Source organism: Oncorhynchus tshawytscha, linkage group LG27 (assembly GCF_018296145.1).
Source record: "Oncorhynchus tshawytscha isolate Ot180627B linkage group LG27, Otsh_v2.0, whole genome shotgun sequence".
Taxonomy (NCBI): domain Eukaryota; kingdom Metazoa; phylum Chordata; class Actinopteri; order Salmoniformes; family Salmonidae; genus Oncorhynchus; species Oncorhynchus tshawytscha.
The window spans coordinates 8,971,007-9,043,095 of NC_056455.1; the positions used below are offsets into that span (position 1 = coordinate 8,971,007).

A 72,089-nucleotide genomic window follows, 5' to 3' on the forward strand; every position below is an offset into this window, starting at 1 on the left:
TCCAGCCCTTCTCCTTTATCCACTCACTCATTCACTCACTTACACATACAGGCACGCAATCACATGCACAGGAACACATGCCCTGCCGCCAGTTCCACCACCTTGCTTCTGGTGGTACATTTCCACTCCTGGCTGTGTCAGGACAATGCGCCAGTGTGCTCCCCTCCTTCTCCTGCCTCCCCTTTCGTGGGCCAAGTGAGTGAGCGAGCGGTGAGGGCCAGGGTTGTAAATTCCTCCGAAAGAGCAGTTAAGAAGGCTCCCATTAAAACGGGGATCGACGCTCGCCATAAAGGAGCCGAAGAAATGAGTCATCACCTGGAGCCTGAAGGGTTCCAGAGCCTGCAGAACCACAGAGGAGAGGAACTGTAGAAATAGAACGGATAGAACATACTGTATCTTTCATTTCAGATGTATACAACTTAGTCCAACTAAGTTGAGATGCCAAAGAAGCATTGTGATTAGATGACATGAGCGTTATAATTGTGACATAAAACAACAATGTCAAATTTCAATGTTTTCTCATTTAATTATTTGGATATATTCTAAAAAAACATGTCTTCTCTTTGCTCCATTTCATATGTTTTGGAACCCTAAGGCTAGTGCCGCTAGTTTCCTATATTGTAGAACCCTAAGCCTGAACCTACACGCTAACTAACCACTTAATCTTAACATCAGGCGTGGAGATATATTCTAGACCGTGAACCCCGCCCTCTCTCAGCTTCAGGTCTGTAGGTCAGTTGAGTTGCCATAGCAGCTCTCTGTGCTGTACCACACAGCTACTATACAGACCGGGGCGGATTCAGAAGGCCAGGCAGCGAGCTCTAACCAGTGAACACAGCTATGTCAGACAGGGGGCTTCCTGTGCACTGAGGTGGGACAGTAAGTGCTTTCACCCCAATCCTTCAACCTAACTGACCACCGGTGTTTGTGTTTGTCTTAGCAAGGGCTCTGTGCCACGGGAGTCAGGACAACAATAGCTGGAAACCAAGTCAAACTGAACTGGCTGGGTCGTATGTATACAGGTTGGATTAGAGTTGTATTCGTCTGTTTCATGTACTGCCTGGAGCACAAAAGTTGCTGGAGTTTCTTATTATAGGAGTCATTTGCACGAACACAATAGAAGATGATGACATTGACTAGAAGAATTCCCCCATTGCTCTGTTTGTATTCTCATCACCAGATTGTTAACCTATACTCGTGCCATGGCCCGAGGAGTGGTATGGTTGTGTACACAGTGTGGTGTCTGGCTATGTATCAACCCCCCTCTCTCCTCCAAATCAAGCCCATTATTATCCCAGGCGAACTCCAGGCTCCCAAAATATCCGTAACGCAGCTGTCAGAACCACTCTGGGCAACAGCTGGAGCAGCTCAGGGGCGCTCCCTCTCTCTCGACCCTCTCTACCACACACACCCAGACTCTCTCTCTCTCTACCACACACCCCCAGACTCCCTCTCTCTTGACCCTCTCTACCACACACACCCAGACTCTCTCTCTCTCTCTACCACACACCCCCAGACTCCCTCTCTCGCTTTACCACACACCCCCAGACTCCCTCTCTCTCTCTACCACACAACCCCAGACTCCCTCTCTCTCTCTACCCCACACTCCCAGACTCCCTCTCTCTCTCTACCACACACCCCCAGACTCCCTCTCTCTCTCTACCACACACCCCCAGACTCCCTCTCTCTCTCTACCACACACCCCCAGACTCCCTCTCTTTCTCTACCATACACCCCCAGACTCCCTCTCTTTCTCTACCCCACACCCCCAGACTCCCTCTCTCTACCACACACCCCCAGACTCCCTCTCTCTCTCTACCCCACACTCCCAGACTCCCTCTCTCTCTCTACCACACACCCCCAGACTCCCTCTCTCTCTCTACCACACAACCCCAGACTCCCTCTTTCTCTACCCCACACACCCCCAGACTCCCTCTCTCTCTCTTCCACACACCCCCAGACTCCCTCTCTCTCTCTACCCCACACTCCCAGACACCCTCTCTCTCTCTACCACACACCCCCAGACTCCCTCTCTTTCTCTACCATACACCCCCAGACTCCCTCTCTTTCTCTACCCCACACCCCCAGACTCCCTCTCTCTATTCCACACACCCCCAGACTCCCTCTCTCTCTCTACCCCACACTCCCAGACTCCCTCTCTCTCTCTACCACACTCACCCAGAATCTCTTTACCACACACCCTTAGGTTTTCTACGACAGGGCCTGGGACTTGAGTGGTTTACTCCAAGCACGCACAGAGAAATAGTTAGCCCCTTTAAAATACTCTGTATTCACAGAGTATGTGTGTGTGTGTGTGTGTGTGTGTGTGTGTGTGTGTGTGTGTGTGTGTGTGTGTGTGTGTGTGTGTGTGTGCCTGCCTAGCCTGGGCCCCACCCTTCTATCTCACTGAAGCCACCTCTGAATGGCCTGTGTGTACTCTGTGGGTCATAAAACCCCAGACAAATGGTGTGTGTGAGAGTGAGCCAAGGAGGGGGTGGAGGAAGTGAGGCCGGCTGTAACAGAGGCTCTGCCACCACAGTTATTGTCTGCTTCTGTTCCCTTCCCTACTGCTGTAGTTAACTTACAAATCCTCTGAGCCCCAGAACAGGACATGGAGTGAGTGGCCAGTTGGTAAGATCATCCAAAGTCGAGGAGTTGAGAGTAGGCTTTCCAGATATGTATCTGTATCTGTATGTGTATCTTTTCCCCTGATAGTGTCCAGCCAAGGTATCTGTGAACTTTTCAAATGCTGCCTAATAAATCTACAACTATGTCCACAAAGACTCTCACAGCCTACTGATAAAACCAGGACAGGACATTTAAAAACACGTATAATGTTGAAATGCATTTCATGGCCATTTGCAATGGATCTGCCCAAAGAGAAGCACTGTGACCGAGCAGGTTACCACTATATTGAAGAGGAGTGCCTCTGTAACATAGAAACTGAGAATGCACATTTTAACCTCCCTTTCTCCTGCCAACTCTCTGATTTCCCCCTCCCCCAGATCTATACGGTGGCCTCAGGAAGCAATCCATGCAGGGAATAGGAGGAGAGGGAACATATTGGACTTCCTGTTTTGATTTCAAGGGGGAAACGAGATCCAGAGATATGGAGGGAGCGCTGGAAAATCTAAACTGCCCTCATTTAGCAGGGCTAATGTCTGACTGTATCTAACTGAACATAAGCGCTCAGAGCATGATACTCCTCTCTGAGATCAGAGCAAGACTTGATGAGTAACAGACCTAAGTCTAGGTCTTTAAAAATATATATATTTTTAACCTTTTTCTCCATCTTTTTTTCATGCTAACTTTTCACAGAGAGCAACTTTTTTCACTCCCCTTTATTTGTCTCTTCTTTTTTTTTTTCAGACCAACAACATGATCCATCTTTGTTAACAGCCTCTTGAGGGCTTCTTTCAATCAGGGGGATGTGAGATCCCATTATTAACATTCTCTGGAAGAGCATTCTTTCTCTCTTTCTGCCCAATCCACTGCTTGTCCCTTCTTGCCCTCGAGGAGAGAATATGGCAGCATGGCAGATCTCAGACCAACAAAGAGAGAGAGCTAATCCACAGCATAGACAAGCTTAGCTGAGACCACCTAGAAGAGACTTGGTCAATAGCGCGCAGAAAGCAGACAATATCTGGTCTATATAGGTAATAACTTTCCCCCTCCTGTAATACATTTAGCTTGATAGATGTGTCTCTATGTAATACATTTGAGACCTGTGTACAGGGTGATAGTCATCATACCTCTACATATAGGACAAAAGGACAAATGTGCAATAGCTATCAGGTATAAACCATGTAAAGGTCTGCAGTCTCCCTTTCCTGACTGAGAATATCAAGTGAACAGTGCTTTGCTGGCAAAACTCAAACATTCTGAAAAGTGAATCTGGGCATCTGTTTCATTTTCAAGTTCCGAAAATATTTTATTTTTTTCTCCACAGATTTACAATATAGCATCTTTCTATGTCCTGATACTCCTTTTTATTCCCTTCTTTTTTTTACCTCGAGAGAAAGAAGAAAAACACCCCTATTCAAGTGAATTTTTCAAAATACCTTCCAATCCCCCTCCCCGCCCACCCCTTGTAACAATCTTAGACTCTACCTGCCACCACCCTACCTCCCACCTCCCCCCTTCTCTTTTCTCTCTCTCCTCATTCGTCTCTCTCTCTGCTTCAGCGAAAAGCCAAACAAGCCAGCCATTAAGTTGAGTTAAGCGCAGGAAGCGGTGCCTTCAGGCCAGGCAGCCCTGTTTACAAGGAGCTAGTCGGGTTTCAGCGGCCCTTTTGAAGTGAGGCAGCTCACAGGAGACTGTCACTGGGCCAAGGCCCGGCTCTGCTCCACTGACTCACTGCATTCCCCCCATTCATCTGAGTGAAGGGGGGGGGCAGGGAGGAGAAAGACAGGAGGAGCTAGGGCTGAGGCACAAAGAGGTGTGGAGGAGCAGAACATAAGTGGGACAGGTAGATTTATCTATTTTTCCCCCAACAAGGCATGGTCTCTTTTGCTGTCCTAAATCACACATACTGTACCTGTCAGTTGTGACAACCCTGGTACTCAGACTGTACCATGCCATACACTGCCCCTTCTTTCTCTTACAAGACAGACTTCAGCGAGTACAAACTGTTCAAGCCCTGCATATCGTCAAGTCTACCTCTGTAGATTTCTTGTTGTAGATTAGGTGAGAAATTGGTCATCCAATTCTATCCCTTTCTTACATGCAGGAGCTATTCAGAGAGTATTCACAACACGTGACCTTTTCCACATTTTGTTGTTACAAAGTGGGATTCAAATGGATTTAGTTGTCTTTTTTTGTTGTCAACTAATCTTAACAAAATACTCTACAATGTCAAAGTGGAATAAAAAAGATATGTAATTAATTAATGGAAAATAAAACACTATGTATTGATTTAGATAAGTATTCAACCCCCTGAGTCAATACATGTTAGAATCACCTTTGGCAGCGATTACAGCTGTGAGTCTTTCTGGGTAAGTCTCAAAGGGCTTTGCACACCTGGATTGTACAACATTTGCCCATTATTCTTTAAGAAATTCTTCAAGCTCTGTCAAGTTGGTTGTTGATCATTGCTAGACAGCCATTTTCACATATTGCCATAGATTTTCAAGATGATTTAAGTCAAAATTGTAACAAGGCCACTCCGGAACATTCAATGTCGTCTTGGTAAGCAACTCCAGTGTATATTTGGCCTTTTTAGGTAATAGGTAATTGTCCTGCTGAAAGGTGAAGTTACCCTCTAGGATTTTGCCTGTGCTTAGCTCTATTACATTTATTTTTATCATTAAAAAAACTCCACAGTCCTTTTCGATGACAAGCATACCCATAACATGATGCAGCCACCACCATGCTTGAAAATATGAAGAGTGGTACTCAGTGATGTGTTCGATTTTCCCCAAACATAAAGCTTTGTTTTCAGAACAAAAAGTGAATTTCTTTGCCACACCATCCAAAGTGTTATTAATTAGTAATTAATAACTTCACCATGCACAAAGGGATATTCTTTGTATGCTTCTTTTTTTTGCCATCTACCAATAGCTGCCCTTCTTTGTGAACCATTGGAAAACCTCCCTGGTCTTTGTGGTTGAATCCGTGCTTGAAATTCACTGCTCGACTGAGGGACCTTACAGATTATTGTTTGTGTGGGGTACAGAAATGGGGTAGTCATTTAAAAATCATGTTAAACACTATTATTGCACAAAGTGAGTCCATGCAACTTATTATGTGACTTGTTAAGTACATTTGTACTCCTGAACTTATTTAGTCTTGTTATAACAAAGGGTTGAATACTTATTGACTGAAGACATTACAGCTTTACATTTTTAATACATTTGTAAACATTTCTAAAAACATATTTTCACTTTGACATTATGGGGTATTGTGTGTAACCCAAAATTGTGTGACCCAAAATTTCAATTCGATATTTTAAAATTCAGGCTGTACCACCATACAATGTGGAAAAAGTCGAGGGGTGTGAATACTTCCTGAAGACACGGTATGCTTACAGTATGCTTTGGAAGTATTCCTCATAGCCTCCGTGCTGGAGGTGTTGGGGATCCGGGGAGTATCCCCTTTCTCCAGCCTGCACTACATTTATTTCATTACATCACCACAGATGAGGTTCAGTTTCAGCCATGCATCACTCGGGGGATTCCAGATCAATATTGTGTTTACTTTAAAAAGGTTCTTGAACGATAAAGTACTCTGTGAAGCCAAGCACCATTATTTCCCTTCGTTTCACTCGCATGCAGAGACGAATGCCATGTTCACAAAGAAATATACACACACAAAGTAGCATACTCAAGTTCTTATTGGCATAGTAGCTAATATTCCATCTAAGGGTATGTCATTCCAGGTATCCAGTGTTACCTCACCCCCTGTACCTTGGCGAGCCGCGTCAGGGTAATGCATCCTCGTGGCAGTCGCCACACAGTCTGAGAGCTAACAGATGTTGAGGTATGACTCAACTGTCAACACATTGGCGAGGGCAGCGTGATGGAGACTTCTCTTGAGTAGAGGCCTATTTTAGCCACACATCATGAGAGAGCAAGAGAGAGATAGCTGAGAGAGAGATGCGGACAGACGGGCAAGTCTACCGACAGACAAGGCTCACATACATACAGCCACGCGTTGTGCACACGAGGGCACGTTAAAGTAGGGCTTCTTACAGCACCTCATCATCGTAGCTGAACGACTTTGGAGTGAAGGAGGCCATTGTATTGGGTCCGGCCCGTAAAACTGCGTGGCCTCAGGACATACATTAGAGCCCAAATGTGATCCCCTCTTCAACAGAGGCACAGTGATGTTTATAATGGCCAGCATTTGGATTGTTTCCAAAGGGGGCATTGTTAGTTTGAACCTGGAACGTACACCGTGGTACAGCTAAGCCCCCTCCAACCAAAGCCAGGCCATAAGACATACAGGTTTCAACCCTATCACATTTGTGTTGAACCATAACTTTATAACATGATGTAGAAATTCCTTTTTTATGGTCCTTTAAATTGGGGAACTGTGAATTTATGATGAACCTGGTGAAGTTGGGCAGAGACCACCATTTTGTAACTTCACTTACATCTTTGTGCATTAACATGTTACCACTCAGTTATAAGAAATAACGGTAGCTTTCGAAATGACACTGCATAGTTTGTGCTGTAGTACAGAACAATATGGTAACAGGGACCCCCTTTTCCAACCCTCATCGACAAACCCTCACTTTCAGACAGTGACCATATTTGTATTGTTAACATTTCCATACTATAACTATGATATTAGCACATCCTGAGGCGTAATGTCGTGGTAACGAAATCCCTTTTCAATTCAAAAGACAAACTAAATAGACAAGATCAAGAAAATAATCCTGCTAGTCAAGACAACACAGGACACACACACACACAGCAATACCAAAAAAAAATCAAATCATGTGTCTTTTATTTTGTCATCACCTTCCCATCCCCTTCCCTCCCAGCAATTCATGTGAGATACATTTGTGGTTGACAGATTCACACCACTTTTCACGTCACAACATTAAAATACCACATTCTTCTTTGATTCTGTTTTGTCAAAATACTTTTTTGTTTTCCTAGATAATTATTTGAAAAGTTTGAGCAACACAGTCTCCAGAAGTGGATCTTTTTGGTGGGACTTTTTGGTAATGGAGTATAGTACTGACAATTAGGGCTAGCTTTCCCCCCCCCCTGGAGACATGACCAGTGTCCTTGCAGCCTTGTCTTCACCCCTACCACCCAGCTTCTCTTGCTGCTCAGCTCAGCTCCAAGGGATTTAATTGGCGGGGGGAGACGAGAGGAAGGAGAAGGGCTAAGCTAGGGAAAATGTGCACAGCCAAAGACTGCCTTTACTACAACCCAGCTTCCCTGATCTGATAGATCAGAAGGAAAATGATTACAGATCTGGGTTTGACAGGAGAAACTTCAAATGTGTATGTGTCATACTGCCAGTGAAAACAGCACTAAGAGACAGTGTGTCTATGGCTCCTTTTAGAAGGGGTGCTAGAGTTAACCAGGCACTACGGCTGTCGGAAGACAAAACAAAACACGTCCTTTCTTTAAATACAAATATATCATTTTATATTTTACAATTCCTATTTACAGTTGCATTTAATTACATCTCACACGTTCTTAAAATGGCCGCCTGTCCTTTCAGGCCTCCTTCCTTCCCCCGCTCACTGTATTCCCAGCTGGATTCTCACTCACACTGGAGAGTTTTTATGGCTGGTAACTTTTTAAAAAAGGAGTAGGAACAGAGTGGGGGAGGAGAGAGAGCACTTCAGCACATGGCATCCACTGAACACCTTTGTTGTTTGTTCATTCTGAGGTTTTGGCCATTCTTCAGGTGAGCAACAGTTTGTTCTTTGGTCAAGACACCCCCCCCTTAAAGCTTGATTTTGTCATGCAATATTTGACTTCTTACAAATTGTGTCAACGTTCCATAAAAATACTGACAGTATCTGATGATCGATGTATAAAAGTACCACTGAGTCTCTGACAGTGAGTAAACAAATAGGAGGGAGAAAAACACACTATAAAACATCCAAATGAATGTCCAAAAACAAGTCCCATGTTTTGGCCTCCCTCCCTAGACAGTGGTCTCTCCATGCCTACCATTTGAAAGTCTGGTATAGAACTTGCGCCAGGAGTGGAGTGTCTTGCCAGACCAGATCCAGAACCCGGAGGTGATGCCCACTATGAGCGTCATCAGGTACTTGATCATGTAGACGGTGAAGTCAGGGGTCATGCGGGGGGTGTACTGCATGGGGCAGGGGATGGCTAAGCCTTTACAGTTACGGCTGACCCAGCTTCTCTCCCAGTGGTGGCGGAAGGCCTGCTCGTAGAAGAAGCAGGCGATGACGATGGTGGCGGGGACGGTGTAGAGCACGCTGAACACCCCGATGCGCACCATCAGGCGCTCCAGCTTCTCCGTCTTGGTGCCGTCGTGCTTCATGATGGTGCGGATGCGGAACAGGGACACGAAGCCGGCCAGGAGGAAGGAGGTACCGATGAAGAGGTAGATGAAGAGGGGGGCCAGGACAAAGCCCCGTATGGGGTTCAGGCTGTTGAGGCCCACAAAGCACACCCCACTGAGCACGTCCCCCTCGATCTGCCCCATGGCCAGGATGCTGATGGTCTTCACGGCGGGCACAGCCCAGGCTGCCAGGTGGAAGTACTGGGAGTTGGCCTCAATAGCCTCGTGCCCCCACTTCATCCCAGCTGCCAGGAACCAGGTGAGGGACAGGATGACCCACCAGATGGAGCTGGCCATGCTGAAGAAATACAGCATCATGAAGAGGATGGTGCAGCCCTCCTTCTTGGTCCCCTGGACTATGGTCTTATATCCGTCTGGGGTGAAGCTGTCATTGCACACCACCTTGTCCCCCAGGAAGTAGCCAGCGATATAGGCTATGGAGACCATGGTGTAGCACCCAGAGAGGAAGATGATGGGCCTCTCCGGGTACTTGAAGCGCTGCATGTCCACTAGGTAGGTGGTGACGGTGAATAGGGTGGAGGCACAGCACAGAGACGACCAGATGAGGATCCATATGCGTGCAAAATAAATCTCTTTGTCATTGAAGAACATGTAGCCTCCACTGCTCCTGGAGTGTTCACATGGTGCTCCACAATCCAGCTCCCCCAGAAACGAATAATTCAGGTAAGTGGGGACTTTGAGTACAGATGGACAGCGGAAAGGCCTGTCTGATGTGGAGTAGACATGGACGCCAGGGGTTCCAGGGACTGGCATGTGTACGGGCGGGGCAGTGGCAGTAGATTCATTCTGACCCACGCAAATGTGCCCGTCTCCAAGCACGGGGAAATTCTCGCACCGGAGGCGTTCTGGCCACTGGAACCCGAATTTATTCATTAGCGCCTCGCAGCCGTGCTTTGCCCTCTCGCAAATTGAGCGACAGGGTGGAATGGCCTTTTCCAAAACTGTACAAACAGGCGCATACATTGAACATAGGAAGAATTTAAGTTCCGGCGAGCACTGTACCTTTACCAAGGGGTAAAACTGGTGCACCTCCAGTCCTGCGTCCTCTTGATTGTAATGTCCCACCAGATTGGGCATGATAGTTTGATTGTAGGCGATGTCCGTGCATAGTGGGATTGAAATAGGCTGGCAAAATCCGTGGTCCGGGAAAGCAATGCCATTATCCCCTTGCGCTGATACCATCATTGACGGCATGATCAGTGTGAAAAAAGTCACACAACTCGTTTGAAAATCCATTTTCATTGTGAGCTGATCAATAAAGAAATCTCCTCAATTTAACCTGATAAAGTCATGCCATTTACAGATACTTTTTATATTCTGTAAGCATCGGAATTTTGGTTATAAATAACGGAATAATTGATACAACTTCTGCAGTAGTCCCGGTGAGCGAATAACTGTTGCTGTTTGTTCGCCTACAAGAGGCTGCTTGACTTTTCCTTTGTGCAACTTGCATGGCCCAATCAGACAGTTTCAAGTCCCCCACTGCAACTTTCTGTGGTTGGTTTGAAAGTAAAGTCGGGAGGAGGAGGGATGGGGATAAGGGGGCTCTAGAAACAGATTCCCACCCCTTCCCAGTGTTTTGCTAGCCAATGGAATTGCAGAGCAGTATCAACTTGGGAGAGTCTGAGTAACTTCAGTACAGTATGCATCCCCTGAATGAACCATACTGTAGTGTAGCCTCGCTCACAACGCCAAGATGTGCAAATATCTATGTATGTATCTATCTATATATGAATTAGGTTTCAAATGTTATTTGTCACGAAAAATAAGAGATAAGAAAGGAAGAAAAAGGGAAACAGTGTCAGTACCAAATTTACAGTGAGCAGGGATACTCGAGGAGCTGAGGTAGTAGATACGTACACGTAGGCAGGCATAGATGAGGCAAAAGTGATTGGTAGCTGGATAAATAGTAATAATGTTAATAACAATAAACAATATAGCAGTGTAAACTGGGCTGAAAAGTGACTGGTAGCAGGAATATTTAAATACTATGGTAATATACGAATGGTAATATCAACGCGTAATCAGGATTAATAGTGACCAGTAGCAGGATCAATTGGATGATATTAATGGGGATGCAATCAATGAACAATGAACTGCAGCATAATGGTAGTAATACATCGAATTAGTAATAATTTAGCAGCAGTGCGGCTGTGAGGGTGTGTGTGTGTGTGTGTGTGTGTGTGTGTGTGTGTGTGTGTGTGTGAGAGTAAAAGTGACAGTGAAGGTGTGTGTGTCAGAGTGGGTAGAGACCTGTGGATGGGCTTAGAGTCAGTGTGGATAGTCTGTGGGAGAGGGAGAGAAGTAATAGTTAGCCATGTATGGCCAGGGGATAGAAGCTGCTTAGGCCCTTACCAAAAAAAGAGAGTGGTTTTGAAATTGCAGTAAAAGTGCAGTAACTGCAGTCGACTGTGGTATTCTGGACGCAGTGATTGCACTGTAACTGCAGTTACACTGCAAAATGCCTGCTGTAAAAACAATTGCGTTATATTGGACGCAGTATTTGCAGCATCCTGCAGTTATTCTGCATTCTAACTACAGTTATACAACCGTGTATAACTGCAATCTTTTTTCGTAAGGGGGAGTCCATGTCTCGGTTGGCTGGGTCTTTCTCAGACACGCCCTGGCATGTATGTCCTGGATGGCTGGGAGCTCACCCCCAGTGATGTGCTGGGCCATCCTCACCATTCTATGAAGGGCAGTGGCGGTTGGTGACGTTTAAGAGGAGGGAGGGCGTTTTTTTTAATGGACATGGCCTTATTTCTATTACAGCATATTGGATAACTGCCATTCATATTCCATTCACCCTGTTCAATGTAACATCGATAGATTTAGGTTGCTACATGATACTCTAATTTCCCTGTACCCATCATGAGGTTGCTACAACCTGTGTTCTCTGGAGTGATGAAGCACGGTTAACCATCTGGCAGTTCGACGGATGAATCTGGATTTGGCAGATGCCAGGAGAACACTACCTTCCACAATGCACAGTGTCAACAGTAAAGTTTGGTGGAGGAGGAATAATGGTCTGGGGTTGTTTTTCATGGTTCGGGCAGGGGAATCTTAACGCTACAGCATACATTGTCATTCTCAAGATTCTGTGCTTCCAACTTTGAGGCAACAGTTTGGGGAAGGCCCTTTCCTGTTTCAGCATGACAATGCCCCTGTGCACAAAGCGAGGTCCACACAGAAATTGTTCGTCAAGATCAGTGTGGAAGAACTTGACTGGCCTGCACAAATCCCTGACCTCAACCGCATCGAACAATTGGAATTGGAATGCCGATAGCGAGCCAGGCCTAATCGCCCAACATCAGTGCCTGACCTCACTAATGCTCTTGTGGCTGAATTGAAGCAATGTCTGTCTGTCTGTCTGTCTGTCTGTCTGTCGGTCGGTCGGTCTGTCGGTCTATCTCTCTCTCTCTCTCTCTCTCTCTCTCTCTCTCTCTCTCTCTCTCTCTCTCTCTCTCTCTCTATCTATCTACCTATCTATCTATCTACTCAATTCAAGGGGCTTTATTGGCATGGGAAACATGGGTTAACATTGCCAAAGCAAGTGAGGTAGATAATGTACAAAAGTGAAATAAACAATCAAAATTAACAGTAAACATTACACATACAGAAATTTCAAAACAATAAAGACATTACAAATGTCATATTATACAATATACATATATATACATATATGTAACAATGTACAAATGGTTAAAGAACACAAGGGAAAATAAATAAGCATAAATATGGGTTGTATTTACAATGGTGTTTGTTCTTCACTGGTTGCCCTTTTCTTGTGGCATATCTATCTATCTATCTATCTATCTATCTATCTATCTATCTATCTATCTATCTATCTATCTATCTATCTATCTATCTATCTATCTATCTATCTATCTATCTATCTATCTATCTATCTATCTATCTATCTATCTATCTATCTATCTATCTATCTATCTATCTATCTATCTATCTATCTATCTATCTATCTATCTATCTATCCTATCTATCTATCTATCTATCTATCTATCTATCTATCTATCTATCTATCTATCTATCTATCTATCTATCTATCTATCTATCTATCTATCTATCTATCTATCTATCTATCTATCTATCTATCTATCTATCTATCTATCTATCTATCTATCTATCTATCTATCTATCTATCTATCTATCTATCTATCTATCTATCTATCTATCTATCTATCTATCTATCTATCTATCTATCTATCTATCTATCTATCTATCTATCTATCTATCTGGCCAACGCAAAAAAAACTATAGACATAGCGACATCTTGTGGGTATTGTAGGACAATGCATTTGCAACACTTGTAACCAAAGATGTCCAGTCAATTCAATTCAAGAGGCTTTATTGGCATGGGAAACATATGTTAACATTGCCAAAGCAAGTGAGCTAGATAATATACAAAAGTGAAATAAACAATAAATATGAACAGTAAACATTCCACTCACAGAAGTTCCAAAAGAATAAAGACATTACAAATGTCATATTATTTTGTAACGATGTAGAAATTGTTAAAGTACAAAAGAGAACATAAATAAGCATAAATATGGGTTGTATTGACAATGGTGTTTGTTCCTGGCAACAGGTCACAAATCTTGCTGCTGTGATGGGACTCTGTGGTATTTCATCCAGTCTCCAACGACTTGTACAAGGGAAATTTATTCATATTTGGTTGAATAAATTGAGGCGCTGGACATGACTAAGCACTATTTTTGCTATGACTTAGTTATTAGTATTTAATGTAACACAGGATTGTATGCTTTACTATGATGTAGCCGACCACACGTTTACTTATTTAAAAAAAAGTTCCACGAAAATGATTCAAGAAGAGCAATACATGTTTAACAAAAATCCTTCAATATGCATGAAAAAGCCTCACGATATAGTCCCTCATTGATAGTCAAATAGGATTCCCCCATATTTTAATCTTATGAAAATGATTGGTTGCTATGCCCTTTATGTGTACAATCCCTATTGGAACCCATTGGGTGAAAAAGCTTCTTATGGACCAATCATCACCTTTGAGACAGTCAGTGATAAAAGAAGAGCATGTTATTCGCGGGGAGTTGTTGTGAAAACTCTTGAGTTAGATGTCCGCTGAAGGTCTTGAGTGAGATGTCCGCTGAAGGTCTTGAGTGAGATGTCCACTGAAGGTCTTGAGTGAGATGTCCGCTGAAGGTCTTGAGTGAGATGTCTGCTGAAGGTCTTGAGTGAGATGTCCACTGAAGGTCTTGAGTGAGATGTCCGCTGAAGGTCTTGAGTGAGATGTCCGCTGAAGGTCTTGAGTGAGATGTCCGCTGAAGGTCTTGAGTGAGATGTCCGCTGAAGGTCTTGAGTGAGATGTCCGCTGAAGGTCTTGAGTGAGATGTCTGCTGAAGGTCTTGAGTGAGATGTCCGCTGAAGGTCTTGAGTGAGATGTCCGCTGAAGGTCTTGAGTGAGATGTCTGCTGAAGGTCTTGAGTGAGATGTCCGCTGAAGGTCTTGAGTTAGATGTCCACTGAAGGTCTTGAGTGAGATGTCCGCTGAAGGTCTTGAGTGAGATGTCCGCTGAAGGTCTTGAGTGAGATGTCCGCTGAAGGTCTTGAGTGAGATGTCCGCTGAAGGTCTTGAGTGAGATGTCCGCTGAAGGTCTTGAGTGAGATGTCCGCTGAAGGTCTTGAGTGAGATGTCCGCTGAAGGTCTTGAGTGAGATGTCCGCTGAAGGTCTTGAGTGAGATGTCTGCTGAAGGTCTTGAGTGAGATGTCCGCTGAAGGTCTTGAGTGAGATGTCCGCTGAAGGTCTTGAGTGAGATGTCTGCTGAAGGTCTTGAGTGAGATGTCCGCTGAAGGTCTTGAGTTAGATGTCCACTGAAGGTCTTGAGTGAGATGTCCGCTGAAGGTCTTGAGTGAGATGTCCGCTGAAGGTCTTGAGTGAGATGTCCGCTGAAGGTCTTGAGTGAGATGTCCGCTGAAGGTCTTGAGTGAGATGTCCGCTGAAGGTCTTGAGTGAGATGTCTGCTGAAGGTCTTGAGTGAGATGTCCGCTGAAGGTCTTGAGTGAGATGTCTGCTGAAGGTCTTGAGTGAGATGTCTGCTGAAGGTCTTGAGTGAGATGTCCGCTGAAGGTCTTGAGTGAGATGTCTGCTGAAGGTCTTGAGTGAGATGTCCGCTGAAGGTCTTGCTCGTGACGCTACTTTATAAAAGCGAGAAGAGCAACTGGCAAGCTCGAGATCAATACTTCTGTAGCTAGCCGCAGTGTACTAGTGATTTCCCCTGTCATTGTTTAAAGTCCGTTTGATTTAATTCATTTTTTATTTTTTAGAAAAGTTAGATTTTTAAATCGTGAACATTTCACCTGGGGAAATTTCCTACAGAAACGTTGTTTACAAGTGAATTTATGGAGGTAAGCTAGCTAGCTAGCCCAGTTGACTAGCTACATTTAGTTAAGTTAGACATAAACCGTGTGACTGAGGGAGACAGGGAACACAAACGCTAACTTAGGACAAAAGTGAAACTGTCTGTTATTACTGTGTCATTCAGAATAGGTTGTCGATTGAACTCATAAAAGTTGTTTGTTTTGGGTGTTTCGGGTTTAGCTAGCTAGACACCTGCTGAGCATCCTTCTTTCTATCTTTGTAACTAACTTAGCTAGTTCGCGACTGTTGCTAGCTAACGTACATTTAATTACAATATGACTTGGGCCGAGTTAGCCATGTGCAAAACAATATGTTATTACCCTGCTAGCTGTATATCTAATAATCAAGATAGCTAGTCAATGAAACTGTATTGTTCTGTTGAATGTTTGTATGAATATCTTTGTAATGTTTAGTTTAATAATGCAGTGAAGAATAGAATAAGTGCAAGTTCAAGAGGAGTGAGAATGGCGTTTGATCGATTCCAGAGTGCATCATCAGGTTCAGACTCATTCTTTTCCTCAAATAAGCATCAGGTGAGACATTCAAAAGAAGTGTTTTACTTTTCTAGACTGCAGTTCATTACAATGTACGCTATAGATGATAAATCATTCAAGTGGTGTGTTTATTAATGGTTTATAATAAGTAGCTAGTGTTTTGTAAGTCTTAGGTATGAATTGTCTATTGTAGGCAAAACGGAATCAGAATGCTATCTCTCATCTCTCACCAGTGACTGGCAGTTGTTTTCACTAGAGTTCATGAATTTCCTTTTTTATTGTCTCACAGACCTGTGGAACTGCGGACACCGAAAGGCTATTGCATCCTTACATCCCATTACCCGATTTCTCACTGTCAGAAGAACCTCCCATGTCCTACACACCCTGGTTGGCACAGGATGATCCATACCAACTCATTAATTGCACCCAGAACAATGTTAAAAGCAGGTAACTAAACTAACTATTTGTAATGCAACTCTCAGAATTGTATACTGACCTGGTCCATACTGTGTTTTGTCATACCAGTATTTATCATTGACAGTCTGAAGAATGTATTGAGAAAAGGAAGACCAAGTCTTAATTTATACTGAACAAAAATATAAACGCAGCATGTAAAGTGTTGGTTCCATGTTTTATCAGCTGAAATAAAAGACCCCAGAAATTGTCCATATGCACAAAAAGCTTATGTCTCTCAAATTTCGGCCTCAAATGTGTTTATATCCCTTTTAGTGAGCATTTCTCCGTTGCCAGGAGAAACACAATGCCACAGGTGTCTCAAGTTTTGAGGGAGCGTGCAATTAGTGTGCTGACTGCAGGAATGTCCACCCGAGCTGTTGCCAGAGAATTTAATGTTAATTTCTGTACCATACTCTGTCGTTTTAGAGAATTTGGCAGTAACTCCAACTGGCCTCACAACCGCAGACCACGTGTATGGCGTCGTGTGGGCGAGTGGTTTGCTGATGTCAATGTTGTGAACAGAGTGCCCCATGGTGGCGGTGGGGTTATGGCAGTGGTGGAAAAAGTACTCAATTGTCATACTTTAGTAAAAGTAAAGATACCTTAATAGAAAATGACTCAAGTAAAAGTGAAAGTCACCTAGTAAAATACTACTTGAGTAAAAGTCTAAAAGTATTTGGAGGTAAGTATACTTAAGTATCAAAAGTAAATGTATTTAAGTATCAAAAGTAGAAGTATGAATCTTTTCTAATTACTTATATTAAGCAAACCAGTAGGCACAATTTTCATGTTTTGTATTTATTTACAGATAGCCAGGAGCGCACTCCAACACTCTGACATAATTTACAAACAAAGTATTTGTGTTTAGTGAGTCCGCCAGATCAGAGGTAGTAGAGATGACCAGGGATGTCCTCTTGATAAGTGTGTGAATTTGACCATGTTCTGTCCTGCTAAGCATTCAACATGTAAAAAGTACTTTTGGGTGTCAGGGAAAATGTATGGAGTTAAAAGTACAAAATTTTCTTTAGAAATGTATTAAAGTAAAAGTAGTCAAAAATATTAACATTAAAGTACAAAAAATGACTTAAGTAGTACTTTAAAGTATTTTTACTTACGGACTTTACAACACTGGGTTATGGTATGGGCAGGCATATGCTACAGACAACAAACACAATTTTATTTTATCAATGGCAATTTGAATGCAAAGAGATACCGTGACTAAATCCTTTTTTGTGCCATTCATCCACCGCCATCACCTCAGGTTTCAGCGTGATAATGCACGGCCCCATATTGCAAGGATCTGTACACAATTCCAGGAAGTTGAAAATGTCCCAGTTCTTCCATGGCCTGCATACTCACCAGACATGTCACCCATTGAGCATGTTTGGGATTCTCTGGATCGATGTGTATGACAGTGTCTTCCAGTTCCTGCCAATATGCAGAAACTTCGCACAGCCATTGAAGAGTAATGGGACAACATTCCACAGGTCACAATCAACAGCCTGATCAACTCTATGTGAAGGAGATGTGTCGCGCTGCATGAGGCAAATGGTGGTCACATCAAATACAGACTGGTTTTCTGATCCACTACCCTACTTTTTTTTATGTTACAGTATCTGTGACCAACAGATGCATATCTGTATTCCCAGTCATGTGAAATCCATAGATTAGGGTCTAAGGCAGCTCAGTAAAATCTTTGAAATTGTTGCATGTTGCATTTTTGTTTATTCTAATTAATTGTACTGAAATCATAGAGGTGATTTGAAGACACAAGGTGTTCATGAACACGCTGTCCATTTGAAATTCAGTTGAACTTCTAATAACCACTGGACTTTGTCATATACTGTATGTCCCACTCTATTTGAAATGTAAATGGTCTTCTTTTTCACGTCTTTTGAAATGCTTATGTTTTAAATCTCCGAGGAATCTCCCAGATGGAAATGACTGTGGAAGTGAAGCTGATCTCTATGGGCTGGTGTCAAATATCTTGGAGGAGGCTGATCAAATGGACAGTTACTATAATGAAGAGTAAGTTATTCATTAGGAGGGTATTTTTTGTCTTCAGTGATATGAGCTCATTTCATTGTGTTGGGAGGCAAATGAATGGGAATTGGAAATGGAAACCGCAACGTTTGCCAGTAATGACTTTGAGACTTTCAATTGTGTTTAAAAAACTGTATTTAACCTCTAACTTCTCAACTCTCCTTTTAGGACATTATCCCAACTGAAATCTGTCTGGTCTCCCAAGTCAATGAGCGACGATTGCCAGCAGTACTTCCAGTCTGAGTCCAAAGTGCAGTCCAACTTTCTGCCGAACCATGTTTACCCTGAGTCTTTCAGTAAAGCACAAGGGCAGCCAATGAACAGAGGTTCCGAAGAGTTCTACCAGCGTTTCAACGGCTTTGATACCAGTGACCAGCAGTCGCTTCGCTCTTCCTGCAATGGAGATATGGACACTAGATACTCTCTACAGACCCAAGACCTGCTGAAGCCGCCGGGGCTACCACTGCCCAATGTGGGGAACGCCTACCGTTCAAACACGAGGCCGAGTAAACACGAGTACAACACAGCTGAGAAGGTTGGAGGGTTCTGTGGGTCTGGGAACGCTCTTTCTGACCACATGGATGCCTTTGCACCCTCCTTCTGCCCCCAGAGCAAGATAAACAGCCAGTGCTTTGACCACTACTATGGAGAGTTCCCAGGCCAGATCAGCGCCAAGCCCAGAAGGACCAAGCAGTACACCATGCAAGAGGTCAACAAGCTGGCCAGCAACATCCAGGCCCTGATGGTGGGTGAGCAGGACAACGCATGTGTTAGGGAGCCCCAGAACCGGCAGAGTGTGCAGATGCAGTATGACAACATCATGGCCGAACAGAGGAACCTCTCCAACACCAGGATGCCTGGGCAAAGCACTCAAGCCATGCAGTTTAAGAAGGAACTAGGAGGGGAGTATGGAGCCATGCAGAGGGAGACTGATGGAGGAATGAAGAGCAAACAGCCGCTACAGAGAGACTTTGATTCCAAAGACTTATCTGGATTTAGTCCACAACACGTTGAGTATTTCCAACAACCAAAATCATTCTCAGCGTCTTTTAATCCTACAATTTCTCACCAAAACAAGATGGCTGTCCAGAAAGGAAGCAACCCCCTCTCTACGGGCCTGAGTCTGAACCAGTACTCTAACCATTATAGCCAGCAGAACCAGTTGCAGAACAAACTCAAGCAGCAGCATCAGCAGCCAAGGGGAAACTGTTTTTCCTCTGGGCCGTCCAAGATGCTGTCCCACTCTGTGTCTGAGTTTGTACCTCAGCACTCCCACCAGATGCAGAGGGGACCACCACCGTGCATCCAGGACTACAGTCAGGGGGACGGGCCCAACCTCCACAGCAGCAGGGAAGGACAGAACCAGGTCGGGATGGGCATGGGCGGACTGAGGAGGGGAGCCAGCGACAGTGACTTTGAGATGCAGCTGGACAAAAGCAGGATGCACATGGCTGGACTGGTGGCTGATGGCTGTTCCTCCACTCAGCGCTTGGATGGGAAGACAAGGCCCCAGACCAGCACTCACATGACAGGAGACGGGGACAAAAAGCAGGGGCTCCTGCAGAACCCTTACCGCGACCTACTCTGCAACATGTATGGCTCTCAGAGATTCGGCGGAGGAAACGGCACCGTCAACGCAGGAAAGAACCCAGCCTTTCTGCCTTGCATGTATCAGGCTGTGAATGACCCCAGACAGAACTCCTGCCACATGTCTCTGAACTCTGCCAGCTTCAACTCCAGATCCTCCTTCCCCTACGGCGGTTCCATCTCCCCCATGGACCTGTGTGACCTGCTGCCAGACGGGGAGTTTGCAGCTTTCAACCCTTACCTCAATGACATGATGGGTTCCAGCGGAGAGAACCCCTACCCAGGGATGATGGGAGGCCTCCGCTCCCCGAGGATAATAAGGAACCGGGGAGGACCCATGAGCCAGCTCCACTTCCACCTGGAGGAGTGCTATGAGCAGTGGAGAGTCCTGGAGAAGGAGAGGAAGAAGGTGAGCAATAAAAATGAGTGGTTCATTTAGTGGGAATGTTTTTTGTTTCTTGTGATCATCTTGAAATCCTTATTATTTATCTGATTATGCCGCATTACAATACTTGGTAAGAATGTCTCCCGAACTAGGATTGACTGGTTGGAGTTAAGTGTTTTTTTATATGATGTGTTTTAGACAGAGGACGTCCTTACCATGAGTTATCCTGGAAAGCGGATTTCTGTGGTGACCAGCAGTGCCCCCCCCAAAATCCCACCTAACCCTTCCAGAGTGGACCGTCTCATCGTGGACCAGATCCGAGAACAAGCCACGGTGAGAAATATGAATTCTGATAAATCTAAGCTGGGGGGGATTCTAAGCTGACATATGGAATTGTTTTAAGAAGGATCATTTAGCTATTTGATTTAGAATTTTAGTACCCCTTTATGTATCAAAATATATAGTTTGAAAGATTTGATAAAGTATTTAATTTGGCCTTTACTACTATAGAAACGCATTGAATAACACATTCATACAGGTCATTCGGAAAGTATTCAGATCCATTGACTTTTTCCACATTTTGTTACGTTACAGCCTTATTAAAATTGATTGGGGAAAAATGTCCCTTATCAATCTATACACAATACCCCATAATGACAAAGAGGAAACAGGTTTTTGGAAATGTTTGAAAATGTATTAAAAAAAATTAAAAGTTGAATACCTTATTTACATAAGTATTCAGACCCTTGTGTCGAGGCACAGATCTGGGGAAGGGTACCAAAATAGAGAGATCCTTGATGAAAACTTGCTCCAGAGCGCTCAGGACCTCAGACTGGGGCGAAGGTTCACCTTCCAACAGGACAACGACCCTAAGCACACAGCCAAGACAACACAGGAGTGGCTTCGGGAGAAGTCTCTGAATGTCCTTGAGTGGCACAGCCAGAGCCCAGACTTGAACCCGATCGAACATCTCTAGAGAGACCTGAAAATAGCTGTGCAGCAACACTCCCCATCCAACCTGACAGAGCTTGAGTGGATCTGCAGAGAAGAACTCCCCAAATACAGGTGTGCCAAGCTTGTAGCATCATACCCAAGAAGACACAAGGCTGTAATCGCTGCCAAAGGTGCTTCAACAAGGACTGAGTAAAGAATAAGGCGTAACAAAATGTGGGAAAAGTTAAGGGGTCTGAATACTTCCCGAATGCACTGTAATTGGCAAAAAAGACCATCAAAAATAAATCCTAAGAAACAAGGTTTTGAAGTGTTTGTCCTATATCTAGGAGATATAAGAAAGCCCAGGAAATATATACATTTTTTTTTACACATATTCAACCCTTTTTTTGGGTAGGCACAAAACTGCCTTCATATTTCCATCAATTTTTTAAAACACTACCAGTTACCTACAGACGAGTCCCATGACACTTGGTGCAGCATTAGTTTCTAGCCCAAACGCAGATGTGGATGTGCTACATCGGCAGATGTGGTGGAAAGAGACTCATCCAATGCAGATATCTCTAGGTTAAACTGACAGATTTTAATGGGGATTTTTCTTTTATTTATGTTACTTAGATTGACGCACGGTGCGTGAATCGACTCTAGGAGGTTAAATGTCCACTTTGGAATTTTAGGATTAGATGATGGCTAATTCCATGAAAGTTGGCATGAGTGTTGATAGAAGAGTTGATTAAGACCAATACATGAATACCAGTTGCTGTAGGCTAGATGAACACCCATCAAGTTCTGCAAGTGTTTCAAAATACATTGGAAGAAATATTGATGGAATTGATTTTCCTCTTATATCATAGGTGGTGAGCCTTCTGGGTAAAATGGAGCATCTGCGTAGCTTCCCCCTCCATGCCAATATTTGTTCAGCGCTGGACAGACACCTCGAGGCTATATACATTACCCAGGCCAGACGCAATGAGGAATTTGTCAACACTTCAAACCATCAGAGACAGGCCAGCGCACATTTCAGAGAGGACAGAGGTAGAGGTAACTCAACACTAAGTCATTAATGAGCCACAGCTAGTTCTGAACAACTGAATCCCCAAGCATTTGTCTGTGCTTGTCTTCCAATGTTGTTTTAGATTTGTCCTGGAAATATGGCTGCCATTTTTTATTCTGTAGAGACTTTTATATTTTATTTCCTTGAAAGAGCAAATAACAGAGCTTATCTTCTACATTTGCCTTTCCGTGTTATGGATGAGCAGCTCTGATGATGAGGCCTAAAAACCAGGGGTTGAAAAAATACCCAATTGCCATACATGAGTAAAAGTAAAGATACCTTAATAGGAAATGACTCAAGTAAAAGTGAAAGTCACCCAGTAAAATACTACTTGAGTAAAAGTATACAAGTATTTGGTTTTAAATATACTTAAGTATCAAGACATCATTTAGGAACAAAGCATGTGTTCGGTGAGTCCTCCAGATCAGAGGCAGTAGGGATGACCAGGGATGTTCTCTTGATAAGTGTGAATTAGACAATTTTCCTGTCCTGCTAAGCATTCAAAATGTAACAAGTACTTTTGGGTGTCAGGGAAAATGTATGGAGTAAAAAGTATACTTTTTTTTGGGAATGTGGTGAAGTAAAAGTAGAAGTTGTCAAAAATATAAATAGTAATGTACAGATACCCCCAAAAACTACTTAAGTAGTACTTTAAAGTATTTTTACTGAATTACTTTACGCAACAGCTGTCTTATTTTTTTGCCTGTATTCCTGCTAGATATCCTGCTGCTTGCTACAGCACTGAGGGATCTGTGTTTGACCACAAGGAAGTCCCGCACTGCCCTGTGGTGTGCCCTACAGATGACCCTACCCAAGTCCAAGCTGGATGAGCAGAGCACCTCTGAGGAGACCAGCCCAGGGAGAACACTTATCCAGTTCTGATGCCACTGAGCCACCCTATGGTTCACGTGACACTCACGTTCATGCTATAGATGTTGCTGAGAGCAAGACCAGTGAGGAGCATTAGGCCAGGTTAAATTTTGATCACATTAGACAGACTAGAAGGAATTCTTGCATGTAGCCTCAGTTTGAGCAAACAGAGGAAATTTATTATTTTCTGAGATTATCAGTCTTATTTAAAATTTCTCCTAAAGCAGGTTGTTCAGAACAATGTAATGTGATAACCAGGGGTGCATTTATTTTAAATTGCAGTACAATTCTATTATGCTGTTGAATTGAGAATCCCCATAATCCCTTCAGCCCCAGTAAATCCCTGTTAACAAGCTTCTATTAGGAACATGAGAGAGCAGTCTGATCAGATATTTTTTATCTGCGTGGTGGTGATAACTGTAGAATACACAGTATTACATTCAACAGTATTGTCACCTACCTGAGAGCTAGGGTCCTTGCAATCATTACAAGGAAAATGAGTTTAATTTACCTTAGTGGCCACAAATATTAATAGTTTGTTTGACAGTTGCTCTTGGGGTAGGGTAATTCATAATATGAAATGTGTTGAGGCATAATTTATCTTCAAAAATAACAATATTTTGTGATTAGGGTCATCGAAAATAATGGGAGTCTTAGAAAGCCCGAATATAATTTAAAGATACTATTTATAATTATTAAAACATGGCATTCATTTGAATGTTTTCCTGATTTTTTAACTTATTTATTCGAATGTGATTTGACATTCAGTTCTCTAATATGCTTCTTAACAACCAATAATTGTGGATAAGTGATCATTGCCTCCTAAGTTGAGTAGATATGGCAATGGGAACCAATTTTCTGTCATATTCCATATTCCATTCTGTCATATTCCATCATATACCAATCAATCGTCAACTTGAAGCCTTGTGCTTCCTCAGTTTACCTGAAATGCAACATACTCTAGTCAGTGTATTGTAACCTACCTACTCTCAGTAGGTTAGGAATTTGGACGGCTCATGCATTGATGTTAATTAACTCTTATGTTATTCTTATTTTGAATTTAGTTCTCTGAATGTTAATCACGCTGCTTTACAGCTCATTTCAAAAACATAAAAACATCAGACTGAAGTTTGATGGACACATACTATCAATGACATAATACACACTCGTAAGACAGGTGGCAAACGTGTTCAAACCCCTGTATTTTTAATGTTCCTGTTTGAAATTGTATGTTTCACGATAATTGTTTCTGTTTTATTAATTCAAAGAACAATAAAGCTCTTTACAATGGCATTTATTTATTCAAAAAACATGTTAAATATGAACCCCATTGCCAGTCTGCAAACATTGTATATGATATAATCGAGGTATACAGTATCAACCTCCATATTGTTCTGATTCTCATACAAGAGAGTGCATAGACAGTACATGAACACCGGGGTGCCAAACTGAATGTATTTAATATGACAATGCCTTGAGTGAATCCGTCTCCAAAGAGGAAAAGCATTTGCAACACATTGGCACATACTAGCAGTGCCTCAATCTGAGTGAGTTAAGATCCCATAGGGCACTTCCCATTCCTTTTACTACAATATCCCCTATAGTAATTGCAGAACATTTGAATGCCATTTAAAAACATTTATCTTGGAAAATGATTACCTAAACTGGGCAAACATTTTTAGAGTGAAGGCTTGCATGCTACATCTATTGAATGACATTAGTAGAGGCATATTGAAAAGGAGGCAGGGACAGCAATGATACCGAAACATCGGCCTCTTTAGATTCAACATGGTAGGATGACAGATACAGGCAAGAGCTTGTGCAGGTTGATCATAGTAAGTAGAGATAGACTATTAAAGTTGGCTTTTCATAGAGTCACTGATTTACTTTATTAATCACATTTGAGGAGAAAGAACACATTGTAGATAGATGGACCGCTTCCCAGCTTTAGATAAAGCTTGATGATTGAAATCTATAGAAAACTAAAATGGTAATTGGTTAAAACAATTAATGTCCAGACAAGTTGTTACAACGTCATGTTACAATCGTACGGGTGGTAATAAGAGATAGGTAAAAATAGATGTTGATTTCAGTTTTTTGTCCAGTAACAAAGCATTTCATGTGACAATGTCCCACAGTGTCATTTGTTTTTCTCATCTTTTGCGTTCCCCTTTCTGTGTGCGTTTCTTCTCCTTGTCCTTCCTGTCCTGCCTCGCTAGTTTATCCTTCTCGCGCTGCATCTTGTCCGTCTCTTTCTTCTTATGCGAATCTTCCTTAGCCTGGTCCCTCTGCTGCTTCTTCCTGCTTAGAACCTCCTCCACGTTGGTGTTCTTAAACAGGGCTGAGGAGACCAGTAAAGGAGTTTCACAGCAAAACCAGCGCCCCTATTCAGAAAGCGTATCATAGGAGGAGTGCTGATCTAGGATCAGGTTTCCCCTATACATTTAATCAAGATTTAACAGGCAACACCGATCCGGGATCAGCACTCTTATTCCGAGGCGCTTTACAAATACAGACCAAAATGTACTATTACCTGGGTTAAGAAGCTGTGACGGTGCCATAAGTGGTCTTTAAAAATATAGTACTGGTTAAATGTTACTTAATGCAGTGAACAATACATTTGCATTCCATTTTAGTCATTTAGCAGACACCCTTATCCAGAGTGAGACAGTTAGTGCATTCATCTTAAGATAGCTAGGTGGGACAACCACATATCACAGTAAGTACATTTTTCCTCAATAGGAGTTATCGGAGGAGCAATAAGAGGCATAGACAGGATACATTTATCACCACTCGGGGGGAAAGCCTGCTCCTCCTCTTCAGCTTCAGTGTTGATGTCAAGGAAACTTGAAAAATAGTGCTCCTCACTGCAGTCACATAAAAATGAACATTTTGGGAGTGATTGCATTATACATTACAGAAATAAACACTTAAGAACTTTAGAGCTGTATAGGTTTAACAAGGGGCAAAGCATAACTGTAGGGGTACACAATAGTTTAAATATATTGAGCCAAGGATATTCCTCATCATCGGTGATATTGGCATATTGAGCCAGGACTGCTTCTTTAGCTTCTTTCCTCTTCCTGGACTCCTGAGATACTTCCTTCTGTTTCACCACAATCTGTGCCTGCTTCTCTATCAGATTGGCAATGGCCAGTACCTCAGCTAAAGACAGAGAGAGAGAGAGAGAGAGAGGAAATTCAACACATAATTCATACAACGGCTGCTCCGGCTATTAGCTCATGTCTGAAAGTACAGCTAGAACAATGTTCGGTCTTTTAAGTTTCTAGCTTTTGATTTATGTTCATACCATCCTCCTTGTTTTTGGTTGCCGACCGGGCACAGCTCTCAGCCCACTGACTAATGATCTCTTTGCAGACATCTTCAAGTTTCTCATCCTCCTGTGCATGGAAGACAGTAGAGAATGGAGATGCATTTAGTTAGTGAATTTGAACATCACTACCTTGAGACAAGTATGGTTAGATGCAGCCCAATATGGCAACTTTAGTATGGATGAGTGGGTGTGTTGAAAGGAGTGGGTGTGTGGAAAGTGAATCATTTAATTGGGCAGATGTTGCCACTCAAGACCATTTTGCGTTGCTGATTGGGCTGCACGACGAGTCGATAAGCCGGTGACCAGTGTACAGGTGTTGTATCGACCAGCCTGCCGACCTAAAGTGCTTCCGACAGGGCAGCTGTATCACGGTTGTGTGAACAGTGGTAGCTAACATGAGCATTCCCTCCACTGATTTTATTTCAAGTAGAATAGCAGCCTATACAAAAAATAGCATTTATTTGAAAATGTTTAGGTCCATTATAATTTATACATCATTTCTAGTTTTAGACATTCAAGAGTGGCCAGGAGTGTTTAACCCAAAGTAAATCAATGTTTTTTTACTCCAACCACCACCGGGCTAGATTGAATGGGCTCCCGGGCCGAATTGGAACAAATGGTCTAACCCAGTGGTTCCCAAACTATGGGGGGCGCGAGGGGTCGGCAGTCTGGCGTTCAACATACTCTTGAAAGTTGTAATAGTAGATTGTACAAGGTGCAATTTTGAAATTGGATAGTGCATCATCCGTTTTCCTCATCATGTCAGTCATTACATACATTAGAGAACTATTTAGAACTTGTCAGAAATGTCAAGATCAACTAGACCAGTGGTTCCCAAACGTTTTATAGTCCCGTACCCCTTCAAACATTCAACTTCCAGCTGCGTACCCCCTCTAGCACCAGGGTCAGCGCACTCTCAAATGTTTTTTGCCATCATTGTAAGCCGGCCCACACCCACACACACAATAATGAGGGTGAGTTTGCCACAACCCGGCTAGTGGGAAGTGACAAAGAGCTCTTATAGGACCTATTATCAGCAACCACCAATCCTGTGTTCCAATAGCACATTGTGTTAGCTAATCCAAGTTGATCATTTTAAAATAGAAACCCTTTTGCAATCATGTTAGCACAGCTGAAAACTGTTCTGATTAAAGAAGCAATAAAAGTGGCCTTCTTTAGACTAGTTGAGTATCTGGAGCATCAGCATTTGTGGGTTCGATTACAGGCTCAAAATGGCCAGAAACAAAGAACTTTCTTCTGAAACTCGTCAGTCTATTCTTGTTCTGAGAAATTAAGGCTATTCCATACAAGAAATTGCCAAGAAACTGAAGATCTCGTATAACGCTGTGTATTACTCCCTTCACAGAACAGCACAAACTGGCTCTAACCAGAATAGAAAGAGGAGTGGGAGGCCCCGGTGCACAACTGAAAAAGAGTACATTAGTGTCTATTTTGAGAAACAGACGCCTCACAAGTCCTCAACTGGCAGCTTCATTAAATAGTCCCCGCAAAACGCCAGTCTCAACGTCAGTGAAGACGCGACTCCAGGATGCTGGCCTTCTAGGCAGAGTTCCTCTGTCCAGTGTCTGTGTTCTTTTGCCCATCTCAAACCTTATTTTTATTAGCCAGTCTGAGATATGGCTTTTTCTTTACAACTCTGCCTATGAGGCCAGCAACCCGGAGTCACCTCTTCACTGTTGACGTTGAGACTGTTGATGTTGACACATTTCTCAAACATTCAACCTTCCATATTCTCTCTCAACAAGGAGGGGTGAACAGTTGTGTCATGAACAGTGCTTGTGCCCATAGACATAGATGTGGCGCTCATTGTTCCCCAATGCTGAAAGAGGGCCACTACTTCTTTCGACACTCCCACAGGCCATATTGAGCTGCAGCGAACCCCTTCTCATTTGAGAACAAATGGGAAGGACCCGGTGTCAATGAATCATCAGTTAGAATACATGTTCTATCTCAGATGTTGCCAACTTTTGGAGCAGCCTACTGAGCATGTAGGCTTTCTCCAACCCTGATCGAACAAACTTGATTCAACTGAACCTGACGAGCAGCTGATGAGTGAAAACAACTAAATCCTGCAAACGGGTCGACACCTAGTAGCTCTCGAGGCTTGGCCACCCTGCTGTATGTCATGAACCATCTGTTTGTCTGGAGAGTTCCACCGAAGTCTCAACAACGGGCTAGCCGGCTAATAATAGAAAGGGTGTGGATAACTTCAGGTTTGATTCGCCTAACCCCCCCCCCCATCTCCAAATATGGCTAATGGTAGATTGGCACATGTCTCTAACGTTGTTACCAGTTAGTTATATGGGAACAGATCGATTGTAGTCACTCAGTTGTTAGTTAGCGTAGTTAACACTCACTTGTAACCATTGAGCACGTTAGCCAGCTATTGACTAACTTAGCGCGGAGCAAGCATGGCATGTCTGCCCGCTATATTTACCAAAAACGCAGATAGAATTCCTAGCAGTGCGTCCTCCTTCTCTTCGTCACTCTCCTCCTCTTGAAGTATTCCTAAAATATAAGCTCCATACACCTCCTGGTCCACTTCTAAGGAGTCTAGTCGATCATCCAGCCACTTCTCAAACTCCCCGGCATCTGCCATGGACGCCGCCATCTTGGCCGTTCGGGGTCTTCCACATCCACACCCCACAACTCTCAGCGTGTATCGCCTGCTAGATACAACTTTAGCAGAATATGGTTGCTGCCTGGTACATTGTTTTAGCGATTGCCAGTAAATAATTAATAATTTACATTATTGTATTTAGGGAGGGGTAATTAGTCAACTACATAATCAATTTGAAATGTTATTCATTCGTTCGTAGACGTTAGAATTCTTTAAACATCTTCATGTGAGATTATGTGACCAATTGATACATTTAAATTATATCCGTGAATCAATCGGACGTAGTTAACACACCCCTATAATAAAATGTTTATGAGATTGTATCATGGTATTCTATGAGATTCGAGAGCCCCCCGCCCTGACTCAGGTGACGTGGAAACATGTGATTCTCTACTTTTCACCACTGGGTGGGAGTATAGGACATAGTCTGACTTTTTAGTCAAGTAAATATTTTCTCCAGTTTTACAGCCTAAAAAAAGTTTATATTTTCAAAAAAAGAATCTCTTATCTCACATGCTTGATCATCTCACATGCTTGACCATCACCTGGATATGCTGAAAGATTGTTGTGCATTTAAATGTATCCCTGACTGGACAACGTTTCCTGATCACTAGTTTCTGCTCCCAGTCACACTAACTAGTACTGTTCTCTGTTGATACTGGGACAAGTAACGCCTCCCAGCTGTAAATACTGTACATTAAGGAGGGTTTCCTAGGGGATCAAATTCAAAAGTAACATTCAGTATCTGGTGTGGCCACCAGCTGCATTGAGTACTGTCCTGTATGTGGCTCAGTTCATAAGAGCATGGCATTAGTGACACTAATGTTGTGGGGTCAATTCCCACTGGGGTCACATACCAAAGTACATTGACTGTTTGCCACTTTGGATTAAAGCATTTGCTATATATATAATAATAATTTGAGGGGAGCTTATATTTGCCCTGTTACACACAGTCTGTAATGGAAATGTGTTTTTTGCATATCCCAATTCCCCCTGAGATACCCGCAGGGAGTGGGGTCACAGCCAGGGTCACCATTGTACATCACCTCTGGAGCAATTAGGGTTAAGTGTGAGCTAGAAACACAAGCATTTCGCTGCACCTGGGGGGGTCAAAAGTAACAGTATCTGGTGTGGCCACCAGCTGCATTGAGTACTGCAGTGCAGCTCCTCCTCATGTACTGCACCAGATTTGCCAGTTCTTGCTGTGAGGTGTTACCTCACTCTTCCACCTAGGCACCTCCAAGTGCCCGGACATTTCTGGGGGGAATGGCCCTAGCCCTCACCCTCCGATCCAACCTGTCCCAGACGTGCTCAATGGGATTGAGATCCGGACTCTTCGCTGGCCATGGCAGAACACTGACATTCCTGTTTTGCAGGAAATCACACACAGAACCAGCAGCATGGCTGGTGGCATTGTCATGCTGGAGGGTCATGTCAGGATGAGCCTGCAGGAAGGGTACCACATGAGGGAGGATGATGTCTTCCTTATAACGCACAGCGTTGAGATTGCCTGCAATGACAACAAGCTCAGTCCAATGATGCTGTGACAAACCGCCCCAGACCATGATGGACCCTCCACCTCCATATCGATCCCTCTCCAGAGTACAGGCCTTGGTGTAATGCTCATTTCTTCGACGATAAACGTGAATCCAACCATCACCCCTGGTGAGACAAAACCACGACTCGTCAGTGAAGAGCCCTTTTTGCCAGTCCGGTCTGGTCCAGCGACGGTGGGTTTGTGCCCATAGGCAACGTTGTTGCCGGTAATGTCTGGTGAGGACCTTCCTTACAACAGGCCTACAAGCACTCAGTCCAGCCTCTCTCAGCCTATTGCGGACAGTCTGAGCACTGATGGAGGGATTGTGCGTTCCTGGTGTAACCCGGGCAGTTGTTGTTGCCATCCTGTACCTGTCCCGCAGGTGTGATGTTCAGATGTACCGATCCTGTGCAGGTGTTGTTACACGTGGTCTGCCACTGCGAGGACGATCAGCTGTCCGTCTTGTCTCCCTGTAGCTCTGTTTTAGGTGTCTCACAGTACGGACATTGCAATTTATTGCCCTGTCCACATCTGCAGTCATCATGCCTCCTTGCAGCATGCTTAAGGCACTTTCACGCAGATGAGCAGGGACCCTGGGCATCTTTCTGTTGCGTTTTTCAGAGTGAGTAGAAAGGCCTCTTTAGTGTCCTAAGTTTTCATAACTGTGACCTTAATTGCCTACCGTCTAAAAACGACCGTTCCACAGGTGCGTGTTCATTAATTGTTTATGGTTCATTGAACAAGCATGGGAAACAGTGTTTAAACCCTTTACAATGAAGATCTGTCAAGTTATTTGGATTTTTACGAATTATCTTTGACAGGGTCCTGAAAAAGGGACGTTTCTTTTTTTGCTGAGTTTACACTGTGTGTGTGCTATAACTGAAGACAAGGTCAAGAGAGATTGAGACGCTATGGAACCGTGTGTATGTTTGAGAGAGAAGGAGACATGACAACGTGGCTGGCATGACAACAGACGGGCACTGTCTCAGTCTCATCTGAGCCAGAGAGGCCCAGAGTCGGCCCATGCCGCTCTCCACAGTTCCACGTAGCTTAAGGACGGCTGTCCTATTTTTATCGAGGGGTTGTGGATTGATGCGAAGTGACGAGGGCCGGGAGCGGCTGAGTGGGTGGGCATCCACATGCTTGGCTCCACAGGCAACCTCCCTCCACAGAGACCCCACTCACGCACGAACACCGACATGCATGCACACGGAGGCAAGCACACACACACATACGCACTCATGCGAGCACACACTCTCCTATCCTCACCCCCTCCCCCACACCCCAATGCCACCGGCCTAAAAAAGCCCTTATTGTCACTATTTGCAATGTCCTCCCTGTCAACGTCTTCTCTGCTCCAGTGTCAATGACAGTATTTATCATTTTGGTACTTTTCTTAAGTGTGTGTTGAATTTGATAAACTATTAGAACAATACACCAATCTGGTAACACTTGATACGCAACCAGTCTTCCATTCAAAACCTTTCATTGTGCGTTCATTTTGTTTGGAGACTTCTTTCCCCACACAGCCATTGATCCAAAATAGAAGTTTACTGCGAAATATAATGAGTACTTCATCAAAACACAATTTAGTTATCTTAACAACCAGTTAATCCAATAGGAATTTTTGAAAATTGTTATTTGAATGTAGTATGCTACAGTACTGTAAATTACAGTACATTATGCTGTTTTCACATTAGGCAATACACTTGCACTGCCGATTAAAATTGACTGAACATCAAATTTCCATCATTTCTATCCCACATGTGATCAAAGGTGTGATCATTGAAGACATATTTCACAATATAACAAATTAAATAAATGACAGAAACATCGTGTTTAGCAGGCACTAGTTTGCATGAAGACTGTCTTGAGCACTTGGGCCATAGGTTCTCATCGAAATTGCAGTAATTATCCTCATTGTTTATGCACCTGGCGAAAAACATTTTGGTATGGCGAATCCAAGCCTGACATAGGTCTGGATTGATGTTATTGCATGCCTCACCGATGCCCTGAAGGAGGGTGGCACGTTTATGAGGATAGCAATCGTACATCTTCCACCTGTATTGTAATCGTGTATTGTATATTACTGTATTGTATTGTGGTGGTCCTGTATGTGGCTCAGTTCATAAGAGCATGGCATTAGTGACACTAGAGTTGTGGGTTCAATACCTGCTGGGGTCACATACCAAAATACGTTGACTGTTGTCACTTTGGATTAAAGCATTTGCTGTATAAATATATACAATAATAATTTGAGGGGAGCTTATATTTGTCCTGTTACACACAGTCTCTAATGGAAATGTGTTTTTTGCATATCCCAACTCCCCCTGAGATACCCGCAGGGAGTGGGGTCACAGCCAGGGTCACCATTGTACATCACCTCTGGAGCAATTAGGGTTAAGTGTGAGCTAGAAACACAAGCATTTCGCTGCACCTGGTGTAACATGCTAAAATGTGTACGTGACCAATACACTTTGATTGAATAAATCAATTCAGATTTTTTTCCAAATTTACTGTGATGTAAAATCATTAGTCATCATCATGGTAGTACATTCGAGTATATATTATACTATTTATGTTTCTACTTTAGAGACATACATTTTTATTATCTATTGTTGTTCTCTAAATCTGTAGCAGACAAACCAGTACACATGTCAAATCTATAGGTTTACCAAACATTTAAGTGATCATCAATTAAGGGCAGTCCCCCCCCTTATTTCCTGCAATTCTAATCATTTTGTCATGGGGTGCAGATGACATTTTACAGTTTTAAAGCCATTTTTCTTACAATTCTATACATTTTGCCATGTCTAATATTTTGCAGTGACTCGAACATTACATGAAAATCTATGGGCTCTAATACATAGCTAAAAATCATTAGTGGACATGGACTAGTTAATATGGACATTTATGACAAGTTAAAGATAGCTCTTTAAGCTATGCAATGACTGACATGACAAGAGGAAAACGGATGATGCGTGACCCAATTCCGAAATTGCACCTTGTACATTCTACCATTACAACTTTCAGGAGTAAGTTGAGTTCCTTTAAAAAAAGAAGGGAAAATAGCACTATGAAACGCAGAGCCAGAGCTCTGACATATAGCATGTTACTGTACAGCCACTGCTTTCCAATTTAGGCTCTTATCAGTGTCCAAATCCGCTATTTTGAACCTGGATACAGGTAAAGTATGAAGAGCCACATAGTAGCAAACCTATTTTAACAAAAAAGAAGAGAATCATATCAAAAGTGATGGAAGGCGTTGAATTGTGAAAGGCACTTACTTTATATGAACATGTATAGCATTGTGAAACATGTACAGTTGAAGTCGGAAGTTTACATACACCTTAGCCAATTGTTTTTCACAATTCCTGACATTTAATCCTAGTAAAAATTCCCTGTTTTAGGTCAGTTAGGATAACCACTTTATTTTAAGAATGTGAAATGTCAGAATAATGGTAGAGAGAATTATTTATTTCAGCTTTTATTTCTTTCATCACATTCCCAGTGGGTCAGAAGTTTACATACACTCAATTAGTATTTGGTAGCACTGCCTTAATTGTTTAACTTGGGTCAAATGTTTCAGGTAGCCTTCCACAAGCTTCCCACAATAAGTTGGGTGAATGTTGGCCCATTCCTCCTGACAGAGCTGGTGTAACTGAGTCAGGTTTGTAGACCTCCTTGCTCGCACACGCTTTTTCAGTTCTGCCCACACATTTTAAAGGTCAGGGCTTTGTGATGGCCACTCCAATACCTTGACTTTGTTGTCCTTATACCATTATGCCAAAACTTTGGAAGTATGCTTGGGGTCATTGTCCATCTGGAAGACCCATTTGCGAACCAAGCTTTAACTTCCTGACTGATGTCTTGATATGTTGCTTCAATATATCCCCATCATTTTCCTACCTCATGATGCCATCTATTTTGTGAAGTGCACCAGTCCTTCCTGCAGCAAAGCACTCCACAACATGATGCTGCCACCCCAGTGCTTCACGGTTGGGATGGTGTTCTTCGGCTTGCAAGCATCCCCCTTTTTCCTCCAAACATAACGATGGTCATTCTGGCCAAACAGTTCTGTTTTTGTTTCATCAGACCAGAAGACATTTCTCAAAAAAGTACGATCTTTGTCCCCATGTGCATTTGCAAACAGTAGTCTGTCTGGCTTTTTTTATGGCGGTTTTGGAGCAGTGGCTTCTTCCTTGCTGAGCGGCCTTTCAGGTTATGTTGATATAGGACTCGTTTTACTGTGGATATAGATACTTTTGTACCTGTTTCCTCTAACATTTTCACAAGGTCCTTTGCTGTTGTTCTGGGATTGATTTGCACTTTTCACACCAAAGTACATTCATCTCTAGGAGACAGAACACGTCTCCTTCCTGAGCGGTATGACGGCTGCATGGTCCCATGGTGTTTATACTTGCATACTATTGTTTGTACAGATGAACGTGATACCTTCAGGCGTTTGGAAATTGCTCCCAATAATGAACCAGACTTGTGGAGGTCTACGATTTTATTTTCTTCTTTTCTTTTGATTTTCCCATGATGTCAAGCAAAGAGGCACTGAGTTTGAAGGTATGCCTTAAAATACATCCACAGGTACACCTCCAATTGACTCAAATTACGTCAATTAGCCTATCAGAAGCTTCTAAAGCCATGAATTTTCCAAGCTGTTTAAAGGCACAGTCAACTTAGTGTTTGTAAACTTCTGACCCACTGGAGTTGTGATATGCACAAAGTAGATGTCCTAAGTGACTTGCCAAAACTATAGTTTGTTATCAAGAAATTTGTGGAGTGGTTGAAAAACGAGTTTTAACGTCTCCAACCTAAGTGTATGTAAACTTTCGACTTCAACTGTATTTCTAGATGAAACACCAATTAAGATTGGTAAAAAAGTGACTGTAGGATTTTGTGTGTTGTACTTGTGCTTAGAGTTTGAAACAACTGCCTTTTTGATGATCTGTTTTGAGTTTTGTGATAAAAGTTATGGAAATGAACCATTTGTGAAAATATCACCAAAGCAAAAAAAAAATCTGTAAAAACAACAGCCAATTTACAATATTAGTAAATAACATACCAATGGGCTAAGTTACTCCTTTCTTTATGGCATAGGCCTGTGGATTTAGTTTGAGATGATATACATTAGTCGTGTTATTGTGATGATCCTAAAATGTGCTTTGATATGGTATAGACAGGATTTTGGCGGAATAGTGTCATTTATCTGCAGGACAGGTGTGCCATTGTGCAGGTTTGATTGGATTGGCCACAGAAAGGCAGTGCTGGTTGCTGAGTCACTCCTGTCCTGTTGCTCCGTGGCTCAGTAGCTCTTTGGTAGATCAAATGGAGCAGATAAGTTCACAGGAACGTTTAGCTGTAGGACAATATGTGATGATGAGGGCAGTTGTTAATAGTTGTTGTGAGGTTGAGTCTGATGTTGTTGGCAGTCCTCCCCCATCACCCCTGGAGGGACACGTGTGTCTATCTATCTCTCTGTTTGTCTGTCTATGGTTCCCTCCAGCTAGCTCTTTACTCTGAATTATAGCAATTAAAAACCCACCACATGAGAGAGAGCAGAGAGAGTGATCATGAATATGCAACACTAACTGAACGCCGTCCGGGGCGACCTCTCTTAGAGTTCTGAGGTCTCCTTTCTCCATGTCATTGGGACGCACAAAGACCAGTTGACAGCGTTTCCCTCCCGTTTTGTGCATGTGGCGCCCCCCGAACGGGTTGGTGAACTTTCATGACCTCCCAGAGATAGAGGAAACTTTTTGTCCATCGTGAATTTGGCAGCCTGCCTCGCTGGCCGTGCCAAGTGAACTCCTGCCTACCGCACCCCTATTGGGGGTTGAGGGGGAGGAAGCTGGGTGGACATTTCTAGACCTAGATGACCAAGAGGAAGAGGGCAAATATTTAGCCCTGCCACTGGAAGAGGAGGAGGGTTGGGGGGGGTCCAGGCAGAGACAGCCTTCCCAGTGCAGAGGTGTACCTGTTGGCCAAGGATCAGGCCATGTACCCCCTGTCTCTCCCCTGGTGCTCCTCACTCTGTATTCAGAGTCACGGATCTCATTTCTGGGGGTAATATTTCAAGCGGGCCACAGATGTGGAATTAAATTGAAGACCTGGCTTGGAATGGGGCAGAGGGTAGGTTGAAAGGGCAGGCTAGGAGAGCGGGAAGGGAATGGTTGTGCTTATATAATGGTTAGGGGGTTTTGGTGAAGTGATTTCTGCAAATGTCACCCACATTGTATGGTCCATGAAAGGGTGAAGGGTGACCATTTTCCACACTCATTGTTATACTATAATGGTTAGGAGGGTTTGAGCACCCGGAATAGCCAGAGATCAAAATATGGTGCAAAATGTACGGTTTTATTTACAGTGCAGCCCCTGATAGTGCCAATATTTAGGTATAAGAAGCTTTGATGAACGCATCCAAAGTTCCACATTGCACAAAAATGACAAAAGAGACAAAATGTCAGATTGACCAAAATGTCAGTCGTCCACTGGACACAAAACACCTATAGGGATAGACAGACAAGTCCCTCATCTGAGTATGAATGGAGAAAACTACACATCGCCACACTCATCAGTTCAGTCTACAGACGCAACAAAAAACTGTTGACATTCTGTAATGTCTCTCTGATTTATCACGAACACGTTTGTCCGTGAACACACACAAGCCGACTCATTACAACGGTGATTGTCTTTGCACAGTGGATTGCTAAATGCATTTTGCTTACGTCGAGCTTTCTTCTCAAGAAGACAGCAGCTAACAGACTTAGAGGCAACAGGGTCACGGTGACATCTCACCGGCTCCGCAGTTGCTTGCACACACGTGTAAATATTTACCCTGATGTGTTGCACATCACGGCTTTGCTCTGCCACGGTGGGGGGGGCTGCATCTGCCTTAAGGTCTTAACATTTCCATAATCGGAGTCTGAATATGTTTCCTCGTGGATGAGAAGATGATCGAGTAGGAAACGCCTCCCAAAGAAGCTAGACAAATACAGAAGATATGCGCTATGATGGTTCCATTTTCATTCGTAACAAGCTGCTATCTTCATCCAGGGCTATACAGGGACCAGACGACCCTTCGACCTTCACCCTCTAACCTCTCCCAGCTAGACAGAACAGGAGAGCCCAAGGTTAAAGAGGGAGTTGGAAGAGAAGCAGGTGGGATTGATGTAGCTTCTGTCTACAGTTCCACTGGGTGAGTGTTAGTGTGTGCTGCAGTGTATTGTCTGTCTGAGTCTGGCCCGTCGGTCACGTCTGCTCCCGGGCTCAGTCAACCCTGCACTACTGGTGGCCGTCACACACACAGCGCTGCGCCGTCTCACACCACCTGTGCTGTCTGTGACGTTTCATCTGAGCTGACCTGTCTGTACAGCCTCACTACTTCCTCGTCAACCTCTGCACTTAGCCATTGAGAGGAGGGTTTGCTCTCTGGTGAGGAGAAGTTAATCTCTCTCTCTGAGTTTTAGTAGTGGAGCATTTATCAAAGACGATTGCATTCATCAACCCTGACCTCACCGTGGGCAAACCTCTTTTAGTCCCTACAGAGCTCCGTTTTTAAAGCCAATACTTGCTTTGTGCAAGGCCTGATATTTACTTGAAGATCGCCTTGCTTTATGTACTCTCTGTGGGTGAGTGAATGTGTGTCTGCCTACCAGACCTTTCTCCTAGCTGCTGTTCCTTTACATTTGTAGTTTTACAGCCTAGTTTTGTCGTCTAACTTCAAAAGTTTGGCATTAACGACGGAGGTCACGGTTGTCTCAATTACTGCTTATTAGTTCCGATACCAACTGGTGACAAATGTTATCAGGCAAAACATCTTGTGTTTTCTCTCCTCCCACCTCCTTGTGGTTAATTACCCCCTCAGGACGTACTGTCATATGGACTGGTATCTATCGATGGCAGACAGCCCAGGCCCAGCAGTTATTAGAACTTCACACTCGAGTTGAGGAACACAAAGTTCAGGGGACATGTCCACTTCGATTGGTTAATTTGATTTGAGTGGAGCCCATCGACATGGCGGGAGGGCGGCGGGAGACGATGATGTATTTATTTATAGTCGGCTAGGCTGGCTGGGGTGAGTAAGTTCTTCAGACAGAACAGGTTTGGTTCTTAATGCATGAATTTCTAATGGAACACAGCCTTGAGAGGCTGGTGGTGGAGGAGAGGAGGCAGCCAGGGTTGGGGGGCTGCTGGTGGGGGGCCAGGATGAGGGTGGGTTTATGCGTCACAGTGTGAGGGTGTGTGGCTGATATGCCTGTGTATCTCTCACCTCCTGGCCTCATGAGTGAGTGATAGAGTCACAGGCCACTACAGTCTGTCTGGCTTTTTGTTCCCTTCCACAATAGCTCTGTCTTGTCAGATATAGATAGGCTTCCTGTCTGTCACTTTAGCACTGATATTTCCCTTCTTTTGTTTAAATGGCTAATATACCGTAGTGTTTCCATCGCCTGCGCACTCGCTTGGGCATAGGTGTGTAAGTCTGTATGTGGCCTGTGAATTTGCTTTAGAGTGCATGCCTGTGTGTGTGTTGAGATAGTGATCTGCTGACGGCTAGGCTAGTCCCTCTGATGCCCCATAACACTACCCCTGACACGCGCTGTATCACCCACAGAGAGAGATAGAGATCTGATCCGGCCTCTCTGCAGCCTGCTACCCCGCTGTCTGCTCCATAATAGAGCGGTCCCTTAAAAGGGCTTTAGCACTAAACCCCACTCCCACCTTTATCTCTCCCCCCCTCTCTCTTTCTCACTCTCTCTTTCACTCTGTCTCTTCTCTCTCCTCCTCTACCTCTCTCCCCCTCTCTCTCCTCTCTCCTCTCTCCCCATTCTCTCTCTCTCTCTCTCTGTCTTTCTCTCCCCGCCCTTCTCTCTTGCTCCCTGCCCTCCTCTCTCTCTCTCTCTCTCTCTCTCTCTCTCTCTCTCTCTCTCTCTCTCTCCTCCCCCCCTTCCCTTCTCTCTCTCTCTCTCGCACTCTTTCTTTCTCTCTCTCTCCTTTCTTGGCTGCTATTGCACATGGAGGCAATTTGCCTCAAGTGTCCACAGCTTTGTTCCTCTCATCCCTACATTGGAGTCTTCCATCCATTAATTTTTCACATGGCATTACCCCACAGCGCTCGTATTAATCATGCTTTTTCCAATCGTTCCAGTGTTCAAACCTTTCTTCCCAGCCAATTAAATCCCATGATATATATCTGTGGAAATAGGGGAGACTAGGAAATAAGCAGCGTCTCTACGTTCCTCCGCTCCGCCTCCCGGTTTGTCTCCTCAAGGCCTGGGTCTCATCTATTGGTGGGAGATAATCAGCAGCTCCAATAGAACGGAAAGAGAACATAGAAAAGGATGTGAGAGCGAAAGAGGGAGAAGAGCGACAGAGAAAGAGAGATTTACTCCCTCCTATCCTCCTGCCTGTCGGGGAGCACTGCGAGTAGCAGCAGCAAAAGCATGCAGGGGAATTATCTTGGCAGCGACACTAATGAGTCGACGGTTGTTGCTTCCTAAACTGATTTCCTTAATCCGCCACTTGTTCCTCACTCTGTAAAGACGGGGGCTTGTTTTTGTTATCTGGGAGGTCCCTCCAACCCCTTCCACCTACCACCCACTAACACACACCACCCACCACCCACTAACACACACCACCCACCACCCACTAACACACACCTCCCACCAGCGTTAACATCTCTACCCCCCCCACTCAGTCAGCTGTGTCCTAATTAGTCAGAATTAAGACGAATGCCTGGGCCTCCCACGATCAATTGGTATCGAGCGGACCTCCTTCTGCCCCTGCCCAGGGGGCTCTCGCGGCCGGCAGATCGTTTATATCAATCGCTTTTCTTTTCTTTTCTTCTCCCCTTCCCAAGTCCTCCCACCATCCCCCAGCCCACTCCATCTCGCCATCTCGCAAGCTAGTAGCAGTGAAAGGCTCTTTGTATGGGATGGAGGGGTGGAGGGCAGGAGGGAGGGTGGGGTGAAGGGTAGGAGGGAGGGCGGGGGGAGAAGGACAACGGCAGGAGAGTAAATGGCGTTGCCTACGACGTTAACTTCTAGAGTTGTATCGACGTTGCTGAAACCAAGTGGAGACCTGGGGTTAACAGAGAGAGTGATGGTGTATGTATGTGAGGTGTGTGTCTGTGTGTGTGTGTGTGTGTGTCTTTGTGAGGTGTGTGTGTGTTTGTGTGAGTGTGTGTGTGTGTGTGTCTTTGTGAGGTATGTGTGTGTGTGAGGTGTGTGTGTGTTTGTGTGAGTGTGTGTGTGTGTGTGTCTTTGTGAGGTGTGTGTGTGTGTGTGTCTTTGTGAGGTGTGTGTGTGTGTGTGTGTGTGTAGGCCTTTGTTTTGTGCGTGTGTGAAAGGCAAGGCTAAACTGACCAGTCCCTTTCGACGCTGCCTCCTCCGACGTTGTACTAACAAGCTCACCCTTTCGAAGCGGAATCCCCCCTGCCCTTTAGTGCCTGCAGCGCGGCTGACTGAGAAAGGGGGGGGTGGACAGAGTGTGGAACAAGGGCTCCCGAATGGCGCAGCGGTCTAAGCCACTGCATTTCAGTGCAAGAGGCGTCACTGCAATCCAGACTGCATCATATCTGGCCGTGATTGGGTGTCCCATAGGGCAGCGTACAATTGGCCCAGTATCGTCCGGGTTTGGCCGGTGTAGGCCGTCATTGTAAATACGAATTTATTCTTAACTGACTTACCTAGTTAAATAAAGGTTAAATTAAAAAAATTAAAAAGTGAATTGTTGCCCCCTTCTCTCCTCTCACTTCCTTGTCATTTGTCTGTGTGAAACAAGGCCGTACGTTCTCCATACACATCTATCGATTCAGCTCCTCTGGACATTCTCTCAATAAGGGTACCAGGGCCTCCTCTCTCTACCCCTCCTATTCCCTCTCCAACCTTCACACACCATCCCCCTCCACCACATCGAGCTCCGCTCTGTGTCTGCATTGTGTGACCAGCCAAGAGATCTTAGACAAAAAATGAAAAAGAAAAATGATGGGGGTGAAAAGAGCATTTAGATCCATACAGTAGGAGTGCAAAATGATTGCTCTTTTTTTCCCAATTAGCCTACAGTACTGCAGAGTGTGTCCTCTGCATGGGTCCCTAGATCCCTTTGACTTCCTTTACTTTCATCTGCATAGCACATTCTAGGCCTGTGTGGTGGTGTGCGAGGAGAGCATGGTGCATTGTCTACCCTGGGGACAGGCTTAAGACTCTCAGGTTAGGCTTTAGCCGCTTCTCCATGAGACGCTTGGTTTGCAGGTCTGCTGGATTAGCCATGCTGTGGGGAGCTTTAGGCTAGCTTGCGTTAGCCATGCCGCTGATAACACTATGCCAAGCTTGGACTTTAGGCAAGGTATTTTGGCCATGCTGGGCGTAGTTGGAGACTGGACCAAGGTTATCCATTGCCATACAGTGCATCAGAAGGAGGTTGTGTATGATACAGTTGGAATGCAGACCTGATGAATTAACTATTGCTTGGACTTGGCTGGGCCTTGGTATGCTGCTAAGCTACTGTAAGACAGACCTCGGGCTCTCCTTTTCGCTCAGGCTTGTTGACTGTGGCAGGACCAGATGATCTCGCTCCCTCTTTCTCTCCCTCTCTCCGTCTCCTCTCTCCCTCCCTCTGCCTCTCTCTCTCTCTCTCCTCCCCCCTCTCTCTCTCTCTCTCCCTCCCTCTCTCTCTCTCTCTCTCTCCCTCTCTCTCTCTCTCCCCTCTCTCTCTCTCTCTCTCTCTCTCTCTCTCTCTCTCTCTCTCTCTCTCTCTCTCTCTCTCTCTCTCTCTCTCTCTCTCTATGTAAGTGCGTATGAGTTGAGAGGAAGAGGAGTGTTTTTGTGTGTGAGCTCCCTGCTCTTTCTGCCCTGTCCCTAAGGCTGCTGAGGCTGTTCTGGCATAGTGACTGTCCTCCTCTCTTTCTCTCTCTCTCTCTGTGCCACCTGCTATTTAGTGACGAGGCCTGCCCTTTCCAACCCCCAAGACATGGGCACTACGCAGCATGCACTAGACAAACCCCATCTGCACAACCAACTATCTCTCCATACTCTGTTTCCCTGCACTCAAAATATGGGTGGAGGGAGACTGGTGATTGAGAGAGAGAGAGAGAGAGAGAGAGAGAGATAGCTTAAATATGTGTGTGTGTGTGTGTGTGTGTGTGCTACGTGGACATGTGGAGAGCGGCATGGGCCGACTCTGGGCCTCTCTGGCTCAGATGAGACTGAGACAGTGCCAGTCTGTTGTCATGCCAGCCATGTTGTCATGTCTCCTTCTCTCTCAAACATACACACTGTTCCATAGCGTCTCAATCTCTCTTGACCTTGTCTTCAGTTATAGCACACAAACAACCACAAGTGTAAACTCAGCAAAAAAAGAAAAGTCCCTTTTTTAGGACCCTGTCTTTCAAAGATAATTCGTAAAAATCCAAATAACTTCACAGATCTTCATTGTAAAGGGTTTAAACACTGTTTACCATGCTTGTTCAATGAACCATAAACAATTAATAAACATGCACCTGTGGAACTGTCATTAAGACACTAACAGCTTATAGACGGTAGGCAATTAAAGTCACAGTTATGAAAACTTAGGACACTAAAGAGGCCTTTCTACTCACTCTGAAAAACACCAAAAGAAAGATGCACAGGGTCCCTGCTCATCTGCGTGAAAGTGCCTTAGGCATGCTGCAAGGAGGCATGAGGACTGCAGATGTGGCCAGGGCAATAAATTGCGATGTCCGTACTGTGAGACACCTAAGTCAGCGCTACAGGGAGACAGGATGGACAGCTGATCGTCCTCGCAGTGGCAAATCACGTGTAACAACACCTGCACAGGATCGGTACATCCGAACATCACACCTGCGGGACAGATACAGGATGGCAATAACAACTTCCCGAGTTACACCAGGAATGCACAATCCCTCCATCAGTGCGCAGACTGTCCTCAATAGGCTGAGAGAGGCTGGACTGAGGGCTTGTAGGCATGTTGTAAGGCAGGTCCTCACCAGACATCACCGACAACAACGTTGCCTATGGGCATAAACCCACCGTCGCTGGATCAGACAGGACTGGCAAAAGTGCTCTTCACTGATGAGTCACAGTTTTGTCTCACCAGGGGTGATATTCGGATTCACGTTTATCGTCGAAGGAATGAGCATTACACCGAGGCCTGTGCTCTGGAGAGGGATCGATTTGGAGGTGGAGGGTCCATCATGGTCTGGGGTGGTGTGTCACAAAATCATTGGACTGAGCTTGTTGTCATTGCAGGCAATCTCAACGCTGTGCGTTATAAGGAAGACATCATCCTCCCTCATGTGGTACCCTTCCTGCAGGCTCATCCCGACATGACCCTCTAGCATGACAATGCCACGAGCCATACTGCTCGTTCTGTGTGTGATTTCCTGCAAGACAGGAATGTCAGTGTTCTGCCATGGCCAGCGAAGAGCCCGGATCCCAATCCCATTGAGCACGTCTGGGACCTGTTGGATCGGAGGGTGAGAGCTAGGGCCATTCCCCCCAGAAATGTCCGGGAACTTGCAGGTCCCTAGGTGGAAGAGTGGGGTATCATCTCACAGCAATAACTGTCAAATCTGGTGCAGTCCATGAGGAGGAGATGCACTGCAGTACTTAATGCAGCTGGTGGCCACACCAGATTCTGACTGTTACTTTTGATTCCCCCCCCCCCCTTTGTTCAGGGACACATTATTCCATTTCTGTTAGTCACATGTCTGTGGAACTTGTTCAGTGTATGTCTCAGTTGTTGAATCTTATGCTCATACAAATATTTACACATGTTAAGTTTGCTGAAAATAAACGTGGTTGACAGTGAGAGGACGCTTGTTTTTTTGCTGAGTTTATGTACGTTCTGGATAAAGGGGAGGAGATCACAGCAGCTTTTAAAGCATTTCACTATTGGACCACTTTATCGCCTCCTCCCCTTCCCCCTCCCCCTCCCCCTCCCCCATCTCTCTCCCTCTCTCTCTCTCTCTCTCTCTTTCTCCTCTCTCTCAGCACTTAAGAAAAGAGTATCATTTTAATCCTCGCCCCGCCGTGTATGATGGTGACGAAGTGCCATGGTAAATATTAACCAGTGTGTTTTTTTTGTGCCCATTCACCTGTATTTCTCCTGATTCTCTGCTCTCTAATGAGTCTCAGAGGAGTGTCCTAGGAGTTCCTTAAGTTCAGATTAATTCAGCAGTGAGGTGTGTGTGTGTGTGTTGCGTGTGTGTGTGTTCCGTATGTGTGTGTCTGTGTGTGTGTGTGTACCTATTTGAGTATGGGAGTGTGTGTTTCTGATTCTAATTGTTTGCGACGCCGTAGTGAATGTACCATTGGACGAGAGGGGGAACTGAGGCATGTCTGTTTTATGTTGTGTCCTAAACCCCTGATGCGGCTATAGCATAGCACTACTATAACACTAGCCCCGCATGCGTTTCTTTGAGGGGTATCAGGGGAACGAGACGTCGCAGTAGCCTGTGAGGAACATATTGGATGCTGATGAAGCGGAGAGCAGGAGCTGTGGGGAGAGACTCATTTTCATACGGGGCCCAAGCCTTGGCATTCTTCGACAGCTTGGCATGTCATGCCAGCCAGCCGCCATAAATGGCCCCCTTGGGAGGCCCAATGGTACAGGTCACGGGTGGGCTGATGAGCCCCTGCCAGGTCTACTGCCCAATCGGGCTGTCACAGATGGCAGAGAGTAGCACTGAGAGTAGCACAGGTCAGAGTGCAGAGGTCATAGGAGGAAGATGGGGTGAGGGTGCAGAAGGGTATAGATGGGGGGAGAAGCATAGAGATCCACTTGTTTATCTTATGCAATAACAAATGGATGTTTTCAGAGGATGTGTGTCTGTTCCAGGAGGAGGAAGATGGTGGAAGATTGGGTGTGTTGAGAGCAAATTGTTATTATTATTTGAATGGGGATACCAGTCCCCGAGGTCAAAGAAAGGTTCACTCAGACTTTTACAGGTCTTGTCAATTCTTACAGCAGAGTAGAGACAGGGATGCCAATTCAATACAATATCCATTCATAACCCTGTAGTAGCAGAAGGGAAGTAAGCTAAACTCTGCATGTTTCACACTATGGCACCTATGACCCTGAGAACTGAGCCGTGTGGACAAACAGCATGGCCCCTCCAGAATAACCAGTCAGAATAATTACTGACCAGCACAGTGCGGGAATAAGGTTGAACATCACAGGCACACCACCACCACACACACTCACCCTGGGGTCACTGCAGAGGGCACAGAGAATGTAGGTGTTAAGGGTACTTAGGTAATGTATGGTTAGGGTTTGGATTTAGTGTTCATAATCATAATCTGTGTCGGATAAATTGTTAAAACAAGTCTTTATTACAATGAAGAGAATCAAATTGTTAAAACAATAGTCTTTATTACAATGAAGTGAATCAAATTGTTAAAACAATAGTCCTTATCACAATGAAGAGAATCAAATTGTTAAAACAATAGTCCTTATCACAATGAAGAGAATCAAATTGTTAAAAACAATAGTCCTTATCACAATGAAGAGAATCAAATTGTTAAAACAAGTCTTTATTACAATGAAGAGAATCAAATTGTTAAAACAATAGTCTTTATTACAATGAAGAGAATCAAATTGTTAAAAACAATAGTCTTTATTACAATGAAGAGAATCAAATTGTTAAAAACAATAGTCTTTATTACAATGAAGAGAATCAAATTGTTAAAAACAATAGTCTTTATTACAATGAAGAGAATCAAATTGTTAAAAACAATAGTCTTTATTACAATGAAGAGAATCAAATTGTTAAAACAAGTCTTTATTACAATGAAGAGAATCAAACTGTTAAAACAATAGTCTTTATTACAATGAAGAGAATCAAATTGTTAAAACAAGTCTTTATTACAATGAAGAGAATCAAACTGTTAAAACAATAGTCTTTATTACAATGAAAAGAATCAAATTGTTAAAACAAGTCTTTATTACAATGAAGAGAATCAAATTGTTAAAACAAGTCTTTATTACAATGAAGAGAATCAAATTGTTAAAAAATAGTCTTTATTACAATGAAGAGAATCAAATTGTTAAAACAATAGTCTTTATTACAATGAAGAGAATCAAATTGTTAAAAACAATAGTCTTTATTACAATGAAGAGAATCAAATTGTTAAAACAATAGTCCTTATCACAATGAAGAGAATCAAATTGTTAAAACAATAGTCTTTATTACAATGAAGAGAATCAAATTGTTAAAAACAATAGTCTTTATTACAATGAAGAGAATCAAATTGTTAAAACAATAGTCCTTATCACAATGAAGAGAATCAAATTGTTAAAACAAGTCTTTATTACAATGAAGAGAATCAAATTGTTAAAAACAATAGTTTTTATTACAAGGAAGAGAATCAAATTGTTAAAACAATAGTCTTTATTACAATGAAGAGAATCAAATTGTTAAAAACAATAGTCTTTATTACAATGAAAAGAATCAAATTGTTAAAAACAATAGTCTTTATTACAATGAAAAGAATCAAATTGTTAAAACAATAGTCTTTATTACAATGAAGAGAATCAAATTGTTAAAACAATAGTCCTTATCACAATGAAAAGAATCAAATTGTTAAAACAATAATCTTTATTACAATGAAGAGAATCATGTATCATGTATCTGAGGTATTTGATCTGTAATCGCTCTCTGGTCTTTAGCACCAACTGAAAGCTGCTCTATGTTTACTGTATGCTTATAGGTCATGTGTTCCTTTTGACCTGTGATGTGTTCAAGTCTCAACGCTGGCTTTTACCGTCACAGACCGGATAATTCCTGTCATGACTCACCAACGCAAACAGACCAGGGCAAGAGATCGAGAGAGAGAGAGAGATGTCCCCAGAGGGCTACAGTGGGTGGTCTGTGTAGGCAGGTCCTCTGGTGTCAGGAGATTTGTGTGGCTGCTGGGGGAATTGGGAGTGGCCCGGGGTGGGACACCGTCAGGGCAATACCCTTGACGCTGATGTGATTGAGTAGACAGCAGCGACCCTCTCCTCATCTCCTCTCTTTGCCCACATCACTTCCTCCCCTCCACCCTCCTTCCTACACGACAGCACCCAGAGTGAGTGATCATTTAGAAATTAAAAGAGGCTGGTAATTGTACGTAAGCACATCCTAGTAATTTATGCATGATTGCCTGGCGTTCAGAAGCCATTTATCTTCCACTGCCTATCGTTGTCTTTTTAATCTGTTGGCGTCTTGTTCCTCTGCAGGTGAATCTATAGCGCTATTAAGAATGCCTGTGTGATAATTGGTCCTGCTCAGATGACAGTGCGACATTGCCGTCGCCATTGCTCAGGGAATGGCACACTCCATTTAAGAATGTTGAAGTTGTGGATTGGAGTGGTCCTCTGACTGTACTGGTCCTGTGACTTTACTGGTCCTGTGACTTTACTGGTCCTCTAACATTACTGGTCCCCTGACATTACTGGTCCCCTGACTTTACTGGTCCCCTGACTTTACTGGTCCTCTGACTTTACTGGTCCTCTAACATTACTGGTCCCCTGACATTATTGGTCCCCTGACTTTACTAGGTCCCCTGACTTTACTGGTCCTCTGACTTTACTGGTCCTCTGACATTACTGGTCCTGTGACTTTACTGGTCCTCTGACATTACTGGTCCCCTGACAGTACTGGACCCGTGACTTTACTGGTCCACTGACTTTACTGGTCCTGTGACTTTACTGGTCCTGTGACTTTACTGGTCCTGTGACTTTACTGGTCCCCTGACTTTACTGGTCCTGTGACTTTACTGGTCCTGTGACTTTACTGGTCCTGTGACTTTACTGGTCCTGTGACTTTACTGGTCCTCTGACTTTACTGGTCCCCTGACTTTACTGGTCCCCTGACAGTACTGGACCTGTGACTTTACTGGTCCACTGACTTTACTGGTCCTGTGACTTTACTGGTCCCCTGACTTTACTGGTCCTGTGACTTTACTGGTCCCCTGACATTACTGGTCCTGTGACTTTACTGGTCCCCTGACTTTACTGATCCTCTGACTTTACTGGTCCCCTGACATTACTGGTCCTGTGACTTTACTGGTCCACTGACTTTACTGGTCCCCTAACTTTACTGGTCCCCTGACTTTACTGGTCCTCTGACATTACTGGTCCTGTGACTTTACTGGTCCACTGACTTTACTGGTCCCCTGACTTTACTGGTCCTCTGACTTTATTGGTCCCCTGACATTACTGGCCCTGTGACTTTACTGGTCCACTGACTTTACTGGTCCTGTGACTTTACTGGTCTCTGACATTACTGGTCCTCTGACATTACTGGTCCTCTGACATTACTGGTCCTCTGACATTACTGGTCCCCTGACATTACTGGTCTTCTGACATTACTGGTCCCCTGACATTACTGGTCCTCTGACATTACTGGTCTTCTGACATTACTGGTCCCCTGAGATTACTGGTCCCCTGACAATACTGGTCCTGTGACTTTACTGGTCCCCTAACATTACTGGTCCCCTGACTTTACTGGTCCCCTGACTTTACTGGTCCTGTGACTTTACTGGTTCCCTGACATTACTGGTCCCCTGACTTTACTGGTCCCCTGACTTTACTGGTCCTGTGACTTTACTGGTCCTCACACTTTACTGGTCTTGTGACTTTACTGGTCCCCTGACTTTACTGGTCCTGTGACTTTACTGGTCCTCTAACATTACTGGTCGCCTGACATTACTGGTCCTCTGACTTTACTGGGCCTCTGACATTACTAGTCCTCTGACATTACTGGTCCTCTGACATTATTGGTCCTCGGACATTACTGGTCCCCTGACATTACTGGTCCCCTGACATTACTGGTCCTCTGACATTACTGGTCCTGTGACTTTACTGGTCCTCTGACATTACTGGTCCTGTGACTTTACTGGTCCCCTGACATTACTGGTCCTGTGACTTTACTGGTCCTGTGACTTTACTGGTCCCCTAACTTTACTGGTCCCCTGACTTTACTGGTCCTCTGACATTACTGGTCCTGTGACTTTACTGGTCCACTGACTTTACTGGTCCCCTGACTTTACTGGTCCTCTGACTTTATTGGTCCCCTGACATTACTGGCCCTGTGACTTTACTGGTCCACTGACTTTACTGGTCCTGTGACTTTACTGGTCTTCTGACATTACTGGTCCTCTGACATTACTGGTCCTCTGACATTACTGGTCCTCTGACATTACTGGTCCCCTGACATTACTGGTCTTCTGACATTACTGGTCCCCTGACATTACTGGTCCTCTGACATTACTGGTCTTCTGACATTACTGGTCCCCTGAGATTACTGGTCCTCTGACAATATTGGTCCTGTGACTTTACTGGTCCCCTAACATTACTGGTCCCCTGACTTTACTGGTCCCCTGACTTTACTGGTCCTGTGACTTTACTGGTTCCCTGACATTACTGGTCCCCTGACTTTACTGGTCCCCTGACTTTACTGGTCCTGTGACTTTACTGGTCTTCTGACATTACTGGTCCTCTGACATTACTGGTCCTCTGACATTACTGGTCCTCTGACATTACTGGTCCCCTGACATTACTGGTCTTCTGACATTACTGGTCCCCTGACATTACTGGTCCTCTGACATTACTGGTCTTCTGACATTACTGGTCCCCTGAGATTACTGGTCCCCTGACAATACTGGTCCTGTGACTTTACTGGTCCCCTAACATTACTGGTCCCCTGACTTTACTGGGCCCCTGACTTTACTGGTCCTGTGACTTTACTGGTTCCCTGTCATTACTGGTCCCCTGACTTTACTGGTCCCCTGACTTTACTGGTCCTGTGACTTTACTGGTCCTCACACTTTACTGGTCTTGTGACTTTACTGGTCCCCTGACTTTACTGGTCCTGTGACTTTACTGGTCCTCTAACATTACTGGTCCTGTGACTTTACTGGTCCTCTGACATTACTGGTCCTGTGACTTTACTGGTCCCCTGACATTACTTGTGACTTTACTGGTCCTCGGACATTACTGGTCCCCTGACATTACTGGTCCCCTGACATTACTGGTCCTCTGACATTACTGGTCCTGTGACTTTACTGGTCCTCTGACATTACTGGTCCTGTGACTTTACTGGTCCCCTGACATTACTGGTCCTGTGACTTTACTGGTCCTGTGATTTTACTGGTCCCCTAACTTTACTGGTCCCCTGACTTTACTGGTCCTCTGACATTACTGGTCCTGTAAACTTTACTGGTAAACTGACTTTACTGGTCCCCTGACTTTACTGGTCCTCTGACTTTATTGGTCCCCTGACATTACTGGCCCTGTGACTTTACTGGTCCACTGACTTTACTGGTCCCCTGACTTTACTGGTCCTCTGACTTTATTGGTCCCCTGACATTACTGGCCCTGTGACTTTACTGGTCCACTGACTTTACTGGTCCTGTGACTTTACTGGTCTTCTGACATTACTGGTCCTCTGACATTACTGGTCCTCTGACATTACTGGTCCTCTGACATTACTGGTCCCCTGACATTACTGGTCTTCTGACATTACTGGTCCCCTGACATTACTGGTCCTCTGACATTACTGGTCTTCTGACATTACTGGTCCCCTGAGATTACTGGTCCTCTGACAATATTGGTCCTGTGACTTTACTGGTCCCCTAACATTACTGGTCCCCTGACTTTACTGGTCCCCTGACTTTACTGGTCCTGTGACTTTACTGGTTCCCTGACATTACTGGTCCCTGACTTTACTGGTCCCCTGACTTTACTGGTCCTGTGACTTTACTGGTCTTCTGACATTACTGGTCCTCTGACATTACTGGTCCTCTGACATTACTGGTCCTCTGACATTACTGGTCCCCTGACATTACTGGTCTTCTGACATTACTGGTCCCCTGACATTACTGGTCCTCTGACATTACTGGTCTTCTGACATTACTGGTCCCCTGAGATTACTGGTCCCCTGACAATACTGGTCCTGTGACTTTACTGTCCCCTAACATTACTGGTCCCCTGACTTTACTGGGCCCCTGACTTTACTGGTCCTGTGACTTTACTGGTTCCCTGTCATTACTGGTCCCCTGACTTTACTGGTCCCCTGACTTTACTGGTCCTGTGACTTTACTGGTCCTCACACTTTACTGGTCTTGTGACTTTACTGGTCCCCTGACTTTACTGGTCCTGTGACTTTACTGGTCCTCTAACATTACTGGTCCTGTGACTTTACTGGTCCTCTGACATTACTGGTCCTGTGACTTTACTGGTCCCCTGACATTACTGGTCCTGTGACTTTACTGGTCCTCGGACATTACTGGTCCCCTGACATTACTGGTCCCCTGACATTACTGGTCCTCTGACATTACTGGTCCTGTGACTTTACTGGTCCTCTGACATTACTGGTCCTGTGACTTTACTGGTCCCCTGACATTACTGGTCCTGTGACTTTACTGGTCCTGTGATTTTACTGGTCCCCTAACTTTACTGGTCCCCTGACTTTACTGGTCCTCTGACATTACTGGTCCTGTAAACTTTACTGGTAAACTGACTTTACTGGTCCCCTGACTTTACTGGTCCTCTGACTTTATTGGTCCCCTGACATTACTGGCCCTGTGACTTTACTGGTCCACTGACTTTACTGGTCCTGTGACTTTACTGGTCTTCTGACATTACTGGTCCTCTGACATTACTGGTCCTCTGACATTACTGGTCCTCTGACATTACTGGTCCCCTGACATTACTGGTCTTCTGACATTACTGGTCCCCTGACATTACTGGTCCTCTGACATTACTGGTCTTCTGACATTACTGGTCCCCTGAGATTACTGGTCCTCTGACAATACTGGTCCTGTGACTTTACTGGTCCCCTAACATTACTGGTCCCCTGACTTTACTGGTCCCCTGACTTTACTGGTCCCCTGACTTTACTGGTCCTGTGACTTTACTGGTTCCCTGACATTACTGGTCACCTGACTTTACTGGTCCCCTGACTTTACTGGTCCTGTGACTTTACTGGTCCTCACACTTTACTGGTCTTGTGACTTTACTGGTCCCCTGACTTTACTGGTCCTGTGACTTTACTGGTCCTCTAACATTACTGGTCGCCTGACATTACTGGTCCTCTGACTTTACTGGGCCTCTGACATTACTAGTCCTCTGACATTACTGGTCCTCTGACATTATTGGTCCTCGGACATTGGTCCCCTGACATTACTGGTCCTCTGACATTACTGGTCCTGTGACTTTACTGGTCCCCTGACATTACTGGTCCTGTGACTTTACTGGTCCTGTGACTTTACTGGTCCCCTGACATTACTGGTCCTCTGACTTTAAATCAAATCAAATCAAATCAAATTTTATTTGTCACATACACATGGTTAGCAGATGTTAATGCGAGTGTAGCGAAATGCTTGTGCTTCTAGTTCCGACAATGCAGTAATAACCAACAAGTAATCTAACTAACAATTCCAAAACTACTGTCTTATACACAGTGTAAGGGGATAAAGAATATGTACATAAGGATATATGAATGAGTGATGGTACAGAGCAGCATAGGCAAGATACAGTAGATGGTATCGAGTACAGTATATACATATGAGATGAGTATGTAAACAAAGTGGCATAGTTAAAGTGGCTAGTGATACATGTATTACATAAGGATACAGTTGATGATATAGAGTACAGTATATACGTATGCATATGAGATGAATAATGTAGGGTAAGTAACATTATATAAGGTAGCATTGTTTAAAGTGGCTAGTGATATATTTACATAATTTCCCATCAATTCCCATTATTAAAGTGGCTGGAGTTGAGTCAGTGTCAGTGTGTTGGCAGCAGCCACTCAATGTTAGTGGTGGCTGTTTAACAGTCTGATGGCCTTGAGATAGAAGCTGTTTTTCAGTCTCTCGGTCCCAGCTTTGATGCACCTGTACTGACCTCGCCTTCTGGATGATAGCGGGGTGAACAGGCAGTGGCTCGGGTGGTTGATGTCCTTGATGATCTTTATGGCCTTCCTGTAACATCGGGTGGTGTAGGTGTCCTGGAGGGCAGGTAGTTTGCCCCCGGTGATGCGTTGTGCAGACCTCACTACCCTCTGGAGAGCCTTACGGTTGAGGGCGGAGAAGTTGCCGTACCAGGCGGTGATACAGCCCGCCAGGATGCTCTCGATTGTGCATCTGTAGAAGTTTGTGAGTGCTTTTGGCGACAAGCCGAATTTCTTCAGCCTTCTGAGGTTGAAGAGGCGCTGCTGCGCCTTCTTCACGATGCTGTCTGTGTGAGTGGACCAATTCAGTTTGTCTGTGATGTGTATGCCGAGGAACTTAAAACTTGCTACCCTCTCCACTACTGTTCCATCGATGTGGATGGGGGGGTGTTCCCTCTGCTGTTTCCTGAAGTCCACAATCATCTCCTTAGTTTTGTTGACGTTGAGTGTGAGGTTATTTTCCTGACACCACACTCCGAGGGCCCTCACCTCCTCCCTGTAGGCCGTCTCGTCGTTGTTGGTAATCAAGCCTACCACTGTTGTGTCGTCCGCAAACTTGATGATTGAGTTGGAGGCGTGCGTGGCCACGCAGTCGTGGGTGACCAGGGAGTACAGGAGAGGGCTCAGAACGCACCCTTGTGGGACCCCAGTGTTGAGGATCAGCGGGGAGGAGATGTTGTTGCCTACCCTCACCACCTGGGGGCGGCCCCTCAGGAAGTCCAGTACCCAGTTGCACAGGGCGGGGTCGAGACCCAGGGTCTCGAGCTTGATGACGAGCTTGGAGGGTACTATGGTGTTGAATGCCGAGCTGTAGTCAATGAACAGCATTCTCACATAGGTATTCCTCTTGTCCAGATGGGTTAGGGCAGTGTGCAGTGTGGTTGAGATTGCATCGTCTGTGGACCTATTTGGGCGGTAAGCAAATTGGAGTGGGTCTAGGGTGTCAGGTAGGGTGGAGGTGATATGGTCCTTGACTAGTCTCTCAAAGCACTTCATGATGACGGAAGTGAGTGCTACGGGCGGTAGTCGTTTAGCTCAGTTACCTTAGCTTTCTTGGGAACAGGAACAATGGTGGCCCTCTTGAAGCATGTGGGAACAGCAGACTGGTATAGGGATTGATTGAATATGTCCGTAAACACACCGGCCAGCTGGTCTGCGCATGCTCTGAGGGCGCGGCTGGGGATGCCGTCTGGGCCTGCAGCCTTGCGAGGGTTAACACGTTTAAATGTCTTACTCACCTCGGCTGCAGTGAAGGAGAGACCGCATGTTTTCGTTGCAGGCTGTGTCAGTGGCACTGTATTGTCCTCAAAGCGGGCAAAAAGTTATTTAGTCTGCCTGGGAGCAAGACATCCTGGTCCGTGACTGGGCTGGATTTCTTCCTGTAGTCCGTGATTGACTGTAGACCCTGCCACATGCCTCTTGTGTCTGAGCCGTTGAATTGAGATTCTACTTTGTCTCTGTACTGACGCTTAGCTTGTTTGATAGCCTTGCGGAGGGAATAGCGGCACTGTTTGTATTCGGTCATGTTACCAGACACCTTGCCCTGATTAAAAGCAGTGGTTCGCGCTTTCAGTTTCACGCGAATGCTGCCATCAATCCACGGTTTCTGGTTAGGGAATGTTTTAATCATTGCTATGGGAACGACATCTTCAACGCACGTTCTAATGAACTCGCACACCGAATCAGCGTATTCGTCAATATTGTTATCTGACGCAATACGAAACATCTCCCAGTCCACGTGATGGAAGCAGTCTTGGAGTGTGGAGTCAGCTTGGTCGGACCAGTGTTGGACAGACCTCAGCGTGGGAGCCTCTTGTTTTAGTTTCTGTCTGTAGGCAGGGATCAACAAAATGGAGTCGTGGTCAGCTTTTCCGAAAGGGGGGCGGGGCAGGGCCTTATATGCGTCGCGGAAGTTAGAGTAACAATGATCCAAGGTCTTTCCACCCCTGGTTGCACAATCGATATGCTGATAAAATTTAGGGAGTCTTGTTTTCAGATTAGCCTTGTTAAAATCCCCAGCTACAATGAATGCAGCCTCCGGATAAATGGTTTCCAGTTTGCAAAGAGTTAAATAAAGTTCATTCAGAGCCATCGATGTGTCTGCTTGGGGGATATATACGGCTGTGATTATAATCGAAGAGAGTTCTCTTGGTAGATAATGCGGTCTACATTTGATTGTGAGGAATTCTAAATCAGGTGAACAGAAGGATTTGAGTTCCTGTATGCTTCTTTCATCACACCATGTCACATTAGCCATAAGGCATACGCCCCCGCCCCTCTTCTTACCAGAAAGATGTTTGTTTCTGTCGGCGCGATGCGTGGAGAAACCCGTTGGCTGCACCGCCTCGGATAGCGTCTCTCCAGTGAGCCATGTTTCCGTGAAGCAAAGAACGTTACAGTCTCTGATGTCCCTCTGGAATGCTACCCTTGCTCGGATTTCATCAACCTTGTTGTCAAGAGACTGGACATTGGCAAGAAGAATGCTAGGGAGTGGTGCACGGTGTGCCCGTCTCCGGAGACTGACCAGAAGACCGCCTCGTTTCCCTCTTTTTCGGAGTCGTTTTTTGGGTCGCTGCATGGGATCCGTTCCTTTGTCCTGTTTGTAAGGCAGAACACAGGATCCGCGTCGCGAAAAACATATTCTTGGTCGTACTGATGGTGAGTTGACGCTGATCTTATATTCAGTAGTTCTTCTCGACTGTATGTAATGAAACCTAAGATGACCTGGGGTACTAATGTAAGAAATAACACGTAAAAAAACAAAAAACTGCATAGTTTCCTAGGAACGCAAAGCGAGGCGGCCATCTCTGTCGGCGCCGGAAGTCAGATAAAGTCACTGGTCCTGTGACTTTACTGGTCCTCTGACATTACTAGTTTTGTTGCTTTTTCTGGTCCTGTGACTTTACTGGTCCTGTGGCTTTACTGGTTCTCTGACTTTACTGGTCCTGTGACTTTACTGGTCCTCTGACATTACTGGTTCTGTTGCTATTTCTGGTCCTGTGACTTTACTGGTCCTGTGGCTTTACTGGTTCTCTGACTTTACTGGTCATGTGACTTTACTGGTCCTGTGACATTACTGGTCCTGTGACTTTACTGGTCCTGTGACTTTACTGCTGCACTGGGCCCTTACCACACAGTTGCAGTGCTATCATTTTTTGCTCTGGTTAAAAACAAGAGCAGAGAAGTGCTCCCTCCCAGCAACAAGAGAGAAGTGCCACTGCCACGTCAGAACATTCTCTAACTATGATGTCAGGCCTTTCCTGATGCCTTGTTGAATTGTTGTCTGTGTGTGTGTGTGCGTGTGTGTGTGTGTGTGTGTGTGTATAATGCAAATGTACACATACAATGTTATTTTAAAAGCATTGTTGTGTGTAGTCCGTGTATGTCAGTGTGACTGAAGTGTGTGTCCCTGTTTCCTCTCTCAAGGAAATACTATAGGTGCTAGTTTCTGTCAGATCAGATGGCCTCAATCGGCCGTACAGTGTATGAGGAAGATGCAGAACACCAACCAGCAGGCTGACCTGGCGCTCCTTGTTGTCGCTCTCTCTCTCTGTGGCTCTGAGCCATAATGGATGCAGACCTTCCTCCATGTACTCTATCTGTTCCATTCTGCCTCTATCAGCCCAGGGATGCATCTTGATTTACCCCCTGCTCCCCTCTCACTCCCTGGCCTGCCTGCCTGCCTCCGTCGTGTAATAGCCGAGTGCCCCCTGGGCTATGTTCTTCCACTGATCCACCTGCACTCTGGAGTGGGGGGGATTTGGTGCATGGAAAAAGGCACAGGTTTTTATTTTCCACCAGGTTATTACAGAGTGTTCCACAGGTGCAGCCACTCCTTTCTCCTGATCCCACTCCTCTCTCTGATAACCCCAGTGGGCTCAATTCTATAACATAAAGTGTTTCTGGGTTTCATTTGGGTCTAAATTAAGGCCTAACTTTATTCACAGTGGGATTCGTCCGGGATTTGGAGCATGTTGGAGATCTGAAAAATGATTCTTTATTAAGGGGTCTCTCTCACCCTGTCTGTTTCTGGTTGTGCTCCTCCTCTTCTCTCCAACACCCCCCCTCTTCAGTCTATCCCTCATGTCTGTATCTATAATGGTAATATTTTAAGGGACTATTTTTCCCTCTCTCAGTTCCTGTGTGGAGGAGGACCCTGTTGACAGTGTGGTCTGCCCTGGGGATGGAAGGGTGTTAGAGAGTCGTAGGGGTGGATTGTGTTAACATCAGAAAGGGGGTTGGAGGGACATGAGTCACATCACTCTACGAGCCCCTGTCAGGTCATTTGTGATGTTATCGGCTGACCCAAACTCAGCCAATCCTTGACGTCACAGTGACACAGTTGGACGTTGTTGAGCTGTTTATAAATGTGGTGCAGTATTCATATCCATGTGAGCTGTTAACCTATTGTCATGTTCTTTTCTTCCACTTTCTTGTCCATTGACATGGCTATATCAAGGATGTGGTTAACTGGCTGATTAAATGAATGAAAGATTGAGGGTGCTTGCAAGGTATCTATTTTGTAGGCTTTACTGTGCAATAGGAAGTAATGCAGCGAGCCAGCATTTCATGATGCCTAAATGTTATTTATTGAGTTTATTCTGTGGATTTGTGTATGTATTTGAGCAATCGTTGGTTCACTAACGCCCTCGCACAGGTGGGGGCAATTGTAATTTTCACCTAGGCACCTGCATATAAAAACCACTATGGTTTTGGCACATCTCTTGATGCTCCGATGAAGCATGAATGCCAAAACGCAGTTATGGCAAAATTAGAGGATGTCTTTTTGTCTTTTTTAAGAAACTTTTCGGAGTGCCGCCGTTTCCCAATGTTCTTGAACTTGGGATTTCATTTGAAGTCAAAAGATGTAACTTCTTGAACTTCCCATGTGCCTACATTTCACCTTCAGACTTGATAGCATCATTTCAACTCCCAGTAACATGTCCCGTGGGTTAGTTGGAGAAACAAACACTGGCAATCTAGCAATAAAACGAAACGCACCCAGTTGTATTGTTTGTGTGTACGGCTGTGCGGGTTAGTTGGCCTGTGTGAGAGACAATATAGGTGCATTTTGGATGGCACTCACAGCATCAGTCAGCCCATTGATTTCCCATTGGTCGATGCCAGTTAAGGTTATATTCGACACAGAATGCAGTGCATCTCTGAAATGGCTTCTCTCTCACCCTTTCTCGTCAGTCACCATACCATTCTCTACCAGCCTTTAGTCTTTAGAAGAGGGAGCTACCGACTGACCTTTTCTTCACAAAAAGATGAAGAACCACGGTGAAAGCCAGGAAGAGATAGTGGCTGGTTTCTAATGCACACTTTATTTCTGTCAATAGCTCAGCCTCGCCTGTTGGCTGGACTGGCCAGGGAGAAGAGAAGAGAGAGGAGTTTTGCGGGAGTGTCTTATGGGATTTAGCCATGCTGTTGAACTTGCCCTCTGAGTCTGCTACTCCGTGGAGGCCAGTGTTGCACTCCGTTATGTTTTCAGATAGAACATTGGGCCTGCTGGCCACTGCTTCGGAGTCCCCTGAAGGTTGAATGTGATATTTTATTTTTCATATCATCTCTTTTCTTCCTCGCTCTTTCATCACACACTCTCTCCATCTTGCCTCTAACCCTCCCTGTCCCCACTTGGGAGCTCTCAAACTTATACCAGAAGAGAGAGAGAGAGAGAGAGAGAGAGAGAGTTGTATTTATGGGCTATTCTGCTTCAAAACATATACCAGTGGACCTCAGTTTTGGAGGACAGGTCTGGGTATACTGCCAGTGATGGTGACAAATCAAGGCACAGCCTCCAGATGAATTAACACAATCTATCTTTCCAGCCTCTGATGAATTAACACCATCTATCTCTCCAGCCTATCTGATGAATTAACACCCTCTATATCTCCAGCCTCTCTGATGAATTAACACCCTCTATCTCTCCAGTCTCTCTGATGAATTAACACCCTCTATCTCTCCAGTCTCTCTGATGAATTAACACCCTCTATCTCTCCAGCCTCTCTGATGAATTAACACCCTCTATATCTCCAGTCTCTCTGATGAATTAACACCCTCTATCTCTCCAGCCTCTCTGATGAATTAACACCCTCTATCTCTCCAGCCTCTTTGATGAATTAACACCCTCTATATCTCCAGCCTCTCTGATAAATTAACACCCTCTATCTCTCCAGCCTCTCTGATGAATTAACACCCTCTATATCACCAGTCTCTCTGATGAATTAACACCCTCTATCTCTCCAGCCTCTCTGATGAATTAACACCATCTATATCTCCAGTCTCTCTGATGAATTAACACCCTCTATCTCTCCAGCCTCTCTGATGACTTAACACCCTCTATCTCTCCAGCCTCTGATGAATTAACACCCTCTATATCTCCAGTCTCTCTGATGAATTAACACCCTCTATATCTCCAAGTCTCTCTGATGAATTAACACCGTCTATATCTCCAGTCTCTCTGATGAATTTACATCCTCTATATCTCCAGTCTCTCTGATGAATTAACACCATCTATATCTCCAGCCTCTCTGATGAATTAACACCCTCTATCTCTCCAGCCTCTGACGAATTAACACCCTCTATCTCTCCAGCCTCTGACGAATTAACACCCTCTATCTCTCCAGCCTCTCTGATTAATTAACACCCTCTATATCGCCAGCCTCTCTGATGAATTAACACCCTCTATATCTCCAGTCTCTCTTATGAATTAACACCCTCTATATCGCCAGCCTCTCTGATGAATTAACACCATCTATATCTCCAGTCTCTCTGATGAATTAACACCCTCTATCTCTCCAGCCTCTCTGATGAATTAACACCCTCTATCTCTCCAGCCTCTCTGATGAATTAACACCCTCTATCTCTCCAGCCTCTTTGATGAATTAACACCCTCTATCTCTCCAGCCTCTCTGATGAATTAACACCCTCTATATTGCCAGTCTCTCTGAATTTACACCCTCTATATCTCCAGTCTCTCTGATGAATTAACACCCTCTATATCTCCAGTCTCTCTGATGAATTAACACCGTCTATATCACCAGTCTCTCTGATGAATTAACACCCTCTATCTCTCCAGCCTCTCTGATGAATTAACACCATCTATATCTCCAGTCTCTCTGATGAATTAACACCCTCTATATCTCCAAGTCTCTCTGATGAATTAACACCGTCTATATCTCCAGTCTCTCTGATGAATTAACACCCTCTATATCTCCAACCTCTGATGAATTAACACCCTCTATATCTCCAGTCTCTCTGATGAATTAACGCCGTCTATATCACCAGTCTCTCTGATGAATTAATACCCTCTATATCTCCAGTCTCTCTGAATTTACATCCTCTATATCTCCAGTCTCTCTGATGAATTAACACCATCTATATCTCCAGCCTCTGACGAATTAACACCCTCTATCTCTCCAGCCTCTGACGAATTAACACCCTCTATCTCTCCAGCCTCTGACGAATTAACACCATCTATATCTCCAGCCTCTGACGAATTAACACCATCTATATCTCCAGCCTCTCTGATGAATTAACACCCTCTATATCTCCAGTCTCTCTGATGAATTAACACCCTCTATATCTCCAGCCTCTCTGATGAATTAACACCCTCTATATCTCCAACCTCTGTTGAATTAACACCCTCTATATCTCCAGTCTCTCTGATGAATTAACACCCTCTATATCTCCAGTCTCTCTGATGAATTAACACCCTCTTTATCTCCAGTCTCTCTGATGAATTAACACCCTCTTTATCTCCAGTCTCTCTGATGAATTATAACACCCTCTTTCTCTGCAGTCTCTCTGATTAATTAACACCCTCTATATCGCCAGCCTCTCTGATGAATTAACACCCTCTATATCTCCAGTCTCTCTTATGAATTAACACCCTCTATATCGCCAGCCTCTCTGATGAATTAACACCATCTATATCTCCAGCCTCTGACGAATTAACACCATCTATATCTCCAGCCTCTCTGATGAATTAACACCCTCTATCTCTCCAGCCTCTCTGATTAATTAACACCCTCTATCTCTCCAGCATCTTTGATGAATTAACACCCTCTATATCTCCAGCCTCTGATGAATTATAACACCCTCTATATCACCAGTCTCTCTGAATTTACACCCTCTATATCTCCAGTCTCTCTGATGAATTAACACCCTCTATATCTCCAGTCTCTCTGATGAATTAATTATATCACCAGTCTCTCTGATGAATTATAACACCCTCTTTCTCTGCAGTCTCTCTGATGAATTAACACCCTGAGCCTCTATGATGAATTAACACCCTCTATCTCTCCAGCCTCTCTGATGAATTAACACCATCTATATCTCCAGTCTCTCTGATGAATTAACACCCTCTATCTCTCCAGCCTCTGATGAATTAACACCCTCTATATCTCCAGTCTCTCTGATGAATTAACACCCTCTATATCTCCAAGTCTCTCTGATGAATTAACACCCTCTATATCTCCAGTCTCTCTGAATTTACATCCTCTATATCTCCAGTCTCTCTGATGAATTAACACCATCTATATCTCCAGCCTCTCTGACGAATTAACACCCTCTATCTCTCCAGCCTCTGACGAATTAACACCCTCTATCTCTCCAGCCTCTGACGAATTAACACCCTCTATCTCTCCAGCCTCTGACCTCCAGCCTCTGATTAACACCATCTATATCTCCAGCCTCTCTGATGAATTAACACCCTCTATATCTCCAGCCTCTCTGATGAATTAACACCCTCTATATCTCCAGTCTCTCTGATGAATTAACACCCTCTATATCTCCAGTCTCTCTGATGAATTAACACCCTCTTTATCTCCAGTCTCTCTGATGAATTAACACCCTCTATATTGCCAGTCTCTCTGAATTTACACCCTCTATATCTCCAGTCTCTCTGATGAATTAACACCCTCTATATCTCCAGTCTCTCTGATGAATTAACACCGTCTATATCACCAGTCTCTCTGATGAATTAACACCCTCTATCTCTCCAGCCTCTCTGATGAATTAACACCATCTATCTCTCCAGTCTCTCTGATGAATTAACACCCTCTATCTCTCCAGCCTCTGATGAATTAACACCCTCTATATCTCCAGTCTCTCTGATGAATTAACACCCTCTTTATCTCCAAGTCTCTCTGATGAATTAACACCCTCTATATCTCCAGTCTCTCTGAATTTACATCCTCTATATCTCCAGTCTCTCTGATGAATTAACACCATCTATATCTCCAGCCTCTCTGACGAATTAACACCCTCTATCTCTCCAGCCTCTGAGCACCCTCTATCTCTCCAGCCTCTGACGAATTAACACCCTCTATCTCTCCAGCCTCTGACGAATTAACACCATCTATATCTCCAGCCTCTGACGAATTAACACCATCTATATCTCCAGCCTCTCTGATGAATTAACACCCTCTATATCTCCAGCCTCTCTGATGAATTAACACCCTCTATATCTCCAGCCTCTGTTGAATTAACACCCTCTATATCTCCAGTCTCTCTGATGAATTAACACCCTCTATATCTCCAGTCTCTCTGATGAATTAACACCCTCTTTATCTCCAGTCTCTCTGATGAATTAACACCCTCTTTATCTCCAGTCTCTCTGATGAATTATAACACCCTCTTTCTCTGCAGTCTCTCTGATGAATTAACACCCTCTATATCTCCAGTCTCTCTGATGAATTAACACCGTCTATATCACCAGTCTCTCTGATGAATTAACACCCTCTCTGCCTCTCTGATGAATTAACACCATCTATATCTCCAGTCTCTCTGATGAATTAACACCCTCTATCTCTCCAGCCTCTGATGAATTAACACCCTCTATATCTCCAGTCTCTCTGATGAATTAACACCCTCTATATCTCCAAGTCTCTCTGATGAATTAACACCCTCTATATCTCCAGTCTCTCTGAATTTACATCCTCTATATCTCCAGTCTCTCTGATGAATTAACACCATCTATATCTCCAGCCTCTCTGACGAATTAACACCCTCTATCTCTCCAGCCTCTGAAATTAACACCCTCTATCTCTCCAGCCTCTGACGAATTAACACCCTCTATCTCTCCAGCCTCTGACGAATTAACACCATCTATATCTCCAGCCTCTGACGAATTAACACCATCTATATCTCCAGCCTCTCTGATGAATTAACACCCTCTATATCTCCAGCCTCTCTGATGAATTAACACCCTCTATATCTCCAGCCTCTGTTGAATTAACACCCTCTATATCTCCAGTCTCTCTGATGAATTAACACCCTCTATATCTCCAGTCTCTCTGATGAATTAACACCCTCTATCTCCAGTGTCTCTGATGAATTAACACCCTCTTTATCTCCAGTCTCTCTGATGAATTATAACACCCTCTTTCTCTGCAGTCTCTCTGATGAATTAACACCCTCTATATCGCCAGCCTCTCTGATGAATTAACACCCTCTATATCACCAGTCTCTCTGATGAATTAACACCCTCTATCTCTCCAGCCTCTGATGAATTAACACCCTCTATATCTCCAGTCTCTCTGATGAATTAACGCCGTCTATATCACCAGTCTCTCTGATGAATTAATACCCTCTATATCTCCAGTCTCTCTGAATTTACATCCTCTATATCTCCAGTCTCTCTGATGAATTAACACCATCTATATCTCCAGCCTCTGACGAATTAACACCCTCTATCTCTCCAGCCTCTGACGAATTAACACCCTCTATCTCTCCAGCCTCTGACGAATTAACACCCTCTATCTCTCCAGCCTCTGACGATTAACACCATCTATATCTCCAGCCTCTGACGAATTAACACCATCTATATCTCCAGCCTCTCTGATGAATTAACACCCTCTATATCTCCAGCCTCTCTGATGAATTAACACCCTCTATATCTCCAGCCTCTGTTGAATTAACACCCTCTATATCTCCAGTCTCTCTGATGAATTAACACCCTCTATATCTCCAGTCTCTCTGATGAATTAACACCCTCTTTATCTCCAGTCTCTCTGATGAATTAACACCCTCTTTATCTCCAGTCTCTCTGATGAATTAACACCCTCTATCTCTCCAGTCTCTCTGATGAATTAACACCCTCTATATCTCCAGCCTCTCTGATGAATTAACACCCTCTATCTCTCCAGCCTCTCTGATGAATTAACACCCTCTATATCTCCAGTCTCTCTTATGAATTAACACCCTCTATATCGCCAGTCTCTCTGATGAATTAACACCCTCTTTATCTCCAGTCTCTCTGATGAATTAACACCCTCTATATCTCCAGTCTCTCTGATGAATTAACACCCTCTATCTCTCCAGCCTCTCTGATGAATTAACACCATCTATATCTCCAGCCTCTCTGATGAATTAACACCCTCTATATCTCCACCCTCTCTGATGAATTAACACCATCTATCTCTCCAGTCTCTCTGATGAATTAACACCCTTTTTCTCTCCAGCCTCTCTGATGGTGACATCTCCTGCCCCTCCCTAAAACAATCCTTCTCTGGCTGGCTCCTCTGAGTGGCGAGGGCATGTGTCAGACAGCTCTGTTACTGTTCAGGGTTTGATAGAATACAGATAGCTGATGGGCGGGAAGGCAGACGTGCTGTAATCAGAGAGGGCTTGGGATGATGACAATCACGGCGACTGCTGTCCTGGTAGAGGGAGAGGGGCTGGGAGGGCAGGATCCAAAATGTCTCCACAGTAACCCTGCCTGTTTCTCTGCAGTCAGCATCCTGAAAGGATTCATCTCTCCATGCTGCTCATAAACACCCTCACTCTTCTGATGTCATCATCCGTCAGCCATGTTTTTTCTACAGCCTGTCCCCTTTGACCTCTTCCTCTGATGGGTAATGCCTCTGTTCTGACTGCTATGTGGTAGAAACAGCAAGTCACCCATTCATTTTTTACTACTTAACAATGAGAGAAGGATGAAATCAGATGCTGTACTTGTGATCTATCCCGATGGGTTCAAGGCTAGGCTGTCATTGTGCCACTGTAAATGCCTGATATAGGGTTGACAAAGACCAATCTAATAATCCTTCCTTTTACACCCACTCTCTGTCCTAACTTTAAAGCCTTTGGGCTGGATCCTGACTTGAGATGTACATGCTTAACTCTGACTTATCATGAATTGATGTCAATGGAAGACTCAAGTGAAAAGTTAAGCTTGTGTATCTCGAGTTAGGATATGGCCCTTTATTTGCATCTATTTGTTTTCTTTGGAAATAGGATCCAATTTGACAAAATGGCTGCCATTCAATTTTTTTGCTTCACACTGACTCAACGCTGCCCTGGATGTGTTTGTCACAGACAGGCAATAAAGTCCCTCATCAGCAGCAGCATCAGGCAGAGAAATGAAAAGAGATTGGTTTTCAGACAGGCGTTTTAGTCAGGCACCTCAGAGAGGGGGCCTCTCTCCTGACAGTGGCACATCAAGGCCCCCCAATGAAACGAGAATGGAGAGAGTGGATCAACTTCTCACATCACACGAGGTGGAGGTGTCAGCACAATTTCCCCTGCTGATCTGTCGACAACCTTCAAGCTCGTAAGTATTTACTTATTTATCCACATCTGTTTGTTTTCATATTTCATCTCTCCTACTTTTCCTATGTTTGGTTTTCCGGCAACCTTCATAGTGGAAATTTGTGTTTTTGTGTTTCCCAATCTCTTGGAAGAAGGGGATGGGATAGGAACTACTCAATTTGAAGTGCTAAATTTGATGACCTTAAAAGAGGAACAGGATGCATCATATTTTCTGTCCTGTTTCTTTTTTAAATTGCATTTTGATTTGTTGGATGGTTGGGTGGACGGCTGTTTGGTATGAAAGAGCCCCAGTTCTGATCTGCCCAGAGTGACTGTCCAGCACAGTTAATCACAGAGCCCTCCACACAGGGTTGTTGGTGCTATACACTGTATCGGAGCACAGCACAGGAAGACACGTTATTATGGCAAATGCTGATGTATGTCAGTTATTCATTAATTTCTGCCCTGAAAAGCTGACACTCTTGATGATATAATACATTGAATGAATCAAACTTTTTTTCTGCAAAATTTATTTAGTTTGATATCTCAACTTAATGTAATGTACAAGTGCACGATTCAACTTAGGTCATTCACCTCTACAAAAAAAAAACATACATCTCCCATCCACCCTTACTACAAGCTGACACTTTTCATTTTTGCTTAACCTTTATTTTATCAGGGAGTCATACTGAGACCTAGCACTATTTTTACAGAGCCCTGAATGACATAAATTACAGAAAGTACACACATCTAAAATATAAATACAAAATGCAAACAGAAAGAAAAACACAGTCATAAAAACCAAACACGTTCATCAGTAATACGGTCCTCAATCAGCTTTCTGAATCGCCCCAGAGGCTCCAGAACACCACGTTCATCAGTAATACGGTCCTCAATCAGCTTTCTGAATCGCCCCAGAGGCTCCAGAACACCACGTTCATCAGTAATACGGTCCTCAATCAGCTTTCTGAATCGCCCCAGAGGCTCCAGAACACCACGTTCATCAGTAATACGGTCCTCAATCAGCTTTCTGAATCGCCACAGAGGCTCCAGAACACCACGTTCATCAGTAATACGGTCCTCAATCAGCTTTCTGAATCGCCACAGAGGCTCCAGAACACCACGTCATCAGTAATACGGTCCTCAATCAGCTTTCTGAATCGCCCCAGAGGCTCCAGAACACCACGATCAGTAATACGGTCCTCAATCAGCTTTCTGAATCAGAGGCTCCAGAACACCACGTTCATCAGTAATACGGTCCTCAATCAGCTTTCTGAATCGCCACAGAGGCTCCAGAACACCACGTTCATCAGTAATACGGTCCTCAATCAGCTTTCTGAATCGCCCCAGAGGCTCCAGAACACCACGTTCATCAGTAATACGGTCCTCAATCAGCTTTCTGAATCGCCCCAGAGGCTCCAGAACACCACGTTCATCAGTAATACGGTCCTCAATCAGCTTTCTGAATCGCCCCAGAGGCTCCAGAACACCACGTTCATCAGTAATACGGTCCTCAATCAGCTTTCTGAATCGCCACAGAGGCTCCAGAACACCACGTTCATCAGTAATACGGTCCTCAATCAGCTTTCTGAATCGCCACAGAGGCTCCAGAACACCACGTTCATCAGTAATACGGTCCTCAATCAGCTTTCTGAATCGCCCCAGAGGCTCCAGAACACCACGTTCATCAGTAATACGGTCCTCAATCAGCTTTCTGAATCGCCCCAGAGGCTCCAGAACACCACGTTCATCAGTAATACGGTCCTCAATCAGCTTTCTGAATCGCCCCAGAGGCTCCAGAACACCACGTTCATCAGTAATACGGTCCTCAATCAGCTTTCTGAATCGCCACAGAGGCTCCAGAACACCACGTTCATCAGTAATACGGTCCTCAATCAGCTTTCTGAATCGCCACAGAGGCTCCAGAACACCACGTTCATCAGTAATACGGTCCTCAATCAGCTTTCTGAATCGCCCCAGAGGCTCCAGAACACCACGTCATCAGTAATCGGTCCTCAATCAGCTTTCAATCGCCCCAGAGGCTCCAGAACACCACGTTCATCAGTAATACGTCCTCAATCAGCTTTCTGAATCGCCCCAGAGGCTCCAGAACACCACGTTCATCAGTAATACGGTCCTCAATCAGCTTTCTGAATCGCCCCAGAGGCTCCAGAACACCACGTTCATCAGTAATACGGTCCTCAATCAGCTTTCTGAATCGCCACAGAGGCTCCAGAACACCACGTTCATCAGTAATACGGTCCTCAATCAGCTTTCTGAATCGCCCCAGAGGCTCCAGAACACCACGTTCATCAGTAATACGGTCCTCAATCAGCTTTCTGAATCGCCCCAGAGGCTCCAGAACACCACGGTCATCAGTAATCGGTCCTCAATCAGCTTTCTGAATCGCCCAGAGGCTCCAGAACATCACGTCATCAGTAATACGGTCCTCAATCAGCTTTCTGAATCGCCCCAGAGGCTCCAGAACACCACGTTCATCAGTAATACGGTCCTCAATCAGCTTTCTGAATCGCCCCAGAGGCTCCAGAACATCACGTTCATCAGTAATACGGTCCTCAATCAGCTTTCTGAATCGCCCCAGAGGCTCCAGAACATCACGTTCATCAGTAATACGGTCCTCAATCAGCTTTCTGAATCGCCCCAGAGGCTCCAGAACACCACGCTCATCAGTAATACGGTCCTCAATCAGCTTTCTGAATCGCCCCAGAAGCTCCAGAACATCACGTTCATCAGTAATACGGTCCTCAATCAGCTTTCTGAATCGCCCCAGAGGCTCCAGAACATCACGTTCATCAGTAATACGGTCCTCAATCAGCTTTCTGAATCGGCCCCAGTTGATTTTTTTTTTAGATCAATCTTAAGCAAGATATCTAGCTCATCACAGATAGTAGATTGTTGAAATGAAAACAAAGTTTCACTAGAAGTTGATGGGTTAATCGTCGAGTCAGCTAGAGGCTGGCTGAGGGAAGCAGTCGATTGACTCACCGGGGTCAATTAAACTACCAGTTCTCTCAAATAAAAAGCCTGCTGAGATAAAATGATGATTTAAAAGCATCACTTATCACACTCTTCCCAGTTATGATGCCAGAGTCAGACAGAACTTGCTTAGGCCGGGAAGAAGAGGAATTTGTACACTTCAGTGTATTTAATGTTTTCCAAAATGTAGAAGGATCACCAGCAGAGTCAGAGAGCTTAAAAAGTAGCTTGATTTAGCTTTTCTTCGTCGAGATAGTACATCTGTTTCTCACTTGACGGAGTCGTTCTTTTCCACCTCTCCCCCACTTTACGTAACTCCCTACTCTCATTTCTTTTTTATTTCTCTCCAGCTCCTCTCTCTTTTTCCGTGTTCGTGCATCAAAAGAGATTGACAGTTTGACAGGAGGAGCCTCGGAAACCTGCTGCCTCCCTCCAGACCCTCCAAAGTCCCTGCTCCCTCATTGAACTGTAATCTGCCCCCATATATGGACTTTTCCATGGCAACAAGCCGGCGAGTGAGCGAAAGGAGCAGGGTCTCCAGCGGAAGCAGCATCTTGTCTCAGGCAGCTGTCTGCTAAAAGATACGTTTAAAATACAACAACAAGAGGAGGCCTCCCGAGTGGTGCAGCGGTCTAAGGCACTGCATCGCACTGCTTGAGGCGTCACTACAGACCCAGGTTCCACCCCACGCTGTGTCCCAACTTGCCGTGACCGGGAGTCCTATAGGGTGGCGCACAATTGGCTCAGCGTCGTCCGGGTAAGGGGAGTATTGGCCGGGGGGGGCTTTACTTGGCTCATCGCACTCTAGCGACTCCTTGTGGTGGGCCGGGCATTTGCAGGCTGACTTCAGTCGTCAATAGAGCGGTGTTTCCTCCGACATATTGGTGCAGCAGGCTTCCGGGTTAAGCGAGCGGGTGTTAAGGAGCGCGGTTTAGAGGTTTCCGGAGGACACCTGACTCTACCTTCACCTCTCCTGAGCCTGTTGGCGAGTTGCAGTGATGAGACAAGATTGAAAAAGGGGGTGAAAAAATAAATACGAATAATAAAAATAAAAAACATATATATGTATATCAAAAACATAGTATATCTGAGACCCACTAAGAGGCATTTTGCTCAGATTTTATTGTGAGGTTCAACCAATAAAGGTATTTGACCATTCCTCAATATGTGAGGGGTCAGGAGCCTGAATTTGGAATGACTGTAAAATGTGTTCTTGGAATTGTTCAGATTGCAGAGACAATGTTGACATGAATCAGAGATCTTCCCTGATGTCAGAAGTTGCTTGAGTTTCCTCTGGAATTCCTGCACAACTTGTTCACTTGAAACAAGCCTAAAACGTGACAGCATACCAATTCCCTTGATCCATCCATATTTGAGAGGACTCCTCAGTGGAAGTAACCTGAATTTCACTCTATTTTTAGGATTCGTGTCATAAATAGGGGTTCACTGAAAAACATGGGTCTCCCACTCCCACATGTATGAGGTAGGCCCGCTGAAAAAGACAAGATGTGCTATGGTTCTTTCAGTTACCATTGCTTATTCATGTTTATCTTCTATAGGTTCCCTCACTTGGCTGCAGAATGAGTAGGCAGAATACCTTAACATTGGGTTAAGTTTGTGTCTACAGGATTACACCAGAATCCCTATGGTTTTAAACCATTCACAGTCGGCGACACAAAAGCGAGACATTTTTCGTTTGTAGCGTTTTATTAAAGAGGCCCGGGAGACTGGTGACAACTCAAGCGTTTTGTAGAAACAGAATGAGGGATATAGGCAGAGAGAGAGAGTGCTACTCAATTGGGTTTCTCCTTTTAAAAGTTTCAATCTCTAGGCTTTCGGAGCCTTTGTCAGTCAGTTTAGAGAATGGAAGTGAAGTCGCAAGCAAGCATGGTCCATGGACATTAAGTCCTCTAGGAATGGGAAGGAACTGAGAGACAGAAAGTCAGAGAGAGAATCTGCACATTGTGATAACCATTCTTTTTCTATAGTGCTGATTTAGTACAATGGTCCCAATTCAGATTCTTGTCTTCCAAACCACCAGTTCTTACGTCAACCCTCAAACCTCTTCCATCCTTCCTCATTGCCATATCCTACATGCCCATGTTCTGAGTGGAAATAAGCCCAGGAATTCCAGACCATTCTTTGTAGATATCCTTGTGCTTTTCCCCCCGCTCCCAGTCCCCAGGGGGAGGGTTAAGGATGAGAGGAGCTGGAACTACCTCTGAGAGCTAGCTATACCCTGCCTGCCTGGAACCTCAGTTGGCTGATGGCAAAACATTTAAACAACAACAAACCAACCAAAGCGCGACTCAATCCCTAATCTCTCTCTATGCTCTTACCCCCTGAGCGAGGTGGGGATACTGGATGCAGGCGTGGCGATGCTTCCTCCTTCAGTGGACCCCCCCCCTTGGGGCCAGAGAAACTGATCCTGTTTCAATGAGTCGGTTGGCGTGGCTTAGTGTATTACCATGGCTCTGCTCCGGCCTCAGCTCTGAGAAAGCCAGCTCCGTCACAGATCGCTGGTCTGTATCGGTCTCTGGCCTCGTGAACTCCAACGGTCATGCTCAAGCTCTTTCCTCCACGGTTTCTTCATGTTCCTCCGACACACAGCCATTTCTCTCAACTCTCTATACTTCAAATCCCCATCTGCGTCTGTTTTTCCCTCCATTCTCTCCCTCTGATCCAGAGTTGGCTGCAGTGCGATGGAGTTGGTCGCACCCCTCACTCTAGCTACTGCTGCTGCCTGCAGGCAGGTGAGGCCTGTTCCTGATAATAATGCTGCTCACTCCTGCATCACAGACACCAAGTTAAAG

At 44.5% G+C, this 72,089-nt stretch overlaps 3 protein-coding genes across 4 annotated transcripts; 1 reads left to right on the top strand and 2 right to left on the bottom strand.

The window, feature by feature from the left end:
* Positions 1-7,432: 7,432 nt before the first annotated feature.
* On the bottom strand, positions 7,433-10,512 carry LOC112225998 (frizzled-2-like). Its single transcript, XM_042307339.1, has one exon. It carries the CDS (start codon positions 10,261-10,263, stop codon positions 8,614-8,616), a length of 1,650 nt encoding a protein of 549 aa, XP_042163273.1. The 5' UTR covers positions 10,264-10,512; the 3' UTR covers positions 7,433-8,613.
* Positions 10,513-15,165: 4,653 nt separating this feature from the next.
* Positions 15,166-24,569, top strand: LOC112225999 (meiosis-specific coiled-coil domain-containing protein MEIOC-like). 2 transcript variants are annotated; one of them, XM_024390176.2, is made up of 8 exons: positions 15,166-15,423; positions 15,850-15,969; positions 16,220-16,377; positions 18,310-18,414; positions 18,598-20,425; positions 20,600-20,734; positions 22,207-22,393; positions 23,125-24,569. In XM_024390176.2, the coding sequence occupies exons 1-8, from the start codon at positions 15,418-15,420 to the stop codon at positions 23,286-23,288; spliced, it is 2,703 nt and encodes a 900-aa protein (XP_024245944.2). In that variant the 5' UTR covers positions 15,166-15,417; the 3' UTR covers positions 23,289-24,569. The 2 variants fall into 2 exon arrangements, with proteins under 2 accessions (XP_024245944.2, XP_042163398.1); XM_042307464.1 differs by having other exon boundaries at positions 22,207-22,387.
* LOC112226000 (coiled-coil domain-containing protein 43) lies at positions 24,555-29,284 on the bottom strand. The gene is made up of 5 exons (XM_024390177.2): positions 29,069-29,284; positions 26,587-26,677; positions 26,297-26,441; positions 26,058-26,104; positions 24,555-25,617 (listed from the first exon to the last, which is right to left on the bottom strand). The coding sequence occupies exons 1-5, from the start codon at positions 29,240-29,242 to the stop codon at positions 25,430-25,432; spliced, it is 645 nt and encodes a 214-aa protein (XP_024245945.1). The 5' UTR covers positions 29,243-29,284; the 3' UTR covers positions 24,555-25,429.
* Positions 29,285-72,089: the final 42,805 nt, after the last annotated feature.

Coding starts and splice junctions, on each gene's coding strand:
- LOC112225998 (XM_042307339.1), bottom strand. CDS start 10,263: ATGAAAATGGATTTTCAAACGAGTTGTGTGACTTTTTTCACACTGATC.
- LOC112225999 (XM_024390176.2), top strand. Junction 20,735..22,206: donor AGATCCGAGAACAAGCCACG/GTGAGAAATATG, acceptor CTTATATCATAG/GTGGTGAGCCTTCTGGGTAA. Junction 22,394..23,124: donor CAGAGAGGACAGAGGTAGAG/GTAACTCAACAC, acceptor TATTCCTGCTAG/ATATCCTGCTGCTTGCTACA.
- LOC112226000 (XM_024390177.2), bottom strand. CDS start 29,242: ATGGCGGCGTCCATGGCAGATGCCGGGGAGTTTGAGAAGTGGCTGGAT. Junction 26,678..29,068: donor GAATTCTATCTGCGTTTTTG/GTAAATATAGCG, acceptor TTCCATGCACAG/GAGGATGAGAAACTTGAAGA. Junction 25,618..26,057: donor CCCCCCGAGTGGTGATAAAT/GTATCCTGTCTA, acceptor TGGTCTCCTCAG/CCCTGTTTAAGAACACCAAC.